This window comes from Chanodichthys erythropterus, chromosome 20 (genome assembly GCF_024489055.1).
Source record: "Chanodichthys erythropterus isolate Z2021 chromosome 20, ASM2448905v1, whole genome shotgun sequence".
Taxonomy (NCBI): domain Eukaryota; kingdom Metazoa; phylum Chordata; class Actinopteri; order Cypriniformes; family Xenocyprididae; genus Chanodichthys; species Chanodichthys erythropterus.
In genome coordinates, this window is record NC_090240.1 from 34,685,092 (window position 1) to 34,746,071 (window position 60,980).

Below are 60,980 nucleotides of genomic sequence, written 5' to 3' on the forward strand. Positions count from 1 at the left end.
GCGTAGAGGCTTGAAACTTTGAGGGATGGTAGTACTCACACCATCTACAACATCATCAAGGCTTGCTCCAGTTGGCCTGATGGTGGCGCTACAGCGATCAAAAGTACGTAAGGGCTCATAACTCCTAAACCGTTCATCACAGGCTCAAGTGTCATTTATCGCCAGAATCCTTGGCTCAAGATGAACAAAACAAAATTTCAGGTATTTTGGATTTTTCGAAAAACCTACTTTTAACAACTGTTCTTATTTTTTTGGCCCGATCTGAACCAAACCAATGCAGAAAGTCTATGACGGGATGGCAAAACATTCACATGGCTATTCAAAAAGGCTATTCCTCTTGAATGGAATGAGATAATTTCACAAAACTTGGTACACCTATGTATGGGCTCAGTCTGTGGTTGTGTGAAAAAGAATGCAGCGACTGGCCACTTGGTGGTGCTATATGATGAAAAAAAAAAAAAAACGTCTATAGCTACGCAACGGTCAGCCCGATTAACTTAAAAACTGGCATTCAGTGTCTTTGTCCAATGTGCCGTGTTTGTCTACGAAGACATTTGTGCATCTTGAAAAACGGTCGTTGTCGGCCAATAAATTCCGAGCGGCTGTCAGACAAGGTTAACTGAGACCAATCGGAACGAAACTCCCTGGCCCTGATTGATTCACAAATTCTAAAGAAATCGGCCACCGAGGGGTGCCTTTGCATTTTTCACATGCGTAGAATTGTATCAAGCAATTTTTGGCACATGCCCATGACATTCATACCATATGGTAGAACTCCTCATACTGAGCAACTTTGCTTCTAGAACCACCGCTGTCAATCTAATCATTCATTAAATATGGAAGATTATTTCAAAAACCAACTTTCGTGAACTAGTACTAGGTTTTTGGCTCAACCTCAATAACCGTTTAAAAAGTTTAAAAACATATTTCCTTTGTAAATTGCCTGTTTTGGATGTATGTGTCTTTTCCATCTATGATCCAGATGGTTACAGGCTTGCTAAATAAAACATAATACCTTTTAACGCATGTGCTTAAAGGCCTTAAAGCACTTTTTTTGCTGCTTGTAGCTAAATTAATGTATATTGAGTTGCATGTGTTTCACTAAAAGAAAAGTCCAGGACCAGGCAAATACAAAATTATATACAAAGAAAATGTAGTTCTTTTTAGGTTCTTTTTTATGATGATTCTTATTACTATATATTTTTAATAATGAAAATATTATATGTTGGGAAATGTCAAGGAATTTTATAATAGAAAAGTAATGAAAATTAATATATATTTTTATTTTATAAAATATATATTTTCCTTGATGGGCTCAAATATTTCATGAAATATAATACGTATAAAATGATAAACTACAGGATGGAAAACCACAAATGAAAAAAAAAAAAAAAAAAAATCCATTGGCCAAAAGTTATGTGAACCATTTACAAATATACTTTAAAATCTAAATAATATAGTGTGTTTGTTTATTTATTTATTTGTTTATGTACAGTAGTAATGAGAATTTTTTTCAGAGCATTTCAATGTGCTTAACTGCCATGAAAAATAATATCACAATGCAAAACTTTTCTTCAGCCAGTAGTGAGAAAATGTGTGAGGGTGAGTTTGACATTTTTCCTAACGTTATTGTCTGCTTCCTTTAAGCTTATCACTACCTTCAATCCCATGATTCATAGTGCCATAAAAACAAACTGCTAATGAGTTAATCCTTATAGCGGTCTGCCCTTCCAAACTTCTCTCCATCAGTATCCAAGACTAATCCAGCGCTGAAACTTTAGGATTTACAGCTGTGTCCCATAAGATACATATCCTGAATATAAAACAGTTGCGCTTCACCTTCTGTCCCACTGTAAACTCAAGGGGTCTGTCAAGACCTCCTGCCAAACCCAGAGGAGGTGCTGATGAAAACTGCTCGCAATTTACAGCTTTCAATTTCCATACTTAGTGAGGCGGGTCGCTGTGGACTGCTCACTTTTCCGCTATTACTTTCTTTTCCATATATCTTATTAATTGCATGTTTCACCTTCAGTGATCTGATTTGAGCCTGACTTTGTTTCTACTGTTGATTCTGATTGGTATGGACAAGAGCGACTAATATGATTCACCTTTTACACAAGGTAACAGGTTTGGAATGACAGTGAGTAAATAAATAAAGTAAAGAAATCACATGCTCCAAGTGCAATAAATAATGCCTGAGGTACTTTTTTGATTTCCCATTTACTGACTGACAGTGCGATGTGTGCACATGACGGTTATTGTAGTTCTAGACTAATGTGAGCATACATTTACTCCTCACATGATGTAATAATAATTTCCATTCATGAAACAACTTCTTTTTCAGATGCTGCCACTTTTTATTGTTCAAATCCTCCATTTAAACCACATGGCTCCATTTAACACACATTTACCATGATCCAATCAATTCCTAATCAATTCCCCATGCCCTACCCTACATTTTTTAATCATTCAGTATCCAGTGTCACTTTGAAATGTGTCAGATTACAGATGTGTTTTTCATGTTGACTTCAAACTCAGTGACTCAGTTACACTTAAAACAATAAACCTGTCTCTGAGAGATCAGCTGCACTCATACAAATTCAAAAAGACTTTCTTTTCTCCGGTGTGATATGTATTCAGGAGCATTGGACTGCGACTCTGTGACTGTGGCAGTAGTCATTACTGAGCTCCGTGGAATAGAGAGCGGATCTTTGCTTAAGGTGAAAGATTGCTGCAGAATTCCCCCTCATACAGATGAAGCGGGATAGAATGAAGTGAAGAGGAGGGCAGCAAAAGTTGATTGAAGACTGAGTGGTTGTGTTACTGCGTGAGGTCAATTTCATTTCACCCGAAAGGGAAAAAATCAACAAGGCTGGGAGTCTTCTTTAAGCCACCAAATAACTAGTGGAAAAACACAAAACACGATGCAGAGGGAGGGGATGAGGGGGTTGGGGACTTTGACCTTTCCCCAACATTTCTTATAACAGTTAAACATGCAATTGCTATGATATTCTAAATGGTTGCATGGGTGTTGCTATGAGGTTGCTAGGATATTCTGAGTGGTTACCGGGGCATTTAAATTTGGTTGCCAGGGTGTTGCTATGTAGTTGCTATAAGACATTCTTAGTGGCTGCCAGGGGTTGCTATGAGGTTGCTGTGATATGCTGGGTGGTTACCAGAGCATTGCTATGTGGTTGTTAAGATGTTGACTACGTAGTTGCTTGGGGGTTCTGTATGGATGCCAGGGAGTTGCTAGGGTATTTAAAGGTGGTTCCTAAGGTGTTCTGTGTAGTTTCCAGGGTGTTGCTATAGTTGCTATAAGAATATTCTAAGAGGCTGCCAGGGTGTTGCTATGAGGTTGCTAGGATATTCTGAGCGGTTACAGGGGCATTTAAATTTGGTTGCTAGGGTGTTGTTGGTGGTTGCCAGGGTGTTGCTATGTAGTTGCTATAAGACAATCTTAGTGGCTGCCAGGGGTTGCTATGAGGTTGCTGTGATATGCTGGGTGGTTACCAGAGCATTGCTATGTGGTTGTTAAGATGTTGACTATGTAGTTGCTTGGGGGTTCTGTATGGATGCCAGGGAGTTGCTAGAGTATTTAAAGGTGGTTCCTAAGGTGTTCTGTGTAGTTTCCAGGGTGTTGCTATAGTTGCTATAAGAATATTCTAAGAGGCTGCCAGGGTGTTGCTATGAGGTTGCTAGGATATTCTGAGCGGTTACAGGGGCATTTAAATTTGGTTGCTAGGGTGTTGTTGGTGGTTGCCAGGGTGTTGCTATGTAGTTGCTATAAGACATTCTTAGTGGCTGCCAGGGGGTTGCTATGAGGTTGCTGTGATATGCTGGGTGGTTACCAGAGCGTTGCTATGTGGTTGTTAAGATGTTGACTATGTAGTTGCTTAGGGGATTCTGTGTGGATGCCAGGGAGTTGCTAGGTAGTTCCTAGGGTATTTAAAGGTGGTTCCTAAGGTGTTCTGTGTGGATTCCAGGGTGTTGCTATGTAGTTGCTATAAGAATATTCTAAGAGGCTGCCAGGGTGTTGCTATGAGGTTGCTAGGATATTCTGAGTGGTTACCGGGGCATTTAAATTTGGTTGCCAGGGTGTTGTTGGGTGTTGCCAGGGTGTTGCTATGTAGTTGCTATAAGACATTCTTATTGGCTGCCAGGGGGTTGCTATGAGGTTGCTGTGATATTCTGGGTGGTTACCAGAGCATTGCTATGTGGTTGTTAAGATGTTGACTATGTAGTTGCTTGATGGTTCTGTATGGATGCCAAGGAGTTGCTAGGTGGTTGCTAGGGTATTTAAAGGTGGTTCCTAAGGTGTTCTGTGTGGTTTTCAGGGTGTTGCTATAAGAATATTTTAAGAGGCTGCCAGGGTGTTGCTATGAGGTTGCTAGGATATTCTGAGTGGTTACCAGGGCATTTAAATTTGGTTGCTAGGGTGTTGTTGATGGTTGCCAGGGTGTTGCTATGTTGTTGCTATAAAACAATCTTAGTGGCTGCCAGGGGTTGCTATGAGGTTGCTGTGATATGCTGGGTGGTTACCAGAGCATTGTTATGTGGTTGTTAAGATGTTGACTATGTAGTTGCTTGGGGGTTCTGTATGGATGCCAGGGAGTTGCTAGAGTATTTAAAGGTGGTTCCTAAGGTGTTCTGTGTAGTTTCCAGGGTGTTGCTATAGTTGCTATAAGAATATTCTAAGAGGCTGCCAGGGTGTTGCTATGAGGTTGCTAGGATATTCTGAGCGGTTACAGGGGCATTTAAATTTGGTTGCTAGGGTGTTGTTGGTGGTTGCCAGGGTGTTGCTATGTAGTTGCTATAAGACATTCTTAGTGGCTGCCAGGGGGTTGCTATGAGGTTGCTGTGATATGCTGGGTGGTTACCAGAGCGTTGCTATGTGGTTGTTAAGATGTTGACTATGTAGTTGCTTAGGGGATTCTGTGTGGATGCCAGGGAGTTGCTAGGTAGTTCCTAGGGTATTTAAAGGTGGTTCCTAAGGTGTTCTGTGTGGATTCCAGGGTGTTGCTATGTAGTTGCTATAAGAATATTCTAAGAGGCCGCCAGGGTGTTGCTATGAGGTTGCTAGGATATTCTGAGTGGTTACCAGAGTGTTGCTATGTGGTTGTTAAGATGTTGACTGTGTAGTTGTTTGGGTGTTCTGGGTGGATGCCAGGAAGTTGCTATGTGGTTTCTAGGGCATTTAAAGGTGGTTGCTAGGGTATTCTTGGTGGTTGCCTTGGCATTGCTATGTAGTTTCTATAGGATATTCTAAGTGGCTCCCAGGGTTTTCTATAATGTTGCTATGATATTACCAGGGAAGTTGCTATGTGGTTGCTTGTATATTCTAAGTGGCTGCCAGGGGTTACTAGGATATTCTGAATGGTTATCAGGGTGTTGACTATGTAGCTCCAAGGGTGTTCTGAGTGCTTGCTAGTGCATTGATAGTTGTCTAGAAGTGAAGCTTCTAACTTCCTGATCCTTTAGACACTTGGAGATGATTTAGTTTTATGGGTTGATAGAAAATAAATACAGTCACTGAACACAGACTTGTTACAGTACGAAGAGAATCCAAACTGTCAGACCTGAAGGACAGGATGCTGGCCTTGTTTAGACAGGATGTCTTAAATAAAGTTTAGGGGATCCCTCATCATTTCTGACAACTGCTGTGATGGATCTGAAATTTACATCACACATAACCTTGAGAGGAAGTGCAGCCAGAGCAGCGACAGGCTGTACAATACAACAGCAATAAATGGAGCAATAAAAAAGAGAGCAGGACTGATGGTGGAGCAGGATTGATGAATGTGAATATAGCAGATCGCTCGTGAGAGGAAGAGGAATAAGCTCACTGTTGTTATTAGTTTCCTCAAACTGGGCTCTGTCCCTGAATAGAAAATGAATGGAACATTTAAAAAAAAAAAATCAGCATTAGTTCCTTAAAATGTAATAAAATAATTACTTTCAAAAAAGTTGCACAGTAATACAATAAAGAAATACTGAGAGTCAAATAACAGCCAGCATCAAGAATAATGAAAATTTAAGGGGAAATGTGCTTAACTGTTATCAAAACAATGTTACAGTGCAAAAAAAAGTCAAAATATTTCCCCCCCTTTTTTATTCTGGGCTATTTTCATATGAATGCTTAAATGCACACTGGAAAACTCAGAAAAAGTGAATGTACTGGAGAGACAAACATGTTTTCATTTAATTGGGCCATTTTTATAGCGCTTTGATACTGAAATATAAATGTTTTAGAAGTACATATATAAATAATGTATACATTTTTATTTGATGTTTTGTGTTGAAGCCGGTCATCTCTTGTAATCAAAGTTTATGTTTTACTAATTATACAACAGTAACACTCATTTATTCTCTGTGAAATGAAGGCGCTTTGAAATGTAAACGTTGTAAGTCGGCCTTGAAATAAGAGTATATGTGTCGTCTACGCATTGTCATTAGCTTAGCGTTGTTACATTAGCATTTCAACAAACTGATTAACAGTGAACCGTAATGGCTGTTTACAAATAACAGCTCTGATCGTGACATAATGACATCAGACTTGGATGTTTTGAATGTTGTTTTTCTTAACTTTAAATATGATAGGATTTGTTGTCTTTTTTAATAGTCAAGCAAAAGAGTCACAAGATATTGAAGTAGTGCACTTGAACATAAAAAGAAGCTGAATATGTTTTCAGCTCACGATGACAGTTACGGATGAGTCTTTATTTTCTGTACTGCCACACCAAACAGATGAGTTTGTTAAGGCTTCAGGGCTAAATATCACCACTACAGCATGTTCCCAAAGACTTAATCCCCATCAGCCATAAATGTTATTTTTAGAGGCCTCTGGGTCATTGTGAAATGAACGTCATAAAGGGTGTCTAATGGAGATGTGGGGCGGTGGTACTGAAATTGAATCTGCTTTAGTGCTGAGCTCACCTGAGGACTCGAAGAATTAAACTGAAACATTACATGAGAGAGAAAACAAGCTCTGCGTCCATCTGTGTTTACACTGCACACCAAATGACCTCGCTTTCAGCCAGCACAGATGGAGACATGAAAACAACCAGATTTGCATTTCATAAGAGAAATAGCAGAGTTTGCAAAGGCAGAAACACAATAGATAGACAGATAGATCCACATTGGTTCTTGAGGAAGCTCAAACGTGCTGCGTTACACGAGAATGAACCTCATTGGTTCTTGCTGAAGCTCAAAGTGCTGCGAAACACGAGAATGAACCTCATTGGTTCTTGCTGAAGCTCAAACGTGCTGCGTAACACGAGAATGAACCTCATTGGTTCTCGACGAAGCTCAAACGTGCTGCGTAACACGAGAATGAACCTCATTGGTTCTTGCTGAAGCTCAAAGTGCTGCGAAACATGAGAATGAACCTCATTGGTTCTTGCTGAAGCTCAAAGTGCTGCGAAACACGAGAATGAACCTCATTGGTTCTTGCAGAAGCTCAAATGTGCTGCGTAACACGAGAATGAACCTCATTGGTTCTTGCTGAAGCTCAAAGTGCTGCGAAACACGAGAATGAACCTCATTGGCTCTTGCAGAAGCTCAAATGTGCTGCGTAACACGAGAATGAACCTCATTGGTTCTTGCTGAAGCTCAAAGTGCTGCGAAACACGAGAATGAACCTCATTGGTTCTCGACGAAGCTCAAACGTGCTGCGTAACACGAGAATGAACCTCATTGGTTCTTGCTGAAGCTCAAACGTGCTGCGTAACATGAGAATGAACCTCATTGGTTCTCGACGAAGCTCAAACGTGCTGCGTAACACGAGAATGAACCTCATTGGTTCTTGCTGAAGCTCAAACGTGCTGCGTAACACAAGAATGAACCTCATTGGTTCTTGCTGAAGCTCAAAGTGCTGCGAAACACGAGAATGAACCTCATTGGCTCTTGCAGAAGCTCAAATGTGCTGCGAAACACGAGAATGAACCTCATTGGTTCTCGACGAAGCTCAAACGTGCTGCGTAACACGAGAATGAACCTCATTGGTTCTCGACGAAGCTCAAACGTGCTGCGTAACACGAGAATGAACCTCATTGGTTCTCGACGAAGCTCAAACGTGCTGCGTAACACGAGAATGAACCTCATTGGTTCTTGCTGAAGCTCAAACGTGCTGCGTAACACGAGAATGAACCTCATTGGTTCTTGCTGAAGCTCAAACGTGCTGCGTAATACGAGAATGAACCTCATTGGTTCTTGCTGAAGCTCAAACGTGCTGCGTAACACGAAAATGAACCTCATTGGTTCTTGCTGAAGCTCAAATGTGCTGCGTAACACGAGAATGAACCTCATTGGTTCTTGCTGAAGCTCAAACGTGCTGCGTAACGCGGGAAAGAACCTCATTGGTTCTTGCTGAAGCTCAAACATGCTGCGTAACACGAGAATGAACCTCATTGGTTCTTGCTGAAGCTCAAACGTGCTGCGTAACACGAGAATGAACCTCATTGGTTCTTGCTGAAGCTCAAACGTGCTGCGTAACACGAGAATGAACCTCATTGGTTCTTGCTGAAGCTCAAACGTGTTGCGTAACACGAAAATGAACCTCATTGGTTCTTGCTGAAGCTCAAACGTTCTGCGTAACACAAGAATGAACCTCATTGGTTCTTGCTGAAGCTCAAACGTTCTGCGTAACACAAGAATGAACCTCATTGGTTGAGTAAATGATGACAGTATTCTAATTTTTGGGTGAACTCCCTTTAAATAATTTTGCTTCTCAAGTAATTGTACCTTCATTTAATGATGTTTAGATATTTGTACTGGAAAACAAGAAAGTACTGAATAAGAAATGTTTGGTTTCTTTGTTTGTTTTTTGCAGTGTAAAGATTTAGAAAAAACACTAACCAGAATGTTTGTGGAACATGGCTTGAAAGCCCTGCAAAGAATGAATGAAATTCATTTAGTCCACTGAGGGATGTTACACACACACACACACACACACACACACACATAGCCTCTCAAATAACAGGAACAGAAAACAAGGACATGGAGAAAAAGCATCTACAGAAAGAGAGAAACACACGTGCGCACAAACAATGTGCCATGTGCTGCTCGTCTGAGGTCATACCTGATTTAAAGGAGTGTATAGTGAGCTGAGAGTACGGAGTAATTTTCATCAGAGCATTTTCATCTGAGATAAGCAGCTCCACACAACTGTGACTGTTTATTATGCAGTTTCGCCGTGAAGATCACAAGGAAGAGGGGAACGCTCCTCTTCCTCCACCCTCATATGAATCTGTGCTGATTAGCTCTGATTGGAGAATCACAAGCACCTACCAAATGCTTCACTTATACTTAATGAACCACACAATCCATCTTAAGCTCTAAGTCGAAACTACAACACAATCGAAATGCTCACCTCCCTGCATGGATGAGTTTGATATTACAGAAAGCTGAATAAATATACAGTAGGTTAAAAAAAATAGATCATCCAAAAAACTGTCATTTACTCAGCCTCATGTCATTTCAAATGTTTTGGAAATGTTGAAGAATCATCCTGAACATTGGTTTGAACACACTGCTGATTTGCATTATCCGATCTTTTTAGGGATGCTTTAGGTTATGCACTAATGTGGTGTGATATTTACTTCTCTCACGACCTCTTTAAAAAAAACAGCAAAGCTGCACTCATGTCAGTGTGGGACTGTGATTAACATCTCTTCTGAGGACTTGGATGATGAAAAGTCTGGCCTAGATCCACAAAACACCCAGATGTGCCGTCCCTGGCTGGGACAAAAAGGATATGAATGAAACATGCAAGAACAACTGTCTGGGACAAACAGCCAAACTTGGAAACTGTCAGATGATGGTGCAATTCTAGAGGTATTCAAAGCTACTTGAATTGCTGGAGTTAAAAGCTGAAGACGTTTTAAAGTTATTAGATGTGTACATCAGTATTTTTATTTGATGTTATTGGTATGCAATGTAATGGAGAATGATAAACCGTTGGTATGATTATGAGAAAATAGCTCTGAAGCCATTCTATCCCATATTTAGGAAAATCTTCTGCCACAAGTCTCAAATCTAATTTGAGCTTGGACACATTCAAACAATTCAGTGCTGTTCTTCTGCCAAAATGCCCAGTCATCTCAATGCTGAGTGAGCAAACTCAATTAAGTATGTGCACATCTGGAGACCTGCACTTCAAATTACATGGCAGCGCTTAAAATTAGCACACTTTTTGAGTGGATTGGTGGTTCTTAAATAAGCCATTCCTCTCAGATTATCCACCCAGAATATCTCCATTTTCCCTGTGTGTGCCTTTAAAATGATTGCCCTGAGAAAATGAGAAACCTTTAATCTACCCCCTCATTGCATGAGCAAGGGAGAGAGTTTTATTCTTGCAATGCAGATGTTTCCATCTGACAGATTACTGTGAGGATATTGTCATTGCAGATATTTCAGTGTTACAGACCACTGTATTAAAAAGACTTTAAAAGCTTTTAAATCTCATAAATTATAGAAAGAACTATGGAAGCTTGTTTCCGCCACTGGATAAAAAAGGTAAATGTGACTTTTTATCTCACAGTTGCAAGCTTACATCTTGCTATTCTGACTTTTTTTCTCAGAATTGCGTGATATAAGTTGCAATTGCAAAAGTCAGAGCTGCTAGATAAGGCATAACATTACGTCGAGGCATGGACTCCTCTAGACCCCTGAAGGTGTGCTGTGGTTTCTGCATCAAGATGTTAGCAGCAGATCCTTTAAGTCCTGTAAGTTGTGAGGTGGAGCCTCCATGGATCGGACTTGTTTGTTCAGCACATCCCACAGATGATCAAATGGATTGAGATCTGGGGAATTTGGAGGCCAAGTCAACACCTCAAACTCGTTGTTGTGCTCCTCAAACCATTCCTGAACCATTTTTGCTTTGTGGCAGGAGCATTATCCTGCTGAAAGAGGCCACAGCCACCAGGGAATACCGTTTCAATGAAAGGGTGTACATGGTCTGCAACAATGCTTAGGTAAGTGGTACGTGCCAAAGTAACATCCACATGGATGGCAGGACCCAAGGTTTCCCAGCAGAACATTGCCCAAAGCATCACACTGCCTCTGCCGGCTTGCCTTCTTCCCATAGTGCATCCTGGTGCCATGTGTTCCTCAGGTAATCGACGCACATGCACCCGACCATCCACGTGATGTAAAAGAAAACGTGATTCATCAGACCAGGCCACCTTCTTCCATTGCTCCGTGGTCCAGTTCTGATGCTCAAGTGTCCGCTGTTGGTGCTTTCGGCGGTGGACAGGGGTCAGCATGGTCACCCTGACTGATCTGCAGCTATGCAGCTCCATACGCAACAAACTGATGCACTGTGTATTCTGACACCTTTCTGTCAGAACCAGCATTAACTTCTGGAGCAATTTGAGCTACAGCAGCTCGTCTGCTGGATCGGACCACACGGACCAGCCTGCACTCCACACGTGCATCAAAGAGCCTTGGCCGCCCATGACCCTGTCTCCGGTTCACCTCTGTTGGAGCACTTTTGATAGATATTGACCACTGCAGACCGGGAACACCCCACAAGAGCTGCAGTTTTGGAGATGCTCTGATCCAGTTGTCTAGCCATCACAATTTGGCTCTTGTCAAACTCGCTCAAATCCTTATGCTTGCCCATTTTTCCTGCTTCTAACACATCAACTTTGAGGACAAAATATTCACTTGCTGCCTAATATATCCACCCACTAACAGATGCCGTGATGAAGAGAGAATCAGTGATATTCACTTCACCTGTCAGTGCTCATGATGTTATGCCTGATTGGATTATAAAGTCGTAATTGCGAATTATAAAGTCAGAATTGTATGATATAAAATCAGAAATGCAAGATATAAAGTGTTAATTGCATGTTATTATGTCCAAATTGCGAGATATAAACTCGCAATTCTGAGAAAAAAGTCAGTCTTTTTCCCCCTCAGAATTGGACTTTATAACTCGCAATTTGAGAGAAAAAAAAAGTTAGAATTATGAGATAAAGTCCCAATTATCTTTTAAATGGTTTTATTTCATGGTGGAAACAAGCTTCCATAAAGAATATGCATATTAAAATATTGTATTATCTTAGCAACAAGACAAAGCACTGCTGAACACTATTTGTATGACTTATGGTATTCCTGCCTATGTAGACTGTTCCAATTTGGTAACTAATGAGGTTACGAGTGTCCTTTCGTTTTTGGTAATCAAACAAGACTGAAGGGAAAAATCTTTTTTAACACCATATTCCCTTGGGTATGTTGGAAAAGTGTTTGCTGTAAACTTGTTGTGGCATGCAATCAACCTTGCTTACTCAAATAATGGAAAGTAATAATAAAAATAATTCATTTATAAGACATATCTTGATGTTGATAAGCAAATCAATTGGTGTGGTTTAAAAAAACAACTAAATATGCACATAAAATGTAATAAAATGTGATTTTCTTCCCTATAGGATGTTAATCTCTACTGCAGACAAGGAGACGGATCTTAGATGGAGCATTGCTGCTTTCAGCCAAACTTTAATAAATGGTCTTGTGATATTTATCATCAAACCTGCAACCAGGAAATCCATCATGTCTTGCTCAGACTTCATTCTCACATGCCTCCCTCCACCACAACAAAACCCTCTACCTGATTCAGCCCTTTGCTGTGTGAGGTCATGACTTCCCTCGCTTCCTCTTCTTTTTCTTGTTGAAAGCTCCGATACGCTCTTAATTGACTCCAGTCCATCAGAGAAAAGGAGACGGCGAGGCCAGCGGATACAAAGGTGTGCAAAATATCACAGGAGGTAATTGACAAGCGCAGACAAGCTGACCTCCTGCAGAGAAAAGTGAAGGGGTTAGAGCTGTATTTGAAAAGAGGGACTCATGCGGGTCAGTGCTGGTGAACCCTTCAGCTAATGGTGGATGGGTTCCAACATCAGTCACAAAGTTATAAAATAGATAGTTCTATTCCTGACAGGTCAGTACAGCATTTCTGCTAAGCTAAAATATATGATGGTTACTATGCAAAAGTCTTTAGGTGCGTCCCAATTCGCGTACTTATGCGCTATTCTGTGATGTTTTTAAGTGTAAATAGTAGTGTGTTCACACTGAAATTCCAAAAAGAAAAAGCGCACTTTAATACCTGAATGATGCATTAAATGATAAAAAAAATGAAGTGTGGAATATTGGACATTTTGTGCATTCAACTGTCCCAACTTTTATTACGTAGCAGAGGGGGAGGGGCATCAGACTCTGATGTTGAATGACAAAATAACCTTATAAAATTCATACACTACACGAATGAGTACATAGTATATAAAGTGCATAGTGTATAGTGCGTTATTTGGGACACAACTTTTGTCCTAGTCTTTTCTTCCCCATGGTGATGTTTATCTGAGTGAAACTACTTCTCGAACAACAACAAATGTAGGGCGGGGCTTGAATTTGTCCATGGTGAATTGATTGGATGGTTGTAATTTTCTATTGGTGGATCTCTTGTGAGTGACAGGTTGTCCCGTCCTCATCATCAGATAAGAGAAGAGATTTCATTGCAAGAAGGAGGGGAAGTTATTTTGATTACAAATTACAGGGCACATTAATTAAAAATAACAATAATGTGCATGGATAAATCATTTATAATAAATACTGCAATATTCTATTAAAAAACAAGAATGGTCAATTTTGATTTCATGGTGGCTTTAAGCTTAATTTACATGTTAGGGACGTCTGACTTAAGAAAATAGCATTTTAAAGTAAATTTGTGTCCTTCAATTTTAATTTTTCATTAAAGCAATAAGGTAATTAAGCAATATAACACATAATTGCAAGTTGTACAGTCAGAATTGTGAGATATAAAGTTGTAATTGCGAGTTATAAAGTCAGAATTGCTATATAAAGTCAGAATTGTGGGATATAAACTCATAAGTCAGAATATAATCTAAATGGATATAAACTTGCAATTGCGTGTTATAAAGTCAGAATTGTGAGATATAAAATCAGAATTGCAAGATATAAAGTCAGAATTGCGAGTTATAAAGTCAGAATTGCGAGTTATAAAGTCAGAATTGCTAGATATAAAGTTGTACTTGTGGGATATAAAGTCAGAATTGCGAAATATAAAGTTGTAATTGTGAGTCATAAAGTCAGAATTGCGAGATATCGTCTTAATTGTGTGATATAAAGTCAGAATTGCAGGATATAAACTCGTAAGTCTGAATATGATATAAACTGATATAAACTTGCAATTGTGTGTTATAAAGTCAGAATTGTGAGATATAAAGTCAGAATTGCAAGTTATAAAGTCAGAATTGCAAGATATAAAGTCAGAATTGCGAGTTATAAAGTCAAAATTGCGAGTTATAAAGTCAGAATTGCGAGATATAAAGTCAGAATTGCTAGATATAAAGTCAGAATTGTGGGATTATAAAGTCAGAATTGCGAGATATAAAGTTGTAATTGCGAGTCATAAAGTCAGAATTGCGAGATATCGTCTTAATTGCGTGTTATAAAGTCAAAATTGCAAGATATAAAGTCAGAATTGCGAGTTATAAAGTCAAAATTGCGTGTTATATAGTCAGAATTGCAAGATAAAGTCAGAATTGTGGGATATAAAGTCATAAATCAGAATTGCATGATATAAACTTGCAATTGCGTGTTATAAAGTCAGAATTGCGAGATATAAAGTCAGAATTGCGAGATATAAAGTCAGAATTGCGAGATATAGTCTTAATTGCGAGATATAAAGTTGTAATTTGAGTCAAAGTCAGAATTGCGAGATATCGTCTTTATATCTTGCAATTCTGACTTTATAACACGCAATTAAGTCAAAATTGCATGATATAAAGTCGTAATTGCGTGTTATATAGTCAGAATTGCAAGATATAAACACAATTGTCAGTATTTGAAAGGTGAAAAGTGAAAGTGGATAGAGCTGTATTTGAAAAGAGGGACTCATTCTACACATTAAAACTATTTGTGTACATAAGTATTTATATTACAGTATTTGTGGCTAAATTTGCAAGTTCAGCCTACAACAAATGTAAGGTTTTCTTGAAGCACATAGCTGAACATACGGCCTAAATAAATGTCTCGGCCTAAATTCATAATGGTCTTTTTGTCATAAATATGCTGTTTGACTTTATAGGTCAAAGAAATCGAGTCCTGCGGAAATCAATCATCGGGAATCTGGATTTTGTACCTAAATATGAAGATTCAAACTAAAGCTTGCAGCAAAGGCACAGCCCTACCTCTTCATTCATGCCTTACTCATAGGAATAATATGCTTTTTATGAACTGGGTTGTTTTTAAAATGTGCCATTAATCTCCATGACAAATTTCTCTTGGGAAGTATGAGCATTTATATGGGGTCATTTTTTGTCTTGCATAGGGAAAAATCATATGGATGGCACTGAAGGCTAACTAAACCAATTTATATTGTGGAATTGTTGAATTTAATTATTCCCAGTGACACCATTAATGTGGCCTATTTTAAGTTGCATTAAATAAATGATCTTGCTTACAAAATAAATCTCAAACAGCTGTTGTTTGCTTGTTCAGTTGGTGTTATTTCCAGGCCAGTGTTCGGCTAGTTTAGCTTGTGGTCTTCCAGCCAGAGCAACTGACAGATGCCCAAAATCCCGCTAAAACCAGCAAACTAAACCTGTTTATATTTGTTTGGTATCTAAGGTATGAGGAGAGATTCAGATACACAGGACTTATTGTTCATGTTGTCCAGTTAACGAAGTTGGTCGCATTAAGATATATATCTCTGTCTCTCCAGCTCTTGGGACAGGTCAGCACACGAAGGATGTTTTCGCTTCGTCTCTTCATCTCTTATCAGGAGCTAGAGGATATCTCGCGATCAGAAAAAAAAAAAGGAACACGTGACTTCTGTGGCGCGCACGGCTATAGATGAGTGTAGTGAGGTGACAGGATTTTGAGGCCCAGGACCACCATTATTAGGGATGTTGATTGTATAAATATGATTATTTACACATGAACATTTGTGACCAAATTTGAAATGATGTCTCCGTTCACTTTGCCTAGTCTCCTTCAACCTTGTCCTTCAAAGATGACTTAAAACACATTAGTCGGCGATAACATTGTTTTTTCCGCTTAAAAAATTCCAATACATGTCACCCAATAGATAATGTTTTAAGTGTTTTTGTGAGTTATACCTTCGATTAGCCTTGACGTTTCCTCTCCGCGCTCCCTTCAGCACTTGTCTGCGCGCGCTCTCAGTGGTGGCAGCTGTGTCCTTATACTACCTTGAGAAAAGGATGGGAAAACCGTACAAAACCAGGTCAGCACGGGGTTAGACTAGCTGAAGGCGACCCTCGTTACGCTCTTGAACGCGCCCGCTTTGAATCCCCCCCACCCCCTGCATACAAAATTGACGCGCGTGTTTGGAGCTCGTGAGGAAAATGCTGACGCGTTTGACCGTTTCGTCAGCGTGTTTGACGTGTAGACTGCTGAGGGATATTTATTACTCTTAAGGACTTTTTTTCATGGAGGCAAACGATCGTCGAAAAATATTTCGTTTACGCGGAAACACTTTCTTGGGAGAACGACATGAATTTGGGATTTTTGTATAGCCTTATAATGAGAAACGATGTGTAGCCTGCTGAGGGATATTTATTACTCCTAACGACTTTTTATGGACGCGAAGATGTTGTGATGTGGAAATACTTTTGGGCTGAACAGAATGTTTGGAAATGTTCTGAATAGACGTGCGCAGGTATGTTTTATTATTTATCCTCAAATCTCGTATTCTGCACCATTTTCCATTTAAAGAATATTTGCTTGCATTATTAAACGAGGAAACATTTCTTTCCACAGCAAACAAACTCGAATGATGATCTCAAACATCCTGTGTGAAACTCTTTCTGTGAAAACGTCCTTGCTTTTGGAAACGTTTTGAATATTGTGAGGTAATTTAAACGACGTGTTTTACAGGATATTTATTGCGCCTTCGCGCCTTTTTGTGGACGTGATCGATCGTCTTATATGTGGAAATACTTTAAATTGTTTTGATGTTTTGAATAGAATACGGCGCTAATTATTTATATTCAAAGCTTTTACTGCAGCGTTTTCATTTACAGAACATTTAACTCTCATTGCACAAGCCTAAACCGTGTTCATGTGGAAATAACACAATTTGGGAATTTTAGCGATTTTTTGACAGCTTTCTCTCTTATTAAACCAGGAAAATTAATGTTGCACTAATGCATGAGGAAACTGATATCCTCATTTGGATGAACTGAACGAGACTTCAGCAAGAGTTTGGCGCAACTACATCCACTGGTGATGCCGGAGGTCACTTCCACCAGAAGTGATAGGCTAACATCCAAAGGCATTATGTTTTTATGCAACACCACAGCCATCAAGGACTGGAGTTATTTTCTCTCTCAGATCTTGCCTCTTGTGAATAAATCAGCGGGATTTGTTCATAAGAGTATGGATCGGGTGGAGGCGGTGACGAGCACCATGGTGACGGCTCTGGAGCCCGATCTGAGCGGGATGAGCGCCAGTCACCCTCCGCTCAACTCCAATCACACGTCCGGGATGGAGCACGTCTTTCAGTACTCGTATTCCGAGAGTGACCTGCAGTACACGGACTACAGGACGCCGCAGAGGGAGTCGATACCGCTGCCCAAGGCGGTGCTGTACCTGGTAATGGCCGCTCTGGTGGTGGTCGCCGTGGCATACGCGATCGTGGGGCACCTGGTGAAGGATCTCGTGCATGAGTTTTTGGGTAAGTGCATTCTGGAAATGTACCGTGTATGTGTTCAATTAAACAACACTCTGACTAAACACTGTGCAAGTATTTGTGTGTTTTGGGTATGCATTTAAATCAGCAAGAAAATACAGAAATTCAACTCTCTGTTTGGTGCATTGCACTGGTACTGATAAAAATAAAACAAGCCAAGGTCTCTGATTTTCCCAGCCTAAACCAGCAAGTGCCTATACCGAGCGAGCTTACAAAAACAGAACCTTTTTTCTTATGTTCCCATCAAGTTATGAAAACCTTATTTTTGAATTTTTTATAAACGCTCAAAACGTTTTAAAAACGTTTTTCTTGGTTATGCAAACACTGAGGTAATATTCCATTTGTCATCCTTCAAACATTATGGGAAACATTATGTTCTCTGAACATTCTAAAACAAGTAACATTTAAAAAGACGTAGAAGAACTAAAATGTTTCAGAAAAAAAGTCCCATGAATGATGTATAAATAACGTTTTTGTGCAGATAACTAACAGACATTCTATCTATGTTACTGAAAGAACGTTGCCAGAACGTTCTGAGATCAGTCTGACCAAGCTGGACCATCTAAGGTTGTTTTAAAGGATTAGTTCACTTTCAAATAAAAAATAGCCCAAGCTTTACTCACCCTCAAGCCATCCTAGGTGTATATGACTTTCTTCTTTCTGATGAACACAATCTGAGAAATATTAATAAATATTCTAATGCATCCAGGTTTTGTAATGGCAGTGAAAATGTCTCCATCCATCAAAAACGTACTCCACACGAATCTGGGGGGTCAATAAAGGCCTTCTGAAGCAAAGCGATGCATTTGTGTAAAAATAATCCATATTTAACAAGTTATGTAGTAAAATAACTAGCTTTTTTCTTCAAAAACTGTACGTCCTACGCCTACCCTATTCAGCTTACAGAAAAAACTTAACTGACGTAACTTAACTTGGCTCCGTTTTTTTCCCCCGTAAGTTCAATATGGAAAACGATCTGGTGGAAGCTAAATATTTAACTTCATAACTTGTTAAATATGGATATTTTTTTCTTAAACAAATGCATCACTTTGCTTCAGAAGGCCTTTATTAACCCTCCGGAGCCGCGTGGAGTACGTTTATGATGGATGGATGTGGATGGAGACACTTTCTTCAGCTCATACTCATGACCCCTGTTCACTGCTATTATACAGCTCGGATGCGTCTCGATATGTATTAATATTTCTCTGATTGTGTTCATCAGAAAGAAGAAAGTCAAATACACGGCTTGAGGTTGAGTAAAGCTTGGGGTAATTTTCATTTGAAAGTGAAATAATCCTTTAAGCTTTTTTTTTTTTTTTTTTTTACAGCAGGTCATATATTTACAGCTCATTTGCATCCATTGCACTTAACTAGTACTATGGTCATTTCTATTATGAAATAGTTTTCTGAAAGTGTGCTTTGGGTGTGTTTAGGTATTCATATTCATAAGGGGTTATAATGAGTTTGTCTGGAGTGTGTTTTTTGGGGGATGCTCCATATGTTTGATATTTACGCATATGTATGTGAGAGCATTAGACTTATGATATTTAGTTTGATGGTGCATTACTTTTTGCACCAGTTCTGACATCAAGCAGTCTCGACTCTGAAATGCACCTCTGTTGTTCATTCACACATTTACATTCACCTCCACAAACATCTCGTCTGATCGCTGAAAGCTCAGAGTTGAGTATCTGGAAGGGGATGAAAAGGAATTACAGTTCTTCACTTCTGTTTTTCAAAGACCTTGATGTTTACCTGAAGCGATGAAGCAGGCGAGTTTCTCACACACACAGGAGAAGCAGAGCGGGGACATGAGCACTCAACAATACCTAAGAGATTTCCCCAAAAGCCCTGGTTACAGCAAGCACTCTTCCTGTAGATGTGCTCTGTGCATTTGTGTCGGTCCTGGAGGTGTAAATGTGAAGATTGTCAGTTTGGTGAGATTCTCACTGTAGTGTGTCTCTCTCCAGGGTCAAGACAATAAGTATAGGAAGCTTACTTTTTCTGTCCTAGTAGTCATGTGCACTATTTAGTTTGTCTATCTGCTTGTTTATTATGATATCGTAAGCCTCACTATTGCCGATATGGACAGGAGTTGCGTTTTTTTCCCTTGTTGGACAATGAAACGGCTGGTGAAAAAAAGCAGGTGAACGCCACTAATATTTTCTTCAGCAAATCTAGTGTTTATTATGAACTCTTTTAAAATTGATTAAAATAAAAGAAATAAGAACACTGTCATATAAAAAGTCAATGACACTATTAAAAAATACAGATGAATCAGACATGCAGATTGTAAAGGGGAGAGTGGGGTAAGATGAGCCATTTTAATTTACTTATGTGGTCCTCAAGCTAAGGGAAAAAGATAGTAAAAGTACAATGAAAGTATTGTGCACACTTTGGCCCAAATGTTGGGGACATTTAATTTTCAAAAGCATATCAATGTTAATCCTGAAAGAAAAATAAATGTTAGTTATGATTAATTTAAATCCCCTAACAGTATCTAAAGTAATTCCAAGATGTTTCCTATCATTTTAAATGCTCAGAATACATCTATGACAAAGGGTTCTAAAAAATATGGCTTCTTATAAAAAAAGTGCTCCTGTGGCTCAATTTACCCCAGGTTAGGAGTCAGTGGGTAAGTTGCACAATCTGGGTGTAAACTGACCATCTAACTGAATCTGAATCAAAACCCATGTGAAATTTTAAAGATAATTTAACTATTTTAAAAACTAATTTAATAATCAAATTTCCTTTTACAAATAATATTTTTCTTAAAGCTAACTTAAAGGATTAGTTCACTTCAGAATTAAAATTTCCTGATAATATACTCACCCCCATGTCATCCAAGATGTTTATGTCTTTCTTTCTTCAGTCGAAAAGAAATTAAGGTTTTTGAGGAAAACATTCCAGGATTCCAACGTGTTGAAGGTCGAAATGTCAGTTTCAGTGCAAGGACTCTACACGACCCCAGACGAGGAATAAGGGTCTTATCTAGAAAAACAAACATTCATCATTTCATTTTCAAAAAAAAAAATTTTTTTAATACTTTTTAACGACAAATGACTGTCTTGCACTGCTCTGCAATGCGCCACGTATTACGTAATCACGTTGAAAGGTCACGCGTGACATAGGCGTAAGTACAAAGCGAACGTGCAAAGACTAATGGTGCGTTCACATGAATGAAGCAGTAAGCGCGAGTGATTTACATGTTAAGTCAATGCAAAGACACAAATTGACATCCTGTGGCGCGATTCGCACGAATGAAGCGGCGCGAATGACACAAGTTGAAAAATCTGGACTTTGGCGAATTTCCGTGCCGCGTTAACCAATCAGGAGCTTGCTCTAGTAGTGACGTGACGTAGCGAGCTGAGGCAGAATTTCGAAACAACAATGGAGGACAAAATCATCGTCATGTACATCTTCATACATTTATAGAAACACAAATAAAAAGGATTGTGTTTGAAAGAAAGTGAGTGAGGAGGTCGGACAATCTGAAAAGTTGTAAAAAACGGTCTTTACTCAATTAGAGCTATATATATATATATATATATATATATATATATATATATATATATATATATATATATATATTAAGACTACAAGCCAACTAAAGACGACCAATTGAGCTAATTCGCTGTAATTTACAATTATTTCCCCACTGACAAGTTGTGTTTATTCAGAGGAAGTGTGCAGAAAGCAGTGGGAGAGTCTGGGACACAAAGGAGCGGGAGAGCCCGTCTCATGACGCAAATTCACGTCTGTTGTGAAGGGATTTTCACTCGCGAATGAAGCGAGTAAACTCAAAATGTTCAAGCGTCCAACTACGCGCGAATAGCGCAATTTATTCGCACAAGTCGCGTCTGGTGTGAACGCAGCATAAGTCAAACGGCCTTTACAAAAAAGGTAAAACAACAATGTTGGATGACTTTGAAGATGGAGGAGAAAATGAGACAGAGTTTTTCGCCCTACCGCGGTACTTCTGCCTACATCACGCGTAACCTTTCCAGCGTGATTACGTAATGCGTGGTGCAACTAAAATTAAATAAAAATGTCTCACTTTACCCCACAGCATTTGGCTCACTTTGCCCCATTGCTGCCATTTTGGAAAGAACTAGCTTAACAATTCAGGCTAATTTTAAGCTAAATGATTTTAAATGAATTAGCTTTGTAACAGCCATTGCATCTGTTATGCTAAAAATTGACTTTTTACAGTTTTAGTAAATTAAGTAAATTGGTGCCTTCCACTCCTCCCATGTGCTTCTCCTTTTCACAGTCTGGCAAAAATGATGGGTGGCTCCAAAATATATGGTCACATGACAATAAAAGTGAATAGTTGCCAAGATAAAAGGGGGTGGGTCAACTTACCCACTGGCTCATCTTACCCCGCTCTCTCCTACAAGAGCCATTTCTCATACAACAAAATTTGTTCTTTCTCTAGAATTATACAAATCCCATTTAAATTCCTGATTATTTTGCCATGCTCACTCTTTCATCGAAGCAGTTCAGCCTAATTGGCATAAATTTGTATGTGGGAAGTTTTCATGCCATCACACGGCTCTGCTTATCAGCCACTTTTGTTTACTCACACCCTTCAGGCTGACTCTGCTGTATTATCTGCTCATCTTAATTCCAGGCGGCTTTCTGAGTCAAAGGCGAATGCGTTTAGCGCAGCCAGACTGGTGCTTTCTGTCATGGATCTGAACTAAGTGTTCGGTTCGATGGCGCATTCAAACTGGATGATGCCGGTACATTAGAGTTATTTGAATCATTAATCAAGTAGTGTAGTACTTGAATTCTTAACTGCAAGGTATAATTAATGCAGCCCGGGGCTCATATATAATATGTAGTGTGTATTGCATTACAGAAAGAAGCTGTTGTTGCTTCCTAATTGGAATATCAATTTTGTTTTCATGAATTGTGAAATATGACCCGGACATGTTCTTGACAGGTTTTGTGAGATTCTTGGCTTCTGTTTCATAAAGAAGGCCTGCACATCTTTTTCGATTTCCATTATGCTTTTCATTAAATTATTGAAACCAGACCATTTAATCAAGTCATGGGCTATTTTTAACTTAGTTTATGTCCTTGAATAATAATAATGTTATAACGCGTCTGTGAAAGTGCACGGCTCTTTTGTGGTAGACAAAATGTCTTTGCTACATTAATGCCGTTGCTAATCAGATATATGTGTTTGAGTGTATAGAATATGAATATTTATGTTCAATCTCAGACTTTTTTCCACCTCTGTCAGTACATATTACTATGGTTTCACATCTCACTTCTGCTGCCACAGGCTGTTTACTGCTATTTTCTTGTGTCCTGTGTTTCCTGTCACAGTTTTCTGACTGGAGCCGTCCCCAGACCATTTTCCACAACAAACAGTTTCACATTGTTTTGTCCAAATGGACTCAGTAGATGAATTCATTCAGCCTACAAAAGAGTTTTCTGTGTATTATGAGTGGTTCAGAATCAGAACTCTCAATCGTGAAAGTTCAATCGTGTTTTTTCTTTATTCTGGAGAGAAGTTATTCTATTTGTCTAGTTATTAAACTTAAAAAAACGAATCATACACGTGTTGGTATGAATCAGCTTGGACAGTGACAGAATAAAGGCCTATTCAAAAGATTTTGGCATGAAAATCACTCAATTTCAAGGCCATTTCAAAACAAAGCACTCTCTGGCCCCTTTTGTACTGAAAACGTGATTCATCAGACCAGGCCACCTTCTTCCATTGCTCCGTGGTCCAGTTCTGATGCTCACGTGTCACTGTTGGCTCTTTCGGCAGTGGACAGGGGTCAGCATGGGCACCCTGACTGGTCTGCAGCTAGTTTGAGGTAGAGTAGCTCGTCTGTTGGATCGGAACCTTCGCTCCCCACGTGTATCAATGATCTCGGCCACTCATGACCCTGTCTCCGGTTCACCACTGTTGGAGCACTTTTGATAGATACTGACCACTGCAGACCGGGAACACCCCACAAGAGCTGCAGTTTTGGAGATGCTCTGATCCAGTCGTCTAGCCATCACAATTTGGCCCTCGTCAAACTCGCTCAAATCCTTGCGCTTGCCCATTTTTCCTGCTTCTAACACATCAACTTTGAGGACAAAATGTTCACTTGCTGCCTAATATATCCACTCACTAACAGGCGCCATGATGAAGAGAGAATCAGTGTTATTCACTTCACCTGTCAGTGCTCATGATGTTATGCCTGATCGAACTAAGCTTAATAGTTAGGTGCTGCACTGTGATATATAAGTAACAGGTATTTTACATCAGAGCTCTTACTGTATGTCATTCAACTTGACTGGAATCATTTATTAGCATCTAGGACAATAACCATTTTTTTATTATTATTTTTATGAACTCAACAAAGTATTTAGGCCTAAATTTAAGATGTATGTATTTGAATTCCATATAAAATGTCAATTATTTTGGATGGAAACAATTTTAACCTAAACAAATAATTATTATTATTATGTGATGCATATTTGTCAGTCATACAAAAATAAAACAGGTAAGATTTCTGCATTTTTTTTAAATATTTTTTTTAAAAGGAATTTATTCAAATTGCTTTGTTCTTTGTGAAAACAATTAAATTTTTTTTAGTTAAAAAGTATAAACTGTGGAACGAGCAATACACAGTTCAAATACACATAAATGTGTAAGACTGAAATACTGGATTGATTGATGCAAAAAGTACCTGTTTTGTTTATGTCTGACTGACAAATATGCATTACATTAAGTTTATTAGTTCATGTTAAAACTGTGTATTTTATGTGCATTATGTATTCAGATAAATCATTTTTTTTGGAGTGTGTATCATAATCTTGAACATAAAGGTTCCCAAACGGGGAGTTTTGTCATATGAGAACCATTTTTGGTTCTTCAAAGAACCTTTCAGTGTTTTGTTTTCTTCTTCTTCTTAGTTTGATGAGCATTTTAATAATAATTATTAATTTAATTACCTTTTTCGTGGATGTTAATGTCCCCCCTCGTTGAGAACAATATAAATTTATTTTACGTAGCCACCTAGAGCCTAACCACAAGGTCTACACTTCAGCATAATGGTAAACTCAAAAAAAATCGACATAACAAACTCTTTTAAATGTCAAATATAACTGAACATCAAACTTTAAAAGGTATTTCCCTTTACTAAAAAACACATTAAACAGCACTTAAGTTCAACATTTACTGTCCCAATCTTTCCCTACGCAAAGCATGCTGGGAACTAGAAATCCACTGCCCAGGTTCAATCAATGCAACATAAATGATTCATGTAGTCCCAACACAAATGGTTTAGGTTGACCTAACATTTTGCAAGTTTAATTTCATTTAACATAATACAATTGAGTGCAAATGCCAATTAAGTAAAAAACTAAAGATTTGTGTTGGTTCAGCTTATTTTATTTAAATAAACTGAACAAGCAGCTAGAATCATTTTTTTGAGTGTGTCCGACGTTGTAAAAAGCAATGCCATTGTGCAGCGTTTACCTCAGTAAGTTGACCGAGTGGAGTGCAAGTGAGTGGAGGCGGGGCTAATTAGCATATTCATAGATCCAGGTATATTAAATGAAGCAAGGGTGTAGAGTTACATTCAAGCTATTTTAAGGCATAAAGAATTTAAATATGTATAAATATGCAATTTTGGTGATCAAAGATGAGTGACTAAAGGGGGACTTTAAAGGTTCTTTGTGGAAACATCAATGCAAATAAAGAAGCTTTACTTTTAAGAGTGTTTTGTCCTCTCTCATGCAGTGGATCCTTTGACTCTCTGTGTGACTGATAATCATCTCTAATCTGTGTCTCTCATCAGAGTGGGTGTTTGGGCCTCGTTCAGACGACCGCAGGAGCAAGAGTGAGGTGAACTGCATCAGCAGCAGCGTGAACGAAATGAGCGAACTCTCGTGTCGGGTGGACACGTCGCGCTGCATCGTGTACAATCACTCCGAGTCTCTGAACGCCATGAAGCCGGAAGAACTGGTGGTCACCATCGATGAGACCTTGCAGGACCTACCTCGTGAAGCTTACAGTGGAACCTAACTGAGAAAAACAACCACGGTTTGATCCAGCCCTTTATTATGAGGAGAAAAGCATGTTTGCTTCAGTTTGATCGGCATCTGTGAGCCGGTGCAGTAACGTCAGATGACCTTTGGCGGTCATGTGGAATTTAGGAGACTTTAAAAGGAATGGAATCACAATAAAGTACATGTACATGTTCTTTATCGGAGTGCTGTGAGACACTATATTTTCTGAACTCGAGAAAGAGGAGAGACACTTCTTTATCTTTCATATCAGTGTTATTTTTCTTGTTTTGTGGAGACATGCACTGTGAATCTAGAATAGTGTTATCTGCTGTTATCCGTTTCATACTCTACCCACAACCTGCTTTGGTTCGATTTTCCCACTTTTTTGCAGATATTTATGGCTGAGAACTTTTGGCTGCGTTGTAGTATTTGCAAATACTTACATTTTACTCACTTTCAGGATTCCTGGAATTGATTATGCTGCTTGAAAACAGAAATACTTAGAGATCTGCTACCTACAGGTAATTTAAAAAGTCAAGCAATGAAGATAGTTTAGATATATACAGCCCTTGATGAAAAAAAAAGAGAGATCAACAATGGTGAAATGGTTTCATCTTAGGCAGTGTTACCAAAAATTTGTGTTTTATAATGGAGGGAGATGCTACACAAACTCTTCTCACTGGAAATATATATATTTAAATGAAAGAAGACAGCTGTTATATACACTTAAAAGTGGCTTTTGATAATATATTTGAGTTATACGTTGACAGATGTCTCTGTTTACTTCACAACTAAGGGCTATAATTTCAGGTTTCATTGCAGATGGTGAGCATCACAGATTTTCAAAGTCAAAAAAGGGGATAATTGGCAGAATTATCCCTCACACACTCTAAAAAATGAGGGTTAAAAAATGAGGGTTGAAAATGGACAAACCATTTGTTTAAATGTTTGCTGGATAGTTTTATTTAACCCAACTATTGTTTAAAAATGATTTAAAAATGACTGTATAGCTTAAAATGAACCCAAAATAGGTTGGAAATTAAAAACCAGACACATAATTAGCCTACTAGAGGCAACAATAATAATCAAAAGGTGAACATTTATTAATAAGCAATTTAATAAATCTTTATTGTTTAATTATTATTCATTAATCTTATTATTAAACATATTAACAACATATTTTGTGTTCATTTTTCACAAGCAATACAGTAATTTTTAAACAATAGTTGGGTTAAATAAAACTACCCAGCAGTTTGGGCAAAAACATTTAACCCAACTTGGGTGGTTCTTAACTCAACTTTTTTAGTTTCTAATTGTTTCAAACTGGCAAAAAATGTTCAGAAATAAGATTGAGACATCAGACTGAAGGCTTCGTCCACTTCTGCTGTTCTCTTTTTCATACATTTTCAACAGTAAAGGTGAAAAAATAACTTTACCAGATTACCACTGACAGCTTGTTTTGACCTTTACTGCCAAAGTGTAATTGTTTTGTCAGATTGAAAAAAAAAAGCAAAATTCGTTCTGTGATCCATATGTCCAGTCATGCCATGTAACAATAATCGAAATATGTTACAAATGTTGTAGAAAAACACAGAAAAGATGTTTTTCCTGTTTCATGTCCTGCATTTTACACAAAAGTCACAAGTCACCTTAATAAATGTGACATTATGTCAAATTTATCTAAAACAACTTGACATTCATTTTTAAAAAAAAAAACATTTTTATATTACAAATGTTAAATACATTTTTTTTTATTCTGAATGTGTGCGCAGTGACGTTGAAATGTAGGCGGTCCGTAGGCGGGCGCGCCGTGACGTCATCACAACAACATCAGCCGTTTCTTCCTTGTTGTAGACTCCCTCCAGTTTTCAACTTAGCGGCTGTATGTTGATGTATTTTCACGACTGTCTGATAAATAACATCATTCTCGTAAGTACAGATATCCTGACCGACATCTATGCGGTGTAGCGATCATTTGACATTCATTTGTTTGTGCAGTAAACCCAAGCGGGTACAAAGTCCAACTTTTACTTCGCTGTGTTTTTATGATAATTGTCTTAACCGTGAAGGGACTGAAGTAAAAGGGTTTTGAAGCTTTTTTCCCCCCCTCCAAATCCTGGGTTTGTTATGAATCTGCATGAGGTTGTAATATAAAAAAATCTTTTTGAAATATTTTATAGCTTATTAAATATAAAGTATAAAATTACACCAAGGTAGACCATAACCTTTTAATGTGGTCTTAAATAGTAAAAAAAATTAATTGCATTAGTCAGGTGTAAAATAACTTAAATCTTTTATTTAATTTAAGTATTATTAAAATCTAGCTGGTGTGATGTCAAATTACTTGCAAACTTTTTTTTTTTTTTTTTTTTTTTTTACCTTAAATATATCTTTGATGACCATGTTCTGTGGACTGTTGCATGAAGCTAGTTGAACAAACTCTGAGTTTTGACAAATCCATATAAATCCAACCTGTTTTAGATCAGGATAGGCTGTTACACAACGCTCGGTATAAACTTCTCTTGCGCGTGCAGTATGGCACGTGCGCCAAACAGCCAATCACACGAAACATGGAGAGCGCCTGTTTGATTTACTACTCGTGAGAGAGCCGCCCAATTCACGTCTCTTCTGAAGATAAAGAGATTGTTATGAAAAATATCATGAAATTAAATGCATTTACAAAGCAGGAATAAACACAGCTGCAGTGAAAGTTTGAGAAGGCAGCTGAAAGAAAATATCTTACTATATCAATGCATGTGAATCAAAGAAATAGGCCTAATAATTTATAATATAATAATTTATATTAATTTCACAAAGAGCTCAAATGAATACACGTAAGCTTAATTTGTTTAAAAGCTTTACAAATCGATGCTTGTATATCAATTTCAAAGCAGTCATTTATAACCGAATATACTATTATGAATAACACATAATTAATTCATATAATATAAATATAATAAATAATTAGCAGCAAAATAAGAGGTAAAAAAATCTAAAAGGTTTTCAATATAAACTGATTTAATTTCGAGCGAGATACTGAGGGTATGCACGTGACGTCACCTTCGACCGTTATGACTGCGGTCACGCCCACTGAGTGGCACAAAACACATCTAAAACAGGAGAGCTTCGCGATTGACTGTGCAATTAGCTTTGACACAAAACCTGAGGTATATTTTTACAGACTGCTGAAAGCTACAGAAAAAAAGAAGCATATAGGTCGCTGCAATTCACAGAAACAGCTGGACTCCAGCAGTTTTGCAGTTATCATTTTGTGTCAAAATGTTGGATTTTGGGGTAAAATCATACCGTATACATTGTATTGGTATATATTGTGTTGACAACTCATCAATTAAATATTTACCTTATATTCTGCATAATTTGGTGTTTAAATAAACACTGACAAAAACTACTACGATATGACGATATATTATAACATTGATATAAGTCAGTGATTACTCAGATATAAACCTATTTATATTGAAGTTATATAAGGCTTTTTTATTGGCAGAATTGTTTTATGTAGGCTATTTCCCCGGGTCATATAAATGTCAGGAAACATGATTCCTGGCTGCGTGTCAATATCCATGGATTAGGTTTATTTGACATGGTATAAGGAACACTTTCGAGCCCAACCTTTAGTGTGATCGTTAGTTTTACTCGCATTTTCGCAGTTTCCCCTATTAAATCCAGTCATGCAGCAGCTTCTTTTACCTCAGTCCAGCTGACGGGGCGCGTTCAGGCGGGAAAGTGACGTCTATGTAAATACACCCACACACACACATATGTTTATATTGAAGAAAAATGTTATATTTATATATCATATAAATTGTATATAAATATTTAGCAATGAAACGGCTAAAAAACAATCCACCTTCATAAGCCCGAAAAACCGTTTACTCAAACTAATCTTGAACTTACCTGGGTAGAAACTGAAACCGGCTTTGTGCAACAGGCCACTGTACTTGATGGTTGTCATGAATACTCCTCAGTTTTGAGTCCGATCTGCTGTGGTTTGAACAGCCAATTATCTCCCGTCACTTAATGAAGTGTGTTTTAGCACGATGATGAAATGTTACCACAGTTCCATAAGCTTTAAATAGGATCAAGCACGACGGCAAGTGGAAAAGCGATCGTAATTAGCCCATATTAACATTTAAGATGTTTGTGTTTCTGACCCAACATCTATCCTGCTTGTACTTGTTAATTCAGGTTTGAAGCAGTTGTCAAATGTGTCTTTCTTACATCGAGCTGAAGGAGTCTTGAATGGACGTTTTTCTGTAAATCAGTTTGCCTGCTAACAATAAAACAATAATAACAGTAAACATCAGTATGAAACTAGGCCACTTCATACATCAGGTGCAACAGACGCTGTCATAACCATTCATAGCTGACAACAGTTGTGCGTTTACAAGGTCAAGAGTGTAATAACGTCTTGTGTGAATTGATTTATCAGGTCTGAGCTCCTCGATGGGACCTGTATGATAATTAGGAGTATTTTTTCTCTGACATGTTTCATACGCCGTGTCCTAGTTCTGTATGCAGCGTTTGAAAGTTCAGGACTATTAGTCAGACATTCACTGATTCTTCAGATGTGAGAGAAAACATGCGCAACAAATTTACCTATTGTTCGTTTTGAAAATGGCAGCATTTCCACTTTGACATTTATTCAAGATTGTTTCCTAAGCACAAAGTAGCCTACCTCCAGCAGGAGTTATTCTCTATATCAATGTGCACTGTTTCTGAACTCCCTGAAATGCCGCCATCTTGAGTTTTCTTCCAGTAACGAACACAACACTATATATTCAACACAATATTCCTCATTTAAAGCAGAACTAAGTAACATTTTTTTTACCTTCATAAATAGTTTTCTAAGTCCTTACGATGGTTAATTGACTTGTAGTGGTGTGTTTGAGATGAGCACTAACCCCTCTGGTACGTCTACGCCAGAAAACAGCACTTGCAAGTTGAGCTTCGCCGACCCGACACAATCTCGCCTCATGTTCACGTTCACGCGAGAGTGACAAAATGCTTTACGGTAATTCAAAAACAATGTATATATTATAAAACAGTTTCGAAAATTACCCACCTCCATCGAGATTTCTTGTACTGTATTTGCAAAACTACTGCGCTGGTGAGCGTTGTAGTCGTTGTAGTCCAGAGCTGCGCTTGGAGTATTTACGACAGTGTGATTCACTGTAGGAACCTGTAGGGGGAGCTTCGCAAATCTTACCGAGTTCCGCTTTAAATAATTCCCACTAAAGGCATAGGCGAAATAAAGGGGCGAGGCCTGGTTAAGTTAGTAGTGTGTTGAAACCGTATTCTGTTAAAAAAAGATGGATGATGCACCTTCACTCTCCTCCATTGTAGTGAGTGAAGCCGCCAATATGGCGAAATCTGTGCAGTAGTGAGCGCGAAGTGGAGCCGATATTGAGCAGGGTTGCCAGGTTTTCACAACAAAACCTGCCCAATTGCTCCTCAAAACTAGCCCATAACTAGCCCAATCGCATTTCAAGGGGTCCCGGGGTAAAAATCACATTTTTAGAGGGGCTCCCCTGGTAAAATTCGCATTCCAGAGGCTAAATATCACATAATTTTGAGTCTATTCAACCTGCAGACATGAAAAAACACCCGCGGCAACAGTATAAAAGTAGCCAAATTCCGCTGGAAAACCGTGGACTTGGCAACCCTAATAACAAGGTCCCGCACACACTCCCGCAGAATTGGTTAGTACAGTTTACTGCAGAACAACTTATTATCTCGGTGTGAAATAAACAGTTCTGAAAAGTTGGAAAAGAAAGTTAAAGTTCTAATCCAGAAGATCCAGAAAAAAGTCAGTTGGTGACTTAGTGACTACTTTGCTCAGAGAAGCTGTCAATCTCAGCTGTCAATCATGATGTCAAAACCTGTGTTTTTATAGCATCAAATAAAACAACACTTATTTAAAGAACGAACACTTTATCTGACATCAGCGTGATAAAAAAATGCCTAAAATGACAGAAACCATCTTTGGAAAAAAATATTGATGTGTAGGTTGACTGTTTAGTTTGTCTCACGTCCCATTACATTACATGGAGAGGACGGGGCTTATGACCAGGGTTGCCAGGTTTCCACAACAAAACCTGCGCAATTGCTACTCAAAACTAGCCCAATCATGTTTTAGAGGGGGTCCCCCCATTAAAAATTGCATTCCAGGGGGTAAAATCCAAATTTTTGGTGGGGTTTTCCTGATAAAATTCACATTCCCGGGGCTAAATTAGGGCTGGGCGATATATCGCATGCGATTGTCAAGTGCATTTCGTCAGTAAATGCTTTCAAATGGAGCACCATTTAATAGACAGAGCCGTAGTTCACTGACAAGCTATGCAATATCGTGTTCATATCGCAGATGAATCGCCGTCGATATTGAACGCGATATTGCGTGGCTTGTCAGTGAACTACGGCTCTGTCTATTAAATTGACGCTCCATTTGAAAGCAGGTGATGGCGATTTAGTGGTAATCAGGGAACCCGGCTTTACTGACGAAATGCGCGTGACAATTTCATGTGATATATCGCCCAGCCCTAGGCTTAATATCATGATATTTGGGGTTTCTGCAACCCACGGACATGAAAATCAACCGGCGGCAACAGTATTAAAATAGTCCAAGTCCACAATAAAACCATAGACTTGGCAACACTGCTTATGACTTATACTGCATCCAGCCACCCGGGGGTGATCAAGACGCTTTTGGCTTCACTTTCAGGCCATGTGTCCAAAACATTTTTTCCCGCAGCTAACGTATTTTTCCAATTGTTTTCAACGGTAGCGCCATTGAGTGGATTTCTTGCCATGAGTTACAACCCATATAAACATCTTTGTATTTTTTCATGCTAGAGTTGTACAAATGAGGGTACTTTGTAACCTCTTCGCACAATCTCTTGTCTATGTAGGCCTTCATCGTCGCTGTAGCTTGCATGCGTTCCGGTCTGTTCTGTTTATGCAGTTTTTCTTTGACTACCTTGTGAATCGACGCCCCCAGAGCACGGTTGCCACCTTGTGGATAAACTAATTACTGCAAAAAAAATTAAATGCACATGTGCAACCCTTGCTTACGGGTAAAAAGTGAAGTATACTTTGGGCTTAACGAGGTCTTGAGCGTCTATTTCACGCTGAAGCGCTGAGCATTTGGTGGTTTTTCAGAAGTAGGGGCTTCATAGAGACAGAAACTAAACAGAGCGTTACTGACAGACAGGGAAGAGAGGAGCTGCAACAATGGAGAATATGAGAAAAATAATGTGTTTTTTGAACATTAAAGCATGACACATTTTTAAAAGATTTTTTTTTTTAGCATTTATTTGAAATAGAAATCTTTTGTAATATTATAAATGTCTTTGGTCCCTCTAGTCTCAGTAAGCATGGCGTCAGTGTTGTCACAGCTGATGGGTGAGTGGATGGACGTTCAGGGACTCCTGATATTTCTGTGTGTGCTTCTGTTGGTGAAACACTTGCGAGATGTTCAGTCCAGGAACATGCCGCCAGGACCCTTCCCTCTGCCTGTCATCGGAAACCTCTTAAATATAGGCTTTAGTGATCCACTGGGTTCCTTTCAGAGGGTAAGTCACATATGGCACATAAAAATAAGTAAAATGATTCTATGTTAATGTATAACATGAAGATCATGTTGATCAGATACCTGAGAGGTATGGAAATGTGAGCACACTTTATTTGGGAAGCAATCCCTGCATACTAATCACTGGATACGAGACTTTCAAAGAGGCGTTTGTGGAACAGGCGGACATCTTCACAGACCGGCCGTACTTCCCTATAGTTGACAAGCTCAGTAAAGGGAAAGGTACAGATGGAGGAAAAAGTTGTTTTGGCAATATATGATTCAAATACTGGCAAAATCTTAAACTTTACATTTATTTATAATCCTAAAATCATTCTTTCTATGTAGGTCTAATTATGTCAAGTGGCCACATGTGGCGTCAGCAGAGGCGTTTTGCTCTGGCGACACTGAAATACTTTGGTGTGGGGAAGAAAACTCTAGAAAACTCCATCCTGCAGGAGTGCCGCTTTCTCTGTGACTCTGTACAGGTTGAACAAGGTCAGTGAGCATCATTTTAGTGCCTCACAAGCAAGATTTGCTGTCATTCTTTTATTAAAAACCCAAACAAATATGAAAGCAGAATGAATGCACAATATTTTTTTAATCTGAAAATGTATTAAAAATTTAGCTCAATGTCATCATCGTGTCTTGAAGGGCTGTGTGTGCATACTATCCTCTAGAGGCCACGATCTGAAAGTGCAAGTGTCTTTTTGAAGGTCAAACATCTGGGAAACCACATGAGAGCTCATCTTTCCTTCATTTTCTCTTTTTATTTGTATATACAGTATACAGTGAGATCCAAAAGTCTGAGACTATATTGAAATTCTGGGATTGAAAAGTTGTAGGATTTAAATGTTTCATTAATAATCATAAATAAAATGTAGTAAAAAAAATTAAAATAAAATCATAAATAATCACAAATCAGCTTAATTTTTATTTTTTATTTAAATAAATACAGTGAGATCCAAAAATCCTGGATATATTTGTACCTGCAAATAAACAAAGTTTTAGGAAGACAAATGTACAAATGTAATAATCATAATTCATATTTCCTTAACTTTCTCTTTTTATTTAAATAAATACAGTGAAATCCAAGATTACATCCTGGATTTTTTCTGTACCTGCAAATAAACGGAAAGTTATAGGATTTAAATGTGTATAATAATACTACTAATAATAAATTTAATTATAAAAAATAAAATAAATATCAATGTTTCAGTCATAAAAAATATATTAATTAAAATGTAATAATCATAAATAATAATAAATCATCCTTTCTTAATTTTCCTTAATTATATTTTTAATTAAAAAGTAAAATCCTGGATTAGGATTTAAATGTGTTCAATAATAATAATAATAATAAATTAAATGAATTAAAATGTAGGAATCATAATTAATAAAAATGTAATAATCATAAATAAAAGTGATTATTATGTTAATAATAATAAATTAAATAAATATAAGTTAAATATAAAAAAATAACTATTGTACAGATTTAGAGTGAATTTGTGAGCAGATGTGTGACATTCAGCTTGTGAATGGAAACAGTGTTCTCAGACATTTGGACGCCACTATATATATAAAACTTAAAAAGAAAAAGGTGTTTTTAGCAGCCGTTTGACTGTTTTTCATGTTTTCTGTTCTTAAATCTTGTAACATTGCTTTCATCTCGTTGTTGTGTTTGTAGGTTTGCCCTTTGACCCTCAGCGTCTCGTGACCAATGCCGTGGCTAATATAATCAGCGGGTTGGTGTTTGGTCACAGGTTTGAGTATGATGACCATCAGTTTCATCTGATGCAGAAGTATGTGGATGACTTCTTACAGCTTCCCATCTCCCACTGGGGTCGGGTACGAGTTCACCCTGCTATCACAATGTCTTACAGAAGCCTAACAATCTAAAAAGTTAAATAATAATAATAAAAATGTTCATACAAATCAGTGAAACTGGAATTGACTTTATTGACAAGTGCTATCAATGTCAGTTTCATTCAATGAATTGTAGTAAATTATAGCATTGTTTGAACATTTTTTATCCTTATTTGTTTCTTTACAGTTATATAATGAGTTTCCAACCCTCATGTCGTTGCTGCCAGGAAAGCACCAGACGGCATTCGCCAGCATGTCTAAACTTCAGCCCTTCATGCAGGAGGAATTCAGAAAACACAAGGAGGAGAGAGACCCGTCCAACCCCAGAGACTACATTGACTGTTATCTGGATGAAATCGAGAAGGTAGTGTTGTCCTAGGATGCCCTGCTGGTGTATTTATATTCCTTTAAGAGGGTTATACTGGGAGTTAGGACAAGCATTAGCAGCTCCTTTATGAATATTCATGTCTGTCCTACAGAGATTGTGTAGTTACAGCATTTACAGCTTATTGCTAACTAGTCAAACCTTAACTACCTAACTCTACTTCAGTCGCTTGTGAAATAAGTGCTGGTGCTGAAATGCCACCAATTTATTTACAGTATGAACTTTTCAAATTGAATATATGTTAAGGTTCAGAGGCAAGAAAATACATGCAGTCATATTACCAAATGCAGGATGCAGGATATTACCATATATATATATATATATATATATGCACAATAAATATATTATATTTAAAATATTTATATACAGATATTTTCTTATATAATAAATATTTTATATTTATATTATTATTATTATATTAGTATTTCTATATTAGAAATATATTTACAAATATATTTTTAAATCAATTTCAAAATATACAAAAATACTTTGATAATGTATATTTTTATACTTACATAAATATAATAAATACACACATATATATCTTACTAACTAAAATAATGACTAAATAAAAAAAAAAAAAATATATATATATATATATATATATGCACAATAAATATCTTATATTTAAAATATTTATATACAGATATTTTCTTATATTTCTTATATAATAAATATTTTATATTTATATTATTATTATTATATTAGTATTTATATATTAGAAATATATTTACAAATATATTTTTAAATCAATTTCAAAATATACAAAAATACTTTGATAATGTATATTTTAAAATATACTTACATAAATATAATAAATACACACATATATATCTTACTAACTAAAATAACTATAAATAAAAAATATATATATATAATATCAAAATATTTTTGTATATTTTGAAAGGAATTTAAAAACATATGAATATATATATATATATATATATATATATATATATATATATATATATATATATATATATATATATGTATAATATAAAATATTTATCATATAGTAAATATAAATAAATATAAGAAAATATCTGTATGTACAATAAAAAAAATATAAATATAAAATATTTATTGCATGTATATATATATATATATATATATATCAGACATTTTTTATATTGTTGATATATTTTTACTAGTGGGTGCAGGACACTATAGTTCATTTCTGTAAGTGAGGATAGCAAAATAAAGTAAACTGTGACATATTTTATATATATAAATTGTTCATTCAGTGGACTTCCAGTAAAACTGATAAAAAATATGGAACCAAAAATTATTCAGACACTTTGACCTGACCAAGTGTTATCTGATATAATTAAGATTATTTTTTCTGACACCGTTTAACTCTGAGATCTTGACATATTTTATCACCATTTTTTTAATATATATATATAAAAATTAGATTCTGAAAATATATATTTATCATATGGGAAGTGTTTTTGTGTTCCATCATTCCCAGTGTAAGGACAGTGAGGCAGAGTTCACAGAGGAGAACCTGATGCACTGTGTGGTTGATCTGTTTGGAGCGGGAACAGAGACCACCTCTAACACTCTCAGATGGGCTTTACTCTTCATGATCAAGTATCCAGATGTGCAAGGTGGGATGTCAGTCAGTCAACAGATGTGACTTCCTGTTGCTTGTCCTCAAAAACTACCATCAGCATGTTCTTCGTTGACTATTTTCTTTCAGAGAAGGTCCAGTCTGAGATCGATCAGGTGATTGGACAGACACGTCAACCTCTAATGGATGACCGAACAAATCTGCCGTACACCTACGCTGTGATCCATGAAATTCAGAGGTTCGCCAACATTGTTACCTTCACGCCTCCCAGAGTGGCCAACAAGGACACAACGGTGGGAGGACAACTCATCCCGAAGGTCATTGTGTTTTTATGTTACGTACAATACAGCATCTGTGTGACTGAACAAGGTCAGTTGTGTTCAACTAAAGAAAATTCAAGTTTTTTTTATTCATCTTTCTTTAGTGTGTAATGTTGCTGTTTGAGTCACTCAGTTTCACTGTTTCTGAACTCTCTAAAAAAACGCCTCCATTGTAGTCTTGAGTTTTCCTTCAGGAACGAACACGTCACAACATCCCTTATTTAAATAATTAATATGCAGAATAAAGGGGCGGGGCCTGGTTGAGTTAGTTAGTAGTGTGTTGAAACTGGCTTTTATGGTAAGGGGCGGGACATTTCCCAAACACACTTGAAGCGCTTGACCAATCACAACTCACTGATCCAGCCGACCAATCAGAGCACATTCTGCTTTTCAGAAGGCGGGGCTTCATAGAGACAGGAACTAAGAGCGTTACTGACAGACTGAGAAAAGAGGAGCTGCAACAATGACAAATATGGGAAAAACAAGGTGTCCAAAAACAAAATCAAGACTCTGTAAAAGTCATAACTCTATATGTTTGGTTATTACAGGGTGTGATAGTGATGCCCTTGCTGAAGACAATCCTACAGGATAAGAATGAGTACAGCACTCCGTACGAGTTCAATCCTGCACACTTTCTGGATGAAAATGGCATGTTTTTGAAGAAAGACAGTTTCATTCCTTTTTCAATAGGTAGGTTATATCCATATACAGCATTATCATAAATCTATGATTATGAACATATTTACTTATCCAGACCGTGATTTCCAGGTAAACGGATGTGTCCAGGAGAGCAGCTCGCTCGTATGGAGCTCTTCCTCTTCTTTATCTCGCTGATGCAGCGTTTTACCTTCCTGAATCTTGAAGGACAAAGGCTGAGTCTGAAAGGATCCGTAAGCGTCTCGTCCGGTCCTGAACCCTTCCAGATACGTGCTGTGCCTCGATAGATTTTAATCACGCAAAAATCTGCTTCTGTTCCTGAATCATGTTCATTACATGGGCTCTTCTCCGAAAACACACAGCTACAGCTCACAAACTAATTACTGAAGGGATGTAATGTGTTTTTGATAAGAAATTGATCTGATTTTATTATTTTCCTGCTCATTTACTGTCTGGGCATCAAAATGCAGAGACAACCAACTTGATATGATAGTTCAGTACTCTACCGTTCAAAAGTTTGGGGTCTTTAAGATTTTTGATGGCACTTCCAATATACTTACAGTATACTTGCCAAGAAATGACTGAATAATATAAGGCCGCTACATGGGTTAAGGTACCTAGTACCTAGTTATTACACTTATTGTAATTACTACAATAAGTATATAGTATGTACGTTTGAAACAGGAGTGTATACAGTAAAAACAGTAATATTGTGAAATATTATTACAATTTAAAATGACTGTTTTCTATTTGAAAATATTTTAAAATGTCATTTATTCTTGTGTTGGCAAAGCTGAATTTTCAGCATCATTACTCCAGTCTTCAGTGTCACATGATCCTTCAGAAATCATTCTAAAATGATGATTTGATGCTCAAGAAACATTTCTGATTATTATCAGTGTTGAAAACGTTTTTTTTTTTTGATAGTTTATTTTGTTTGTTTGTTTTCAGGATTCTTTGATGAATAGAAAGTTCAAAATAACAGTATTAATTTGAAATAGAAATCTTCGTAAAATGTCTTTTATGTCATATTTGAGCAATTATTTGCTGAATAAAAGTATTATTTCTTTCTTTCAAAAAAAAAAAAGTACTGATCCCAAACTTTTAAATGTTGCTTTATGTAGCGCTATAATAAGCTAATTTGCATCCTTAAAGTATTACTGTAGGAAATTTGGCTGTCATTTAGAGACACATTCACAAAAAAGCTATCAAAAGAATTTGGAGTCGTCTGAATGTTTTGCAGACAAACGCCAATCAAATTTTCTGCAGCGCTCATATTAACATATTGACCAATATCTTCTGAAGGCTCAATCTGAGGGTACGTTTACACGACAACGATGTACTAAAAACAGAAAAGTTTTTCTTTGTACAGATGACAACGTTATCAAAACTATCCCCGTTCACACAGATCCATGAAAATGACTAAAAACGCTGTATTACGCATGCCAGACCAGTAGTTGGCGATGTCATTTTGTAAATAAAGACTATGCGGCTGCGCATACGTGTTCTTTTACAGAGCACTCGCGCCAAAAGTGCATGTCCACCTTATTTTTAGTTTACTGCATTTGATATTCTTCTCGTTATTTCCCTGTAGCAGCTAATAAAGTCTTGCACATTCACAGAAAACACCTTACTTCTGCATTAAAAAATGAGGTGGATAGGATAGGCTAACGCGTGATACGCATGTGCATGATGTCACAGTTTTCACAGATTATCTTTTTTTTACAGATTAGATTTTTGCAGTTTACACGGAAATGACAACGGTAGCGTTTTCAAAACTTACAATTTGAAACCCGTCTTCAAAAGTTTAAACAGCAAAAACGCATAAAAAGTTTTGTTGAAAACGGTGTCGTGTAAACAGCCCCTTATTTCAACTAAAAACGGAAAACTTTTTATGCGTTTTGGCCATTCATTTACACGAGAATGGTGTTTTGGGTGCCTGAAAACGCAAACTTTTTGTTGTCTCCGAGTGAACAACAAAAACACAAATCTGTGTAAACGATGGCGTCTGGCACATGCGCATTACGTTTCATCGCCATCTAATGGCCTGCCAGCATAATACAGCATTTTTAGTCGTTTTCATTTATTCGTATGAATGGGGATTGTTTTGACAATGGTGTCATTTGTGCGCGGAAAACTCAAAGGAAAAACTTATGTTTTAAGCATATCATTGTAGTGTAAATGTATCCTAAGTAGAGAAGTACATCAGAAGTACCTAAGTACATCTCTATAAAGATGACATAACTCATGCAACAGGCATTTATTATTTTTATTAGTAGTAGTAGTGTATGTATGCAATTTTTTGCTGCCTAATATTTTTATTGTCAAAACCGTGATATTTTCAGGATTCTTTGATGAATAGAAAGTCCAGCATTTATTTGAAATAGAAATCTTTTGTAACATTATAAATGTCACTTTTGATCAATTTAATGCATCTTTGCTGAATAAAAGTATTAATTTCTTAAAATAAAAAGAAAAATCTTATTGACTCTGTTGAAACATTTGTGCAGTTGTGCTGCTTAATAATTGGAAACTGAGATGCATTTTTTTTAAACTGACCCCAAAATATATACGGAAGTATATGTACATGATTATACGTCCCTTGTCATACTCTGTTTATGAATTGTAATAGATTAGTACATCAGAAAAGAATTGTACACATTTTATTTTCATAGTTTATTCACATTTCAGTATATCATGGATGAGAAAATGATCCAGATTAATACATGTGAAAGCTTGTGACATATTTGAGCAAATATGAAATTTGGTCCGGTATTGTATCTCAATAAATATGGCTCATGAATATTAATTAGGTGACATGATAGTCCAGGAAGGGCCTAGAATCATTAATTCAGTTCAGCTGACCAGTAATAGTGCAATTTCCACCCAGGACTTCCGACAAACCCTTGAAAATCAAGTAAACTGCCAGTAATCTGGGCTATTAGCTCTGCATATGTCTCAGGTGATGAACAAACACAAACACCATAAAAATTCATCACTGGCAGCCGGACGAGGTCATGGGTGAAATATAATTTCTTTGAGCTAATGGCTTTCTAAGATACAGACCCCACAGTGAGACCTGAATTAAAATTAGGTGTATGTCCTGGCATGGTACATGAAAATCTCTGAAAATGTGAACTTGACTATGAGTTTAAGAAGTGATTGTGCAGATTTCTGGTGTAATGGTCTGTTTTGTATGAAGATCATTGCGCCTCAAGTTAATACAATATTAATAAGACATTGTAATCATATCAGTTTTAAACATTAAGGGCCACAATTACTAAACCAGGCAAATGGGAGTGAAAAGTAAGTAGTGGGAGTAAATGTCTACAAATTTATAAAATGATTCCAAGATCATCAGGTAAACTCATTTAGACACTGGTTCATGGGTTCACACTGAGATCATCGCCCCCTAGCGGTGAACCCTTGACATTTCTAAATGTGATTTGTGTACTGTGTAAATCCTTACAGATCATTGGAGATATTACATTTTAGGTTCAAATTCATAAGATCTTGCTGAAACAGTTGCATGTACAGAAAGTATGTACTGCCCTCTTCAGGCCACAATATGCAAGTGCAAGTTTCTGATGGTCAAGCATGATGAGTTCATTGGTCCTCTTATTTTAAGTGAACACATTTTCCAAAATCTCTTAGCATTGCATCTGCCGGTTTTCTTTCATTGTTGTTTTTCCAGGTTTGCCTTTTTGACTAAGCATCTTGCGATCATTTTGGGCACAGGTTTGACTGAGTATGATCTATGATGGTCATAAATTTCATCTGATGCAGTTGTATTTAGTATTTCTTACGGCTTTCTGTCTTCATCTGGAGAAGGGTATGAGACCAGCCTGCTATCACGATCACAACCTTGAGATATTAAGAATGACTGTCATATATTTCTATTAATCATTGTAGAAAAGTGTAAAAAATAAACCCTTCGAGTTCACCCATTCAACCTGCATTTCACTAACATCTGTTAAACATCTTAAACTTATTTTCTGTCCATGCAAAAATGAATGCACAGTTAAACATATTATGCAGAGATTGAAGGAAACACTTATAATAATAATAAAAACACTGCTATGGTTTAATGAATTTCCACGTATTTCAGAACATGCTGCTTTTACAGCTAAATTTCAAATCATATCAGTAGCCAAAAAAGTGTTATCTTACATCGAGTGATGCCTCATTCCCATAATTCCTTTAGTAAACCGGGTGCTTAAACGAAGCAGACATTGCATGCAAATAAACTCACAATCATGTTTTGTGCAATTCCCACTAAAAAGTGTGTTTTAAGAAAAGGGGAAAAAATGCAGAATTGAACCCTGCAGCAAAAAATGTTCATCTCATTCTGGGTATTGAATAATAAGTTATTGAGCTTGTATGATGTTATCTATGATCTCAACTTCACTCTTTGTAGATTATCCGTAGAATAGCCGACCTGAAGAAGGCAGTTCAGCTCTGAGATCAAACCCTTCACACTTCAGAGAGCTGGATCTGAGCTGCAGTCACCTCACTCTCTGCTGTCTGATCTTAAAGTGCCTCCATCCACATCCATCCATCATAAACGTGTACTACACATGGATCCAGGGGGTTAATAAAGGCCTTCTGAAGCAAAGCGATGCGTTCGTGTTAAAAAAAAAAACAATCCATATTTAACGCTCTGGCCCTCTTCGTTTAGGAGTCACACTTGCCTTCTTTACGGTCAAAAGTGACTAACTGTTTTGGTTTTCAGGAAAACCAATGTTATATATTCTTGTTCAATAATATTTTTTGATCATTATATAAAATTTTGAGGGTATTTTATGATACTATGCAATATTTATACAATTTTTATTAGGTATTTTTCCCCATTGAAAATAATAATAAAAAAAAAAATCTAACATATTTTTTTAATTATTTTTCAATTAAAGCAGTATTTCATGTTAAAATAGAGACAATGCATTTAAAATCCTTTTTTTTTTTTTTCTTTTTTTTTTGGAGGCAGATTAGTGCCATTTGGTGAGAGTAAAAAAGAAAAACGTATGCAATGCCATGTTGTAACTACTAGATTCCTATAGAGCTCTATACAAAGTGGCTCATAAATTAAATTAAAACAGAACTGGCGTCGCGTCAGTTAAGCTTTTTCCTTAAGTTGAATAGGGAAGGCGTAGGATGTAGCTTACGCTTTTTGAAATTCAAGAGGCATTAAGTTGAATACGGAAGGTGATCTGAGAAAATATAAGAAAGTCATACACGCCTGGTTTAGGGTGAGTAGGCCTAAAGCTTGGGGTAATTTTCATTTGAAAGTGAACTAATCCTAATATATTTTTTGTGTTTCCATTGGCACAAATAGCAAAAGAAAAACTCCAACTCAAAAAAGTTGGGACAAGGCCATGTTTACCACTGTGTGGCATCCCCTCTTCTTTTTATAACAATTGATGCAGTATATGGTCTGACATTGTCATGTGGGAAAATGCAAGGTCTTCCCTGAAAGAGACGACGTCTGGATGGGAGCATATGTTGTTCTAGAACTTGGATATACCTTTCAGCATTGATGGTGCCTTTCCAGATGTGTAAGCTGCCCATGCCACAGGCACTCATGCAACCCCATACCATCAGAGATGCAGGCTTCTGAACGGAGCGCTGATCCGATTTAGACCGAATGACATGTCGTCCTATTTTTCCAAAAAGAACTTCAAATTTTGATTCGTCTGACCACAGAACAGTTTTCCACTATGCCACAGTCCATTTTAAATGAACTTTGGCCCAGAGAAAACGCCTGCGCTTCTGGATCATGTTTAGATATGGCTTCTTTTTTGACCTATAGAGTTTTAGCAGGCAAAGGCTAAAAATTGCTCCACTATTTTTCGCGACAGCATTTTCTGCCCATCTTGACTTCTGAGAGACACTGACACTCTGAGAGGCTCTTTTTATACCCAATCATGTTGCCAATTGACCTAATAAGTTGCAAATTGGTCCTCCAGCTGTTCCTTATATGTACATTTAACTTTTCCAGCCTCTTATTGCTACCTGTCCCAACTTTTTTGGAATGTGTAGCTCTCATGAAATCCAAAATGAGCCAATATTTGGCATGCCATTTCAAAATGTCTCACTTTCAGCATTTGATATGTTATCTATATTCTATTGTGAATGAAATATAAGTTTATGAGATTTGTAAATTATTGCATTCCTTTTTTATTCACAATTTGTATAGTTTCCCAACTTTTTTGGAATCGGGTTTGCATTTTTTTTTGTGAATTGATGCAAAGGTAATATAATACAGTGTATAGTGTTATAAATGTATATACATTTTAAAAAAAAATGAAAATATAAAACTTTGCAGGATTTATGATATTTATGACCGTAACGCGTCATCACAGTCTGTGGCCTAAGGGTCAGTTAGCGTCCAAACCAATGGGACATGACATGCAGGAAAAAAATAGTAGGCTAAATCGTGAAAAGTTTCGCATTTCGCTGTACATTTTGCATACCATGGGTGCAGCAGGTGCAATGATATTACGCAGCGTCTCTCACAAATGTCTCGATGGTTGCAAGGCACACTCCCTGTGCAAACAGGGGGTCACAGACGGTGCGTAATATCATTGCACTGCTGCACCCATGATACGGCAGAAAAGTTCCCTGATTATTACGCCAGAATGAGAGTTTTAAATAGGAAAAATAGGCTTTTGAAACTCTTTGGTCATTTTTGAGCGAGATGCTAACGGTCTAATCAGATTCAATGAACTATGCTAAGCTATGCTAAAAGTGTTACTGCCAGACCCGGAGATCAGCTGAACTGATTCAAAAACGGAAAAACTCAACTGTTTAACTCTAGGGGAGTTGGAAAAAAAGTGGAATGTTCCCTTAAGCCATTGATTTCAGCAGGCTTTGAATCACGTACGTTCATTAAAACCACTGACCGCTTTATCATGGACACTTTTCTAATACTGGATAGGACCCTCTTAAACACTTGAAGCCTTCATTCAGCAAAGTGCTATAAACTTTTCCCGAGAAATTTTGCTCCGCGATGACGACATTCATGCCACAAATGTACCGTTTCACTTCAATCCAAAGGTGCTCTATTGAACGGAGATCTTGTGACTGTGGAGGTCATTGGAATACAATGAAATCATTGTGGAACTAGTTTGAGATGAAGTATGCTTTGTGACATTTAGCCATCAGAACATTAGTAAAAAGTCTGTGACGTGGATTTGTGTACTTTATGCCACATCTGTCAGTCATGATTCATCAGACTAGGCGATGTTTTTCTCATCTGCACTACCCTTTAAAAGTTTAGCTTTTTTTATTCTGTAAGGATGCATTTGGTTTATCAAAAAAGATTTCTAGTTCATATAAATGCTGTTCTTTCTATTCATAAAATTAAAGAAGACATATAAAATATATATATATATTAGAATGTGACACTGAAATTCAGCTTTGGTCACAGGAATAAATTACATTTTATGTTATATTCAATTATAAATTAGATATTTAAAATTGTAATAATATTTTACAATATTTGTGTTTTTACTGTATTTTTATTAAATATATGTAGTCTTGGTAAGCAGAAAAGACATCTTTCAAAACATTAAAAGACAAAGTGACTCTAAACTTTTGAATGGTACTGTATGTTCTTATTGTAAGTGACTTTCAGTGCTTTCAACTGTTTATCAGTTTGTGTGTTCTGCACAGACACATGGCCTTATTCATAAAACACCAGCCAAAAGAACTTGTGTACACCACACTTGAAACCACACTTGCAACTTGTTTTCCTGAATGCTGAAACTGATTAATAAATGATTTACCCAGAAATTTGTTGTGCTCTCGCTGTCATTAAGGCTCACTGCAAAAAATGCATTGTCATGTCATACTAAAATAATAAATCAAATCAATTAAGATTGTTTATTTCTTTTTTAAGACTGTTTTTGCTGTCTGTTTCACATGCTCCTTTTAGCTGAACATCTGACCACAGAGATCTGACATTTTATTTGTTTTGTTTAACAAAGAAGAGACGTGACGCAATACAGCATGACCATTATTTCATGGACATTTCACTGATGCTACGGATGATTTTTATCTGATTTAGCCCTATCAATTTTATCATTTGTTTATACAATATAAACAGTTTGGAATAGGATTTTTTAAATGTTTTTGATGTCCAACCAAGGCTATTTAATGAAAATACATTAAAATGTTAATATTGTGAAATATGACTACAAAATAAAAAACTGTTTTGTAATGTAATTTATTCCTGTGATCAAAGCTGAATTTTCAGCATCATTACTCCAGTCTTCAGTGTCACATGATCCTTCAGAAATCATTCTAATATGATGATTTACTGCTCAAGAAACATTAAGTTCTCTTTAACTAAACTCCAGACCAACCTGTTATTTCATATGTTTGTTAAATGTATTATTTATACATCATGTACTGAAAAACACGACTCAAGATGTTTATGTTGTGAATCAAGGATGCTTGTGCTGGTGCTCTCGGATAGAACAATCACATGTGTCATATGATGTTTGCAGATTTTAGCCATTCTAAAATTGATAGCTTTCCGCTCTCACTATCAAGGTCATCAGTGCACTGTTTTCATCACGTCATAAGACACGGGGCTTAAAATTTTTCCACAGTATATAAATTTCTGGAGCAGCCACCAAGAGAGACACACTGACCACTTTCTCATTGGCAGCATCTTCAGCCAGCAGCCACTGCTCAAAGCACTCAAGGTAAAATGTCTTTTTTTTTTCCTTGTTAGCCTATGTTTATATACGGTGAATGTGCTTTCACCACATAGAACTTGTTCCTGGATCAACATTATTCCAATCAGCCAATCAGATTTGAGGTGTAGGTTTACAGTTAATGTCAAGTTTAGGCTCACAACCAGGATTCTACACCAAGTCAAGTCAAGTCACCTTTATTTATATAGTAATTTTTACAATGCAGATTGTGTCAAAGCAGCTTTACATTGATAACTGGTACATAATTTGGCTTCACAGCAGCTCTTAAATAATAGTGTCAATGCAGGCAGATCAGAAGCACTGTTGAATAAATGTCAGGAATACTATTGAATATCAAATGTCAAGTGTCCCCAACTAAGCAAGCCAAAGGCGACAGCGGCAAGGACCAGTGTTATTCATTCACCATTTCTGAATTTAGGGATGGGTAAGATTAGGATTAGGGGTATAGGGAGTGGGTTAGGATTTTTTGGAGAAGAATGTTGTTCCAGGATCAATGGAAGATGCTGATCCAGGAACATGTCTTACTTAGCAAAATCATGGCGATGTTTTGGCTAATTTCCACTGAGCGGTATGGTTCAGTACAGTACAGTACAGTACGGTGCACAATGTATGCCGTTTCCATTGTCAGAAGTTGTGAATTGTACCCTAATTCCGAACCGTACCACTTTTAAAGGGTGGAGCTACACTCACTGCAGAACGTTGATTGGTTGACAGAGAATCGTCACTTTCATGTGCTACAAGGTGAATGACAACACAATATTTTGAAAGACAACAGGCTTGTTCGACTTCATGCGGCACCGCAAAGATCAGCTGCCGCCTGAAAAAAGCAATGCATTCTGGTTAGAAAATTTGTCCCGACTTTGATCGGCGCTGCAGACGCCTTACAGGCTGAATCCCTAATAGCACATTTCAATGCACTTTCGGTCTTGTGGACTGCCGCGTGCATTTGTCCATTAAAGGTGCCGTAGAATGGAAAATTTTATTTACCTTGGCATAGTTGAATAACAAGAGTTCAGTACATGGAAATGACATACAGTGAGTCTCAAACTCCATTGTTTCCTCCTTCTTATGTAAATTTGATTTGTTTAAAAGACCTCAGAAGAACAGGCGAATCTCAACATAACACCGACTGTTACGTAACAGTCGGGATCATTAATATGTATGACCCCAATATTTGCATATGCCAGCCCATGTTCAAGGCATTAGACACTATCAAACTCATTCAGAATCAATTGTAAACATCCAAATAAATACCATACTTGCGCGATTAGACATGCTGCATGACGAATACTTTGTTTATGCTGTTTAAGGCAAGCGCGAGTTCTGTGGGCGGGGAGCGTGAGAATTTAAAGGGGCCACAGCCTGAATCGGTGCATATTTAATGATGCCCCAAAATAGGCAGTTAAAAAAATGAATAAAAAAATCTATGGGGTATTTTGTGCTGAAACTTCACAGACACATTCAGGGGACACCTTAGACTTATATTACATCTTTTAAAAACGCATTCTACGGCACCTTTTAGTCAATTTTAGGTTTCATAAGGGTGTTCACTAGTGCCCTCAATGCGCACTTTTGCGTGCTGGTGCGAGATCCGCGGCGGACTTTTAACAGCGTTACGTCACAAAAATGCAGACTTGTAGGAAGAACGCAAGTGTTTAGGGTGCCATTTGGGATTCAGCCTGCAATCACATGTGCCATCAAAGTACCGCGAGAGCAAAACGAGAGTAGCCGTCTAGGTCAGGTGCTGCAGTTGCTCAAAATCGGCTGCGAAAGCCTTTATGACGACACACTTTATTCTCATTGGTCAGATTCTGTGATGACAAGGATGACGTGTGTTGTGTGTTTTTTATTAGACAAGTTCCTGTATTTAACCAATCTTGATATTGAATATCTGATATTCAAAACATGGGAATTTCATCCGCATCCACTTCTTCGTCTACAGTCAACGCAAAAATCGCATGGTCTGCCATGAATGATGTTGGTTCAGCACACTACGGAAAGCATGAAGTATACAATACAGCCGTCTCTGTACTCTGCAAATGACAGATCTCGCCAGCCGGCGGCAGGCTAGTGTAGTTAATCTCGAACAAGCCTAATAGTTGCGTCCAAAATCACGTACTGTTGAGTAGGTGCTACATTTGAAATTAAATTTACTTCACGACCACTGAAAAAGTATGTTATATAGAGTACGAATGTGTGTAGTATGAATGAATCCGGACTACATCCGCCATGTTGTTACTGTCACATGACTTACCAGCGTCAGTTATGTCTCTTCATCTCCATTCACAAATCCTCTCCCGTGGCCTCATGGGATAGTAAAGTGTCCATCGCATGCACACTTCAGAATCTCAATGGAAGTGGTAAGTCATCCGGGTAATTTTCACCTACTGTTTTTCGGATACTATGAATTTGGACATACTACTCTGTTCGCATACTATAGTAGAGAAGTATTCTCCTTCGGACACAGCTAATGTGTATTCATCAGCCGTTTTTCCTTGCAGCCTTCATTTTTTTGATGACGTTGATCGCTACTTTCTGGTATATACCACGCCTATCAAGAAAGGGTACTGTTGGTGGTGGAAACATTTAAAGTCTTAAATTAACGTACATTTTGTGAGAAAATGCATGTCAGATCATCTGCGTCAGGTCTTAAAGTGACAGCAGCCTAATAAACCAGCTGCAGTCTGTTGTTAAAGGGGCTTTATGTAAGATTTTCACTTTAATAAAGCATAAAAATACCCTAATATGTTTACAGATATTTGGGAAACATGCTAAGTTCACCGACTTGTTTCTCAGAAAAACAATGCTACAGCCAGATATTCTACTTTGAAATTTGCGTTCCATGTCGGAATGTCTGTCTTTGTTTTGGTCTGTGTGAAACCGTGTGCTGTCAGTTTATCCAATAGTATTTCAACGTCACAGGTTGCCAGTTGGTGGAAAACACTGCGTATTGCAGACATGGAAACCAGCAAACAAACTGGGTCAGAGAATCACAGATTCTACCTGACCTAAAAAGCCTCTGCATCCATCTAAAAATCTCTATTAGCCACAGCATATTAAAACAGATACATCAACTCATCAGTTTACAGTGCGTAAGTCTCCTCAGCTTTCATTGTCAATTGCTCTCCCTCTTGTTGTGTGTCCTCAAGCTGGCCACCTGCATCTTTGAAGGAGGTGGGGAAAACAATATTTTGAATTTGGACTGCAGTACCTATTTTGGCCACTGAGTGTCATTCCTACATAGAGCCCCTTTAATGTTAATCAAAGAACAAAAGACAAAGAAAAAATCACTCACTGCTCTTGACTGAATAACTTTTGTAGCCTTAATAAAAATTAATCTACATTTAATTTATAATATATGCAGTGAACACTGAAATGTTTAATAACTTGTTAAACATGTTGGTCCTCGTCTGCTTTTTTCCGGCCGATTCGACATGTTGAATCCAATGTTGAGGCCAAATTTGGCCGGGTGTCGAGCGTCGGTTTGGTCTGTCAGGGCAACTTTGGACCCAGACACTGCCGACGTGAGCCAACCCCACAGTCTGCTTTCATTGCAACTAGTTTGTCAGCATCAGCTTGGTGTGTTCCGTGCTTTAGATCAAATATTTACTGTCTTGTTTCTACATTAATTTGGAGATAAAATTCTAAATTATTACAATATAAAAACATATTAAAATTTTTTAATGTTTGTGATTAATTGCAGGAAAATATGCTATTAATTAGTTAATTATTTTTAATCGATTGACAGCACTACTATTGTTATTTCTGCTATTTGAGTAGTTTTATATTTTATTTCTAGTTTTCTGTTCCTTCTGTTATTTATGTCAAATAATTTAATAGCTACTTCAGAAAATAAGATTATACTAAAAATAAAGGGTTTGTAAAAGTTTGTCCCATTACAAAATGGCTCAATCTAGGTAAAAGTAAAAAGTCCTACAACCTTTGTACTATGTGCTGTCTTCCATATGTTTTCCATGTTTAAGTTCAAAGAACTTATGGGTCAATATACACTAATTGTACACATTGTATATTAATTAAGGCAAAAAGATTATGGAAGATAACACAAAGTAGATCACCCCACACCTGTTACAAACTTAATCTATTTAGATCAGTTTTAACAGATAACAACCTGTTTAAAACAGTTTTTTTGATATATGCATTTATTAAAGAGATAAATAATGGCAATAAGCTAGTTATTTATTTATTTATTTATTTTTTTAATCGACGAACCGATTCTAATTCTGGAGCGGTTTACTTTTGCTATGGTTATCTCAAATGAATGTGAACCTTGTGTAACATCTAATTGGCTGCTGCTGTAAATTCGCACTCTAATTTCTTTATGGTAGTGTTATCTGAAAATACTGTTGATACGCTGATTATGTAATTAGGTATATGAAGTTTTGCGATATTCTTGAGTTGATCAGATGCGGGGGGCCCACCAAGCGACAACTTTGTGGTTCGAACTTTGTACGGACTATTTCCTTCACACTCTCCCTGATGGTCGAGCTCGAGCAATTCGAGTTGTATAACATTAAGTTGACAAGATAACAGAAGAATACAAAAGACAAGGAAGATAAAGAGTCAAATGGTCCGAACCTGCATCATTGCACGCCTGTTAGCAGCTTGATCTATTGGTGACTATTTAGACTAAACTTGTCCTATAAATAAAAAATCCGCGGGAAACTTTAGAGCGGTCTGCTGTTTTTAAAATAAATTCATTATTTTATTTTTAAAAGAGACAATGAGGTGTGTATAATACAACGACGCATCAAACGTCACAGATCACATGTTTATACTTCTAAAACTAATCAAGTATCAAAGCGAATCAGAGCTTAAATGCGAAATGTGTTAAAGTTTCGGTTTGAACATCGTTAGGTACCACAGTTTAGAGCATCTACAGTAAATAGATAGCCTACTAATTTGCAATGTTTTCTTTAGGTTTACTGGTGAAATTTGGAAAACAAATTAAGACACACTGTGATTTCTCGGTAAGTACAACCTTGTTCCCTTCATCTACAACTTTGCATGTCCTTTGCAGTATATTGTGCAACAGAAAACAATACAACTTTTGTGTGGGTTCATAGTCAACATTTGAAGTGGATCAAAACCTTGTTAGGACAACTGATGAACTTTTTTGATCCACTTCAAATGTTACAAACCCAAAAGTGTTTGGGCACTTGAGATGCTCTTAAAATGTATATAGCTAAGTAGTGTTCAAAACTTATAGTGCACTAAAAGTGGAATGAAATTTGTGAAACATGTTTGTAGTTAATTTGATGAACTGCCTGAGGACTTCATTCGTCCACTAAACACCAGGATGACCAGTCATTGATAGTTTTGAGAAAAGCTCCTACAGCATTTGAACGAAGACAGAAATTTGCTTTGTTGCAGTGATATTCATACATTATTCATGGTCACACAGTTGAAGAGTACTCATTCATGTGTGGAAAATCTATCTTGTGACAGTAAGCATGGCGTCAGTGTTGTCACAGCTGATGGGTGAGTGGATGGATGTTCAGGGACTCCTGATATTTCTGTGCGTGCTGCTGTTTGTGAAACACCTGCTAGATGTTCAGTCCAAGAACATGCCGCCAGGACCCTTCCCTCTTCCTCTGCTTGGAAACGTAATGAATATAGGCTTTAGTGATCCAATGGAGGTTTTTCCGAAGGTATGTATTTATTTTGTTTAGATGCATATGTTTATTAAATGAATTGTGTACATTACAAGTTGACATTTTGATCAGATTGCTGAGAGGTATGGAGATGTGAGCACATTTTACCTCGGGAGCAAGCCATGCATTCTGCTCACTGGATACGAGACTTTCAAAGAGGCGTTTGTGGAACAGGCGGACATCTTCACAGACCGGCCGTTCTTCCCTGTGAACGACAAGATCTGTAAAGGGAAAGGTAAAAGTGTACACATCATTAAACTTTGAAATGCTCAAAAAATGTAATCTGTTATCAATCATAAATTGCTCACCAATTCTTTTTGTTGAAAGTATGGAAACATCTTGTAATTCTGCTTTTAGTCAAGGTATTATATGGACAATCAGACACAACTAATTTGTTTATTTTTGTAAAATGGTGTGAATAAAATTGAAATGTTCCAGTGTTGTATGAAATATCAACATTCTGCTATCATTTTCAATCAGTGCATCAGAACTGTTGTATAATTGGTAAAATTACCTTTCACATTGGCTACAATAGTGAGCTTTGTGGTTGAAAACCTGGAACTGTTCATACATTCTGTAGATTTTTACAGTTATCCTGCATTTAATTTAACATGATAAATTGAATTTTCCTGTGTCTCTTGAAACAAAGAAGTTCATTCATTTAGTACTATGAAAACATGGTTTCAGAATTCAAAACTCCCATGGGAGTTCTTTCTTGTGTTACGCAGCATGTTTGAGCTTCCACAAGAATCAGTGAGGTTCATTCTCATGTTACGCAGCACATTTGAGCTTCAGCAAGAACCAATGAGGTTCATTCTCGTGTTACGCAGCACGTTTGAGCCACAGCAAGAACCAATGAGGTTCATTCTCGTGTTACGCAGCACGTTTGAGCTTCAGCAAGAACCAATGAGGTTCATTCTCGTGTTACGCAGCACATTTGAGCTTCAGCAAGAACCAATGAGGTTCATTCTCATGTTACGCAGCACATTTGAGCTTCAGCAAAAACCAATGAGGTTCATTCTCATGTTACGCAGCACATTTGAGCTTCAGCAAGAACCAATGAGGTTCATTCTCGTGTTACGCAGCACATTTGAGCTTCAGCAAGAACCAATGAGGTTCATTCTCGTGTTACGCAGCACGTTTGAGCTTCAGCAAGAACCAATGAGGTTCATTCTCGTGTTACGCAGCACGTTTGAGCTTCAGCAAGAACCAATGAGGTTCATTCTAGTGTTACGCAGCACGTTTGAGCTTCAGCAAGAACCAATGAGGTTCATTCTTGTGTTACGCAGCACGCTTGAGCTTCAGCAAGAACCAATGAGGTTCATTCTCGTGTTACGCAGCACGCTTGAGCTTCAGCAAGAACCAATGAGGTTCATTCTCGTGTTACGCAGCACGTTTGAGCTTCAGCAAGAACCAATGAGGTTCATTCTCGTGTTACGCAGCACATTTGAGCTTCAGCAAGAACTAATGATGTTCATTCTAGTGTTACGCAGCACATTTGAGCTTCAGCAAGAACCAATGAGGTTCATTCTCATGTTACGCAGCACGCTTGAGCTTCAGCAAGAACCAATGAGGTTCATTCTCGTGTTACGCAGCACATTTGAGCTTCAGCAAGAACCAATGAGGTTCATTCTCGTGTTACGCAGCACGCTTGAGCTTCAGCAAGAACCAATGAGGTTCATTCTCGTGTTACGCAGCACATTTGAGCTTCAGCAAGAACCAATGAGGTTCATTCTCGTGTTACGCAGCACATTTGAGCTTCAGCAAGAACCAATGAGGTTCATTCTCGTGTTACGCAGCATGTTTGAGCTTCAGCAAGAACCAATGAGGTTCATTCTCATGTTACGCAGCACATTTGAGCTTCAGCAACAACCAATGAGGTTCATTCTCGCGTTACGCAGCACGTTTGAGCTTCAGCAAGAACCAATGAGAACCAGGAAGAACCAGAAGAGGTTTGTTCTCATGCCTCAAGCAGGTTTGATTAAGCTTCTGTTTATGTTTGCTGATCAATGTTTATATGTGAATAAAAGCCTAAATTCAATCTGCAAACATATAGCAATTGAGTCTCTTCAGAAAATTTGGACTAAACCACTTGATTCATATGGATTAGTTTTATGATCTCTTTGTGAACTTTTGTAGCGTCAGAGTTGTAGTCGCGTAGCTGTCAATGGAGGCAAATCACTCAGATTTTTCAAAAAGATCTTCATTTGTGTTTCAAAGATGAACAAAAGTCTAATGGGTTTTGAACAACATGAGGGTGAGAAAATATGACGGCATTTTTATTTTTGGAACTAACCATTGAAGGAACCAAATTTATTAGCACAATTGACCCTTCGCAAAGACCCGCCCCGCTCATTGCAGAGCAAAGAGGACACTGACAGCACATCGACAGACAAGAGCAGGTCACTTATGATATTAAACAAAGTCCCAGCTTTCAAGTTGTGTAATTTGTTAAGAACTTCGAACAATAAAAAACGTTTTGTGGCTCTTTAATGTGTTGTGACAGATTGCTGTAGCGCCTCAGCCCAAACGGCTCATAAACCGATCATCTCTTCCTACTAGTTCATTTATAGCACCAAATAAACATGAATGAACATGAGAAGGAATGTTGTTTCAAACGCAAAAAGACGTAAATACACCATTTTTCAAGTCCACCGAGGTTAATCTAACTCCTGACTGCTTTGTCGGACAAAATGGCAGATTCTGCATTATGATTGGTTAGATGGCTTGTCAATCAAACTCCCAGCGAAGGGTCAATTGGACCTTAAAGGTTTGTGTGGCAGATTTCAGCACAGACTGATTTGTTACTGTCAGAGTGTAACACAGTTTTGCAAAGTATAGATACTGAAGGACTGGGCAACGCAAATATTGGAAACAATATTCCTGCAAATTCACAGGCTCTGGGTATTAGCTGTTACCGATTTCACTTGCAAAAAGGGTGTTAAGATAGCTTCAAGGGAATACACTTTAGTAATCAAAGATTTTGCTCTTTTTATCTCTTTAAATGTAGGTCTGATCTTCTCCGGTGGGCACATGTGGCGTCATCAGAGGCGTTTTGCTCTGGCAACACTGAAGTATTTTGGTGTGGGCAAGAAAACTCTAGAAAACTCCATCCTGCAGGAGTGCCACTGCGTCTGTAGTGCTTTTCAAACCAAGCAAGGTCCGTGAGCACCATTTCTGCATTAATTAATACATCTGAACAGGCTACAAGTACATACTGCTCTCTACAGTCAAAGATTTGAAAGCACGGTTTGCAGCCGTAACCATTCTTTCTCTCTTTTGCTTTCCAAGGTTTGCCATTCAACCCTCATCACATCTTGACCTATGCGGTGGGCAATATAATATGCAGCCTGGTTTTTGGCTACAAGTTTGAGTACGACAACCAACATTTTCATGAGCTGTTGCAGTATTCAGATGACACTTTCAAGCTGCCCATCAATGTCTGGGGTCGGGTACGAGACCAAATTTACCTTTTTCACAGTTTCCAAGTGTTTTGGAGTCTCCTAGAAGAGACATGATTTCAAAAACACTTCATGTTTTTCATAATAAACATTGCAGCATCGCTTTTTCTCACAGTGTCTGAATCAATTCGATAAAAGAGTCTCTCTAAACCTCGCCTTTCCGAGAGCTTGTTCTGCTCTGATTAATTGAGATGGCTCAGTGTGTTGTGATTGGTCGACCGCTTACAGCGCATGTTGGAAAATTTTAAAGACATTTATAACATATAATATTTAGTTCTTTTCTTTTGCAATTTGAGCAAAAGTGGATGCAAAAGTTGTAGTTTCCATTTACCACTAAAAGATTATCCAGCTATGATGAATGTCTAAATTGTAATTTGTAAAGTCCAGGAACATTATGATCAATTTTTTATTTTGTTGACGTTACTAAGGGTGTTACAATGATACTGAAATATTTTTTCTTGTCAGTTATTTCAGTACATGCACTAAAATGTAAAATTTTCTAAATAAATAAATTACTTTATGGCAAAGGCTTATGAAATACTGATGACCAGATGTATTTGTCTCTCAACAGTTGTACAACACATTTCCCGCTGTGATGTCCTTGCTGCCAGGAAAGCACCAGACTGCGTTCGCCAACCTTTCCAAGCTTAAGCTCTTTTTTCAGGAGGAAATCAGGAAGCACAAAGAGGACCGAAACCTATCCAGCCCTAGAGACTACATTGACTGTTATCTGGATGAAATTGAGAAGGTAACTGGTTTTAGGAAATCTTCATTTCTGATTTTCATTCTAAGGGTTTTCTTTAGTTTCTGTACACTTGTAATTTGTGTATATCAAATGAAATCAAGTGAAACAAGCAAACTTTTTTGTCTCTGTGTTTAACCCCTCTTTCTGTCCATGGTCCAATCATCTTCCCATCATTCCCAGTGTAAAGACAGCGAGGCAGAGTTCACAGAGGAGAACCTGATCCACTGTGTGTTGGATCTTTTTGGAGCAGGAACAGAAAGCACTGCTAAATCACTCAGCTGGGCTTTACTCTACATGGCCAAGTATCCAGATGTGCAAGGTGGGCCGCTCCGCTCCTGTGACCTACTTGTTAGGCAGATGTGTCCACATGTGTACTTATACTCTGCATGTTGACTTTCCATAGAGAAAGTCCAGTCTGAGATCGATCAGGTGATTGGACAGACACGCCAGCCGTTGATGGAAGACAGGACGCATCTGCCGTACACCTACGCTGTGATGCATGAGGTTCAAAGGTTCGCAAATGTTCTTGCCTTTATTCCACCGAGAGTTGCCAGCAAAGACACCACAGTTGCAGGATGCCTCATTCCAAAGGTGAGTCAAAAATACTGTTAGTGGCATGCTTTCTGAATGATTATTTTCATTAGCTGCTGCATTACAACACTGTACAGGATTTAAACCAGCACAAATTCACCGATTATGGAAGAATGGAGAATGAGTTTTTCTTTGAGTTAAGACCTACGTTCATCTTCTGAACACAAATTAATATATTTTTTATGAAATTCGAGAGGATAGACAGCAAAATAATCAACACTTTCAAGGTCCAGAAAGATATTTTTTAATTAATAGTCATTATTTTTGTTTTGTTTTTGCACATAAAAGGTATTCTCGTCACTTCATAACATTGTTAAAGGTGCCCTAGAATCAAAAATTGAATTTATCTTGGCATAGTTAAATAACAGAGTTCAGTACATGGAAATGACATACAGTGAGTCTCGAACTCCATTGTTTCCTCCTTCTTATTTAAATCTCATTTGTTTAAAAGACCTCTGAAGAACAGGTGAATCTCAACATAACACCGACTGTTACGTAACAGTCGGGATCATTAATATGTACGCCCCGATATTTGCATATGCCAGCCCATGTTCAAGGCATTAGACAAGGGCAGCCAGTATTAACGTCTGGATCTGTGCACAGCTGAATCATCAGACAAGGTAAGCAAGCAAGAACAATAGTGAAAAATTGCAGATGGAGCAATAATATCTGACATGATCCATGATATCATGATATTTTTAGTGATATTTGTGAATTGTCTTTATAAATGTTTTGTTAGCATGTTGCTAATGTACTGTTAAATGTGGTTAAAGTTACCATCGTTTCTTACTGTATTCACAGAGACAAGAGCCATCGCTATTTTAATTTTTTAAACACTTTAAGTCTGTATAATGCATAAACACAACTTCATTCTTTATAAATCTCTCCAACAGTGTGTAATGTTAGCTTTAGCCACAGAGCATATAGCCTCAAACTCATTCAGAATCAAATGTAAACATCCAAATAAACACCATGCTCACATAATCTGACGCATACATGCAGCATGCATGACGAACATCTTGTAAAGATCCATTTGAGGGTTATATTAGCTGTGTGAACTTTGTTTATGCACTGTATTATAGTCGAGTGATCGGGAGGGCAGGGAGCGCATGATTTAAAGGGGCCGCAGCCCGTATCGGTGTATAGTTAATGATGCCCCAAAATAGACAGTTAAAAAATTTTTTTTTTAAAAATCTATGGGGTATTTTGAGCTAAAACTTCATAGACACATTCAGGGGACACCTTAGACTTATATTACATCTTGTAAAAACTGGTTCTAGGGCACCTTTAAACCACTACAGTCACATCGACTGTTTTAACAATGCTTTTAGTACCTTTTTTGGACCTTGAAAGTGGTGATTGTATTGCTGTCTATTGACGAGTTCTATATCTCTCGGATTTCATCAAAAACATCTTAATTTGTGTTCTGAAGATGAACAAGGTCTTACAGGTTTGAAATGACATGAGGGTGAGTAATTAATGACAGAAATTTCATTTTTGGGTGAACTAATCCTTAAAGGACAGCAATGTCCCCATTGAAATCTATTTATTATAGAGGTAAGTGGATAATTTATGCAGCTATAAAGTGAGTGTGTTGGCATGGGTGTCAGAGTGTGGTTTTGAGATCTCAACTTCAAATTTGGAACAAAACTTTAGATTTATGGCTCTTGACATAAAGATGTTTTTTAAAGCATACATTTTATATAAAATTGTTCATAAAACATTTCAGTAAACTACAACCTCTATAACATTTTTTTTCCCACTTGAACTTTAACAATAATCGTCCAAGGGTCTTCTTTAAAATGAGACCAAACTCAAGTCTGTGCTCTCTTTTTTTTGATAAAGACATGTTTGTCCTCTAAAGACTAAAGACTTGTCCTCTAAAGAGTAACTTTTTAAAATTGACACACAAGGATTAATTTTAGTTACATTTGGTTAGTGTAGCCATAACTTGATCATATTTCAGTAAACACTGTTTAATGTTCGTAATGTTTTGTCATGTGACAGGGTGTGATGGTGCTGCCAATGCTGAAGCCAATCCTGGAGGATAAGAATGAGTACAGCACTCCATATGAATTCAATCCTGCACACTTTCTGGATGACAATGGCAAATTTTTGAAGAGAGAAAAATTCATCCCCTTTTCAATAGGTATAGGTCATAAGGAATATGTAATGTATAAACTATATAAGAAATATTTTTAAATTTTAAAAGAACTGTTTTCTATGTGAATATATAGTAAAATGTAATCTATTCCTGTGATCAAAGCTGAATTTTCAGCATCATTACTCCAGTCTTCATTGTCACATGATCCTTCAGAAATCATTCTAATATGATGATTTGATACTCAAGAAACATTTCTGATTATTATCAATGTTGAAAACAGTTGAGTTGCTGCATATTTTTGTGGAAAACATGATACATTTTTTTTAAGTGTATATAAATTAATATACACTAAAATGAGATTTTTTATAACGTTTATCTCAGTTTTACTGATCCAGACCATGATTTCCAGGTAAACGGATGTGTCCAGGTGAGCAGCTCGCTCGTATGGAGCTCTTCCTCTTCTTTATCTCGCTGATGCAGCGTTTTACCTTCCTGCCACCTGAGGGACAAACGCTGAGTCTCAAAAGGACAGTTGCCATCGCTTCTGCTCCTGAACCTTTCCATATTCGTGCTGTGCCTCGAAAATGTGACATGACTGCAACCTAAAATAAAAGAATCAGCTCCTTAAACCACACTGATGACATGACTTTCTCTGGTAACATGAAATACACATAGTTATGAAAATGGTGTTTTTATTTTCATTCCATACACATCAAATACAATTTTCCTGATAATTTACTCACCCCCATGTCATCCAAGATGTTCATGTCTTTCTTTCATCAGTCGAAAAGAAATGAAGTTTTTTGATGAAAACATTCCAGGATTATTCTCCTTATAGTGGACTTCAATGGGCACCAAATGGTTGAAGGTCAAATTACAGTTTCAGTGCAGCTTCAAAGAGCTTTAAATGATACCAGACGAGGAATAAGGGTCTTATCTAGTGAAATGATCTGTCATTTTTGAAAGAAAATGTAAATGTATATGCTTTATATAAACAAATGCAGCGCCAGTTCTTTTTTTTCCATAAGTAGAATAGGGAAGGCGTATGACATACAGCATAAGCTTTTTGAAGAATACGGAAAGCGGAAGCTTGGTGATCATTTGTTTATATAAAGCATATACATTTAAAATGACCGATTGTTTCACTAGATAAGAATCTTATTCCTCGTCTGGTATCGTTTAAAGCTCTTTGAAGCTGCACTGAAACTGTAATTTTGACCTTCAACCGTTTGGGCTCCATTGAAGTCCACTATATGGAGAAAAATCCTGGAATGTTTTCATCAAAAACCTTCATTTCTTTTCTACTGATGAAAACACATAAACATCTTGGATGACATGGGGGTGAGTAAATTATCAGAATTTTTTTTGAAAGTGAACTAATCCTTTAATATACTAAAAATTAGGATAATCTTAAAGGGTTAGTTCACAAAAAAACTTATTTAATTTAATGACAGAATTTTCATTTTTGTGTCAACTCAATTGTGCTATTGATAGACACCATGAATATGAACTAAAATGTGCTTTTAACATACTATCTCTGTCCAT

At 37.4% G+C, this 60,980-nt stretch overlaps 2 protein-coding genes across 4 annotated transcripts; both read left to right on the forward strand.

Annotated features, from left to right (window-relative positions):
* The first annotated feature begins 27,567 nt into the window (after window positions 1-27,567).
* On the forward strand, window positions 27,568-40,526 carry LOC137008886 (cytochrome P450 2J4-like). Of its 3 annotated transcripts, XM_067370652.1 has the most exons (10): window positions 27,568-27,682; window positions 33,137-33,345; window positions 33,422-33,584; window positions 33,690-33,839; window positions 35,029-35,189; window positions 35,395-35,571; window positions 37,064-37,202; window positions 37,295-37,482; window positions 38,034-38,175; window positions 38,254-40,526. In XM_067370652.1, exons 2-10 carry the CDS (start codon window positions 33,148-33,150, stop codon window positions 38,427-38,429), a joined length of 1,494 nt encoding a protein of 497 aa, XP_067226753.1. In that variant the 5' UTR covers window positions 27,568-27,682; window positions 33,137-33,147; the 3' UTR covers window positions 38,430-40,526. The 3 variants fall into 3 exon arrangements, with proteins under 3 accessions (XP_067226753.1, XP_067226754.1, XP_067226755.1); XM_067370653.1 differs by lacking the exons at window positions 38,034-38,175; window positions 38,254-40,526 and adding an exon at window positions 37,880-38,009; XM_067370654.1 differs by lacking the exons at window positions 38,034-38,175; window positions 38,254-40,526 and adding an exon at window positions 37,883-37,982.
* Window positions 40,527-52,333: 11,807 nt separating this feature from the next.
* Window positions 52,334-60,041, forward strand: LOC137008741 (cytochrome P450 2J4). Its single transcript, XM_067370461.1, has 9 exons — window positions 52,334-52,531; window positions 52,607-52,769; window positions 55,545-55,694; window positions 55,826-55,986; window positions 56,567-56,743; window positions 56,921-57,059; window positions 57,144-57,331; window positions 59,339-59,480; window positions 59,845-60,041. Exons 1-9 carry the CDS (start codon window positions 52,334-52,336, stop codon window positions 60,039-60,041), a joined length of 1,515 nt encoding a protein of 504 aa, XP_067226562.1.
* Window positions 60,042-60,980: the final 939 nt, after the last annotated feature.

Excerpts from the sequence above, each read along its gene's own strand:
- LOC137008741 (XM_067370461.1), top strand. The coding sequence starts at position 52,334 with ATGGCGTCAGTGTTGTCACAGCTGATGGGTGAGTGGATGGATGTTCAG. Across the intron at positions 52,532-52,606 it reads CAATGGAGGTTTTTCCGAAG|ATTGCTGAGAGGTATGGAGA; the intron begins GTATGTATTTAT and ends CATTTTGATCAG. Across the intron at positions 57,060-57,143 it reads CAAGTATCCAGATGTGCAAG|AGAAAGTCCAGTCTGAGATC; the intron begins GTGGGCCGCTCC and ends GACTTTCCATAG.
- LOC137008886 (XM_067370652.1), top strand. The coding sequence starts at position 33,148 with ATGGCGTCAGTGTTGTCACAGCTGATGGGTGAGTGGATGGACGTTCAG. Across the intron at positions 33,346-33,421 it reads CACTGGGTTCCTTTCAGAGG|ATACCTGAGAGGTATGGAAA; the intron begins GTAAGTCACATA and ends CATGTTGATCAG. Across the intron at positions 37,483-38,033 it reads GAGGACAACTCATCCCGAAG|GGTGTGATAGTGATGCCCTT; the intron begins GTCATTGTGTTT and ends TGGTTATTACAG.